Genomic DNA, 56,688 nt, shown 5'->3' on the forward strand with positions numbered 1-56,688 from the left:
GTGCCAGGAATGCAAGCAAGGCAGCCTGACCTCTGCTCCAAGGGCTTGGAGGACGTATTCAGAGCCAGTGACATGGAAGGACATGATACACAGCCGTCAATAACTGATCCTGTCAGACCTAGGTGCCATCACCGCCTACGCTCCTTGGTCACCAGCCACACAGCCCCCTCCCATGCCTGCCCACCTGCAGAAGCCCCCAACACTGAGCGGCACACCATTGTAACTGCAGCACTCCCAGTGTCACATGTAGCCCATCACTTTACAAGCCAGGGACCATGTCATGTGCACAGAGCCCAGTGACAAAACACATAAGACAGCACGTGCGAGAGTGTTGACACTTCAGGTCCAACACTCTCCAAAATAAAACCACAGAAGCAACTCTGAGCAGAGGTGCAGCTCCTTTGGGCAGGGGACAGCCCCTCCAAGCTGTCAGAGTCCTCAGCACCCTGTACTCCTTCTACCCAGGACTGAGCTCCTGCAGCTCTGCCTGTGGAAAGGCAAGGGGTCTCCGGGATGATGCTGATGCTCTGGCTTTGCCACACTGGTTGAGGCTTTAACCCAAAGGGGAAACCGGGCAAACTCAATTGCACAGAGTTCTCTAGAGGGTGCACCTTCTGCAGTTGGACAGGGAATGATGGGGCTGTGGGGGGCAGTCAGTGGCTGAGTGTGGGGGTGGGGGGGCGCACACAGCCTCATGGCAGTCCCTTCACCTCTGCAGAGCTTCTCAAAGGCTCATGGTAACAGGTAGGGCACACTGGCCATTCTGAGTCAGAACTGGGTCTTTCAAGTTCCTCTATCTGTTCAGCAGACTAACAAGGGTGAGTGAGGTGACAACTTAGTCTCAGGGTCACTGGCTCCCTGGCAGACACATGGGCTTCAGGGTGGTGATCCTTTAACCGGCATTGCAGGTAAAAGCTCGTAAAGCTGGGGTGAAGAATGAGCGGACACCAGACATGCTGGGTAAGGTTGTTTATTAAGGCTTGTATTCTAGAGGAAAAGCTCTCCCGTGGTGTCCGTGACTCCATCCAGGCAGTAACAGTTCAGAGAAAGGGACACGTTCTAAATACAAGTCTAGATAATACAGCCTAAACTTTAACTCAGAGGGTCTTTTGGAGTAAATAGTTTTCAGGAGGATCTGCTTTCTACACAGCGAGGTCCTCTATGGGCACGTGCAGACGTGTGAGTGAGTGTGGCGGGCACGAGCACCATTTCCATGCTTCAACCAGACTCCAGGTGACAGCGAGCACAATGGGCCCTCGCTCCACAAAACAGGACCGCAAGCTTGGTTTCTAAAGGTTTGCTTTTTTTTTTTTAACCAATTAACAGGAAAAAGAAATGCAGATACACAGTGAGATTCACAGTGGGCAGCACCATCTGGGACACTCTGCCGTCAGAGCAGAGCCTCCACGACAGCTCAACATTATTGGTGTAAAACTTCAAACGGCATCAGGATTCTCACGTGAAAGAAAAGGGATTAAAATGAGGTGCACACAACTGAGGGTGCCTGAACACTGGACCCCAACTGCCACATGGTGGGTCCTGCCATCACCCGGTGGGACACAGCGCTGTTCTGGGTGTGAGGTTGCGGAGGCAGGAGCCCCGAGGAAACACAGCTGTCACCAAATCTGAAAAATTAAATTTATGTTTCCGTGTAGTAAAAAAACCAGATGGGCAGAGTAGCATCTTACATAACTGATCATAAAATGGCAAACCAGCCAAACACGGTGACGGCTCACCCGCTGACCTCAGCACTGTGAAGAGTATTGAACGCATACGTTACATGACAAGACAACTCACGGCTTGTTACGTTCACGATGAAGCAACACGGGTGAGAACTAGTCTCAAAGAAAGATGTTAAATGACTGTGAATAAGAACGAGACATAATTTCTGCCAAAAAGAAAATCTTTGGGGTGCATTAAGGTGTTTTTTTTTTAAAAGATACTTGTATTTCGCATTAGGTCGATCTGATTGATAAGCTGACGAAACATTCTGCTTTATTAGTGAGTTCTACAATACTATAATACACAGGAAAAATGCACGAGTGAGAAGCCACCTGGGCAGAAACAAACGACAGAGAACGCAGAGAGGCAGCACGGGCCTGCGCAGGAAGACACTGGGCTGACGCCAGGACACAGCACCAAGCACACGTTCTGAAACTCAGCTTTTCAAACATCAGATCATAACAGAAACTGGCTGATCCTTATTGTTTGTTCCGATTCTGCCGTTCCTGTAAAAAAAAAAAAGGAAACAAGTTTAACACATGGGGTGAACATGTGCCCAAACTCCCTCAAAACTCAGTCTCATGCTGCTCCGGGGGCTGCGGCCCCAGATCTGGACCTGAGTTCTGATGGGACCGGCCACGCCAGGCCAGTGCTGAACACTCCCCTCTGCCAGCAGCTCCAGGCTTTGGGGTCCTGGCTGTGCAGACCAGGCATGCTGACCACTGTGCCCGGCATCCACCTGTTCCAGGCAACGCACCTCTGCTTGGTGACTCCCGGCAGAGGCTCCCCACCCACATGCATCCCGGCAGCAGGTTCCTTACAATGCTGTAACTATACTCAGCTTGGAATGTAGGAGGTGCCTGAGGAGCACATGTCCCTGCACTGGGGTGTGGCCCTGCTTGCCCACTTCATCCTGCCCTGTCCAGCAACCACAATAAAGCTCATGAATGACAACGTTGTGTGGGGCTGGTCATGACAGAGTCCCCAACCGACGGGACTCTGAAAGGGTCACACAATAAATTGAACCCTTTTGCTAAAAATGGACTGAATGTGTCTTCAGGTTAACAACACACCCCAATTCTCTCCCCACACACCACCTCGTCAACTAGGGCAGGGCGCTTGGCAGAGGCCTCTGCGCCACTTTCCAACCAGCAACCGGTCGTGAAAGACAGCACCGCTCTATATGATTTAGCACCTCCTCCTTGCACTGACCTCTAAAATGGAAAAACTCACAAATATATTTTGCATTCTCTTAGAAAGAATCACCACCATAAACCACTCAGGGCTCGCCTTGTGCCCTGAAAGCCCATGGCTGTCTGGCTTCCGTGGCTGGCTATCTGTGATGGGAGGAGCCAGGCCCTGGAGGCTGTCCTCACCAGAGAGGTTCAGCAGCAGAACCAAAGGGAAGGCTCTCCAGGAGACTGACACCCACCTACAGGACCGGGTCTGATACAGCTCCTAAGGGTTAGTGCTCCCTAAGTGATCAATGGGTTTCCAAATTTAAGCTGAGATAGGATAGCACAACAGTACTGCCAAAAGTAACCTATGACTTACTGACAAAAGGCGGCTCTGCTCCTAGGTGTCTTGAGAGCCAGGTAGCCTCTGCATAAGCCCAGGCCTGAAGAGCCCAAACTCCTCAGTCTGTCCGTTTTTCAGAGCCCAGTGTCCAACTCCTGATGATCAGGGAGCCCAGAGTGCCCTGCTGGGAGGTGCTGGGAGCAGGCCGAGAATCACCCAGTCCACCACACAGTGAGCATGAACATGAACCAGTCAGGCCCCCCGCCTGTCCCTCCCATTGTGTGAGTTAAGGTAACGTTGACACGTGAGCATTCTGAGGATGCCCAGGAAAGTAACAGAAGCCCAACTTGTGTTCTGGTGGAATTTCAGAGGCCTGTTGGGAAGGCTGGAGAAAGGGCTCAAAGCCCCGCCCAGGTCTGACTGCAGCCTTCACTTCCCAACACCTGACTCGCTTAACAGATATCCAAGGGTCTAGCTGCTACATTGCAAGTTTTAGAGCACTAGAACCTCCTAAACACCAAGCAGGTGAGGGCAGAAATCTATCCCTGAGCTCACCATCACCTTCAGAGAACCTAGTGAGCTTTAGGGAAAACATCATAGTATTTAAGATGAACTATACACACAGCCAAGAACCAGCTACAAGCTGCCTAAGGCCCTCAAGTTGCATAACCAATGAGCTCTTATCCATCCCTGTGAATTCAGCAACTTTATTTATTTTAGGTATTTTATGCTACACATAAAAAGAGCTAAAATACAGAATTTCAGCACCTGGAAATAAGTGATAAACCCTTCTCCTTTCCGCACAAGAGAGAATGAGACCAACTTGTTTTCAAAGCGTTGCTAACAAAGCTGTTACCTGTAAGTGTAACTTTTACAACTGCTAACTACAGGCCCCTTTGCAGCCTTTCTGCTGAAATGCTTTGGGACATTTGAAGCCCACAGGTGGGCGATGCTTTTTTTTTAACATGGACTAGCATAGATGACCAGAAAAAGATTAAAACCCACCTATTATCTGTTGACGTTTCATGAAAAAAAGATTTTAAAAAGATACTGTCCTCATGCTCCCATTCAAGGGCCAGCCTGTGGGCACCTGCGATCCTCTTAGGACTGCAGCCCCTGGGCTCTGGGTGTCTCTGCCAAATGGGGAGCTGGATCCCCAGAGACCAGCTCCAGGCCTGGGGGTTCTGACATGTCTGCACCCAGCCCCCTCCCCTGACATTCTCTCACCACCCACAGAGATCGGGGTCAACTTTCCAAAAACTGCAGGAAACTACCGGGTCTTTCGAGAGAAAATAAGCAACGACCTGCAGACCAGCAGTTACTTCCCTCGGTGGGTGGGGTCTCACAGCCCAGCAGCCTCGCTGCGGCCCCAATGCCCAAGAACAGAACTTGTGAGTGTCCCTGATTTGACAAAACTAAGCAGCTCTGTTCTAGAAACACCACAACTCAGAGAAGAGGAGTCACCCTGAAGTCCTTTATGGCAGAATTGTGCACTGTGGTCCCAATTACTGTTTCCCAAACACTGAGAAAGGATCAAAAGTTACGTATGGCCGCCCACTCTAACGCCACCAGGGTTGCACCTGGAGGCGAGGGCTGGGCCCAGGACACCCTGGCTTACCAGACTCACCTTGCGCACCACCTCCTCCTCCTCCTGGCGCTTCTCATAGTGAGAAAAGTCATCAAAGATGGAGGTGGTGTGCTTGTAGGAGGCGATGATTTTCAGCACTTGCTTTGCCTTCTCCAAGGGCACCTCCTGGGTGTCCCGGGAGTTTGTCACCGGCTTGTTGTCGTTGTTCTCCAGCCGGATGTGCCGGAGCTGGTTATTGGGCACGTCCTTGACGAAAATCCACTTCACGTCAAACTTGCCCTTCCACTTGTCCTGAGACCAGACCCCAGCGCTGGTGCCGTAGTCCACGGGTGACTTCATCTCGGCCACCCCACAGAAGTGGCCACTGCCGTTGACACTGAAAAGCAGGTAGACAGGCCCCTTGCTGCTGACGGAGCGGAAGGCGCCATCCAGGCGCTTGTTGCCGTGCTCGGTGCTGCACCAGATGGAGTACTTGATGGAGCGGTGCACGTCATCCTCAGAGTAGCTCTTTATGATGAACACACGGCCGCTCCGCAGGTTCCAGTCAAACTCCTTAGGGTTGTAGCTGTGGGCAGCCTTCAGTTTCTCAAGGACTGGGTGGGACTCCACGCTTGGGGCAGAACTGGGCTGGGTGCTTCCGGGGGAGTGACTGTCACCCCCGGTCCCAGAGCTCTGCCCAAACGCAGCGTTCCTGTTGCGCGGGGCAACCCAGCGGGTTTGGGGAGGCGGCTGGGGGCTCTGATACTGTGGTTGGACCAGAGGGGGGGGCTGAACAGGCAGAGGCTGAACAACTGGCTGAGGTTGGGGGGCAGACTGGGGGGCCGGCACCTGCTGGGGGGCCGGGGCCTTGGGGACGGGCCCCTTGTTATCCCAGGTGCCGATGTCCATGTTATGTTTTATAGGCGGAGGGGGCAGTGCGGCCCCCATGACAGGTCCACCCTTGGCTTTCATTTTCGGCTGCAGCTTTGCCGGCTTGCTGGCGATGGCAGCCCACGAAGTTGGCTTCGAAACCGGCATGTTTACATTTGTCCCACCGTTGCCAGAAAGCACTCCAGTCATTGCCACACTGCTGACGACTGAGCCCACTGTTTTGACTGCAGAGGTGGTGACATCGCCAATCTTCAGGCCCACCATGCCCTGCTCCAGGCTGTTCATCCCAGGGGCCTTGCTGAGGGTGTCGCTGTGAAAGCCCGTCTGCCCGTCCACAATCGTACCACCCAGGGAGCTAGGAGGGTAGGTGTAGCTGCTCCCATAAGCGGAACTCTGGGCCTGCTGCCCCTGAGACCCACTTGTTCCCCAGGCTGAGAAGGCAGGGTTTTCTGGGAAAAAATTAAACCTGTGCTGATAGATGTTGCTCCCCAGGCCCCCAGGCTGCCCAAACACGGCATCGTGCATGAAATGATGGTCGCCATTGCTGAGCTGTCCGTAGGTGGTGAGGTATGGGATGGGAGGGTCCCCTCCGGTTGACCACGGGGCCTCATTGAGGGAGTAAGGGAATCCGATGGATGGTGGGTAATAGCTGGACAGGTAGGGATCCGCCATGGAGGGGTAACTGTTATTCTGTGGAAACAACAGGATGAGTTAGACTGCTCTCATGGCTAAAGGAGAAGCCAAGAACACCAACAGTGGGAATGAAACTGCGCAGCACTGGACATACCTGACAGGACACAGCATGTTCACTCAACAAGCTATTTAAAGTGTCATTCTGGAGACATCCCCTCGACATGATATTTGTATGGGCTGCACGTTAGGCTGCCGTCCACACCACAGCCTCCTGCCCTTCCCCGGGAGGGAGGCAGTTCCTAAACTTACAGAGAACTGAAACTGCCCTAAATCCCCCGTATTGCAACTCACCAACTGAAAGCACAGACATGGAGCGCTCAGAGCCAACGTCCTCCCTGCACCCCGGGCATGGCCAGCATGAGCTCCCTACACAGGATGTGACAAGATGTACTCTAGCCCAAACACACCTGTTTGGCCCGTGACAACCAACAAGCTATCCCTTGGCCAATTTGTACACCAGAGATGGTGACCATGGAGTCCATTCACCAGCCACACAGTGCGCAAACCAAGTGAGAACAAATTCCAATCTTGTTCTCAGCACAGCAACACCTGTGAGGAGGGAACTCCTAGGAGGTGAAACCACCACCACGCCTGGCACTTTCCTAGAAGGGACTGTAACTGCCACTCGGGCCACACCCACTGACAGTAGTCAAGGCAAAGGCACCCTCCTGAGGTCAGAAGACACCCAGAAGCTGGACTCCGTGGTGCATCTGGTGACTAAGCTAAAATGGTGAAAAAATAGACATACCAAACAAAACGAACTTGGAGGAGTCAGTGACTATTATCTCCAGATGGTTTTCTTTGGAAAAATAAGTGGTAAAACACAATAAGCTATAAATCTATTCTAGCATTAAGTATTTCATACTTACTAAAATTTAACCACATTAAAACACAACGCTCATTCTCAACGACCAGAACCGTTTATTTTAAAGTTGAACGTCTGCTTCCTATATCCGTTTTTCTGAGAAGGGAAGAATTCTGAAATTACTCAAATGCTTCACGTTCCATAAACAATAAGGTGACTCAGCTACCACTGATCAAGAGCAGGAACTAGAGAGAAAACTAGAGAGAAAAGGACCTTTCAGAAGCCCAAGGGGAACAGAACATTTTTGGAGTATGTTGAGAAGCATTTACATAAAAAGGAAACAAAAGAACCTTGAATAAATTATGTAAAAAGGAGACGAATCAAGGGCAATTATGAAAACAGTGACAAAGTGACCAGACTCCAGAAAAACCAGATCCCTGCTTCCTTCCTTGCTCGAAGGGCTGTGATTTCAGCCCCTCAGGTCACATGGAGACAGCAGTTTGATAGCCACAGAATTTCTGCATTTGCTTTCTGTCTGGAGGAGCAGGTTTTGAGCAACTTGACAATGAGTGTTAGGATCCCTCTGGGTCCTGCCAGCTGCGCTCAGGACGGCTAGCCTCTGCTGCAAGGCCCACCCAGGGCAAGGGTCCCACTGCCAAAGGCTCCCGACTACAGGCAGGCCAGGCCTTGAAACGTTCTCCATGTCACTCAGTGTCAAGGCTTCACAAAATAAAAGAGCATGGTAGCCTCTGACTAGCTACGGCAAACACCTGGCTTAGAAAAAAAGCACCACAGGGCTAGGTATGCATGTGCAAGAGGGAAAGTCCTCAGAGAACTGCACCTGTGGTGCCCAGCTTGTCATATGTCTGCACAACCTCAGAGCACTGTGTGCAGCCACAGGGACTGAGCTTACTACTTCCACCACACCAATCTCTCCGTCCCTCCCTCATTAGCACCTGGCAGTTGGCCACCCCACACATCCTCAGTGAGAACTGGGGGCCAAGATGCAGAGAGCACTGTTCTAACAGGAGTCTGTCTGCCAGCAGGGCCCATATAGTTCCCAGGTGAGTCCTGACTATAGGGCAGCTCTGCCCTGTGGCCTTGTGAGGAAGTGGCCACAGACACAGGAACAGAGAAGAGGAGCCTGGCTCTGCATTGCCAGGCTCCACCACCCAGCAGACCAGGGCCTCTGCTCCTCCATTTCTTCATCTGCAAGACCAAGAACTCCCCTCTCCTGTGTTCCTGGCTCCCTACCCTCCGTGACAACCGGTGTTTCTGTAAACCCCATTCTCAACCCAGAGCCTGGATTTACTCTTAAGCAAGAACTGGAAGAGCAAGAGCACCTCTTAACAAACAGGACGAAGGGGCTGCTTTCAGGTTGTTCCCACGCAGCCTCCCCAGGGCGACAGAGCTGTGACCACTCCAGTGACACCAGAAATTTTAAAACAAATCCTCAAGTAACATGGAAGATCCACTTCACAGAAGTATATTTTAAGTGTAACGAAGCACCCTCTCCTTTTGGTTAAAATTAACACACAATAATTATCTAGTATTTAAATCATCTAAGAAAAAAATGGAACAGTAAAAAAAATAAGCCCATTAACTTCTTGCTGTCACCACTGGCAGAACCACCGAGGCCAGGCCAGCTCTACTCTGCAGCACCTGGTCCTCCCAGAGGCAGGGCAGATTCTCGGGGCCCAGCTGCCCACCTGTAATGCAGTAGGGAGGAGGGTGAGAAGTCCTGAGATGCTTTAGAGAACGGCAGACTGGCTCTATTCCACCACAGGGATGAGGCAAAGCCTGCTTTTACTCTAAAGCAAACCAGCACAGTGCATTTTAAAAGTGATAGATATTATAAATATTTGTATGTTAAGCATGAACTCCAACTACCCCAAGTGGTTTTAACCAGGGCAATTTACCCCCCAGGAGACACTATTGGTTGTCACACGGGTGGCTGTGGCGGTGGTTGGGGCAATTACTAACGGCATCTCGTGGATGAACACCGGGGAGGCTGCTAAACACCCTACAACACACGACACAAAGCATATTTCAGTCCAACATGTCCACAGTGCCAAGGCTGAGAAACCTGAAAAACCTAAGAACACCAGGTGGCTATAAAAGTCACTGGGCCCTGTATTGGGTACCATCTCCGAGCTCTACATGCACCATCTAATGTCATCCCCTGACACGTCTATGCAACACTCACCACTTTCTGTTTATAGAAAAGGTAACAAGCACAGAAGGCAAGCCATCTGAGGAAGCGGCAGTCAGTGGTGGAGCTGATATTCGAACCCAAGGAAGGAGTTGGGCCTCAGAGTTGGGCTCTTAGGTGCTCTCCTGGAACACACTGCCCATGGTCAAGCTGAAAATAGCTCACCAGAGAAGTACTCACACCTCCACCTGGACCAAGGCAACGTATCACTGACCCACCAACATTGCGGCAAACTAGAAATCGGCTTCATGCCAGCCCTGGAAGGACAGCATCTCCTCAGAGAAATCCAGCTTCACTGCATTCAACCCTGCGTTCAACCCCAAGCTCGGCTTCATTAGCAGCTTTTCTATTATTTCTAGTACTTTACAGTCTGCTTCTTTCTTTTTAAAATAATAAAGTCAGTCTGGCCAGTGTGGCTCAGTGGTTGAGCTGCTGACCCAGGAACCAAGAGGTCACTGGTTCAATTCCTTCTAAGGGAGCATGCCCAGACTGCTGGCTTGATTTCCAGTAGGGGGCGTGCAGGAAGGAGGCAGCCCAATGATGATGTTTCTCTCTCATCAATGATGCTTCTGTCTCTCCCTCTCTCTTCCTCTCTCTAAAAATCAATAAAAACATAATTAAAAAATAAAAATAAAGCAGTAAAGTCAGCAATATGGCAGTAAAGGTAGATTACATAACTCAGTCAAAACTAATGTAGAATATATATATTAACAAATATAAACTCACCTGATTTGACTGTCCAGAAAGATAGGGCTCAAAGTCATTGTCATGAACTGTATCCTTCTGATGCAAAGAACCATTTTGTACTAGAACAAATAGCAGAAACAAATATTATGTTTGCATTTTAAAAAATTACTTTTAAGCATGGAAATTAAAGGTAGTAAAGTCTACACCCAACAATTTCATGTAGAAATTGCTTTTATTTAGAAATGGACATAAACAGTATGGAACTGATGTTTACACAACTAATTAGAATAGCAACTAATCAGAACTTTCAGTAATTGAGGTTATGCTCTTCTAATAAAGATCCCATCATAATTTGGTAGATGTGGACAAAACAGAGGTGCAGACAAAAGAATGCAAGGCCCCTGGAACCAGGTTTTGGTAAAGATGAAGTGGTCTAAGAAGACGTATATAAAGCTCAACGGTCTGCATGAAAGAGAGAGGACCAGGCCTAGGCCACATCGTTACAGCTGGGAAATAGAGTGCAACTGAATGACATTTCTCAACTTGTTATTATCTGACTCTCCCTGTATTTTCCAGTTACAAGGCTCAGCCAGGAAAGGAAAGGTAAATAAAGTGCTGGGCCTTTTCCAACCGAAAACATGATGAACCATATTTGGTTACACCAGAGTCTCACACACACTGGTTAAAAACAGTCTTCCAAGTAAGTGCGAAGTGTCACTTACAGGTTCTCACAGTGAGTTTTGGGGGTTTACCCCAGGACAGAGTATCACAAGAGAGGGCCAGGGACTTAGGAGACAAGGACTCGAAGTGCGGGGTGTGGAGCAAGTCACTGGGCCAAGGCCCTTCTCCCAGCGCCAGCCCCTTACTCTTGGGCCCGCTCACAGCCCTCCAGCCCCTCGGCCTCCTTCCCTCCCCATCCCAACCAACCACCGTCCAGTTACTCTCACCACCCACGAAAGTCCCAGTTTCCTACCTGTCAAATCTCCCCAAATACCACAACCTAAAGTTTTATCTCCCCGAAGCCGAGGAGGAAGTTTCCACTTCTCGACGCTACTTGCGAGCCCTCTTCCCCCACCGGGTCCGCACTCCGTGACCGCCCGCTCCCTCCCGCACTCGGGGGCCCGCACAGACCGTCCCGACACCGCTTACCTTTATTATCTTGTCCTTTGCTTCTCTGCACCGCCGCAGGCCGGGACGTGCGAGCGGACGAAACCCGGAGGAAAGGGAAACACAAAGTTATTTACCAGAACCGCTCCCCGGCGACGGCGCGCTCCGGCGCGAACGGAATCGGCGGTCACACGCGACCCCGCCCGGGGCCTCCACCCCGCGGCTCCAGCCCTCGTCCCCCCGCGACCCCGGCCCCAACCCTACGACCCAGCCCCTGTCCCCGAGACCTCGACCCCGAAACCCCAGACCCCAACTCCGCGACCCCTGCCCGGCCCACTACCTGGGGGTCCACGCTGGTGGCCGACATGCTTCATGAACAGCCGGCGCGGGGCGGGAGCGCCCGCCGGCTCGGCCTCCCGCGAGGCCGGGCCTGTCACCCGCGCTCTCGCGGCCCCGGGCCCGCCGCCCCCTCCCCGGGCGCCGGCCGGGCGGCCGCGGCGGCGGCTGATGGGCGCGCGGGCCGCTCGCGGGCCGCGACGCAGCGCGGTGAGCAGGGACGGAACACACAGACGGACGAGGAGCCGACTCCAATGGCGGCGTCGGCAGCGGCGACGGCGGGGACGAGGCTGCGCGACGTCAACGCGCGCGGGGCAGGCCGGGAGTGCGGACCAGCCGCCACGCGCCGCGCCTGCGCACCGAAGCCCGACGGGACGGATTTCGCGCCGCGGTCCCAGCCTCGCGCGCCATGGGCGGGGCCGGGGGCGGGGCGAGCCCGGGAAGTCCCTTGGGCAGCCGCAGCGTGATGCCGCTCCTCCGAGGTGCGCGCTGCGCAGGTCATGGACCCGACGGCACCCCTGGGCTTATCCCCGAGACGTGAAGAAGCGGAGCCAGGGAGAGCGGTCACCAACTTAAAGCCACTTCCACGGGCTGGAGTCCAATATACCCTGCAGCTCGCTCCGAACGCTCCAACATCCCTCGGAAGGGTGCCCAAGGGTGTGAGCTCTGGGCCCTCCGGTGGGTGTTAGCCCTGGACTTCCTGAGTTTTGTTTGTACCCTTGCCTTCTGGGTCACCTGTCCCCGGAAGCCCGGGGCTCCAGCGTCCCTGGAGGTGCTGCTTTCAGAGCTCCCCAGTTTATGGCCAGTTTGCTTGTTAGGCTCTTGACCTGGGATTTGGCTCCAGGGGAGGATCGTTGTGGCCCCAGGTGCCTGGTGTTCCTTGGCTCTCTGCCTCCATTGTCACATGGCCTTTTCCTTTTATTGGATTTGGGGTCACCCTAATCCAGCATGACCTCATTTTAGCTTCATTCTATCTGCAAAGACCCTCTTTTCAAATAAGGTCCCATTCACAGATACATAATTTTGGAGGACACTTTTTAGCCCAGTACAAGGATCACAGGCAATGTCAAATAGAAAATTTGGAGAGCATCCAGGGACTGAGCTGGGTACCACACACAATGTGGAAGGAGTGGCCCAGAAAATGAGAGGACTGAAGAGGCACAATCACACAGGCTGCTCTCCAGGGAAGGGCAGGCAGGATCTGATAGCCACCCCCAGGCCAGCAGGATCTGATAGCCACCCAAAGCAGGGGAGCATGGATCCCAGCCAATAGGGAACTTAGGGGCCCCAAAGCAACTTGAATGTAGGGACTGTGCATGGGCCCATGAAGGGGTGGGAGAACCTGCCCCAGTCTTGCCCCAGGACAAGATCTGGACCCTGCAGGCTGGGAATAGAGCAGCTCCTGGCACAGGGAGAGGGTGTGGGGGCCTCAGATGACCCTGACCAGCTCAGGGTTTGGAAGACCATAAGGGCAAGGGTGGCTCAGCTGCCGGGTCTGTGCTGGGACCAACAGGTTCTCCCCACTGCTTCTTCCCCTTCCACCTGACTCCTACTCATCCTTTGGCCTCAGGGAGGAGCCAAGTCCATGCAGGCACATGGCACAGAGGTTTCCTGCTCTGCATCTCAAACAACAGAGCCCACCCCATCCTGGGCCCTAAGCCCTTAGACTGGTGCCCCTCCTCACCACATCCCTGCTGTACCCAACTGGAATGGAATTTTTCTAAACATTGCCAGCATTAAAGACGTTTGATGTTCTATTTAATCTCAAGGCATACAGATGTGTAGTTAGTTAAAAACCTCACCTTTGAACTCAAAGGTGGGCGGCAGAAGGCACCACCCCCATCCCCAGTCCCCCTTCTGAGGGAGCTGGGGTTCTCCATGCCCTCCTCCCCAACTGCACATATAAGCATGGGCCTGTCTGTTCCCCGCCCCACTGTCTGGCCAGCACGTGGTTCTAAGTCTCACTGAACACCTCAATGCCCATTCCCCATTCCCCGTGTCCTTTACAAGGTCATTCACAGGCTATTCAGGTTCCAGCCTCACTGCATTGTGTGTCCTGGCCCTGATGAATGTGCACACCTCTGTGAGGACACTTGGTGGGAGGTTCCTGCAGGTGGGGTCGCTGAGTCAAAGAGCACTAACATTGGCCACCTATGTAACGTTAGATCTGGCAGATTGCCACCAAAAGAGGCTGTGCCTGCTAGTCAGCACAGAGACCTTTCTCTGAGCTGGGGTGGGGCTTTAAGGCTGGTGTTTCTGAGTTGAGGTGACTACCCAGCTGGAGCAATGCCCCCCCGCCAGGTGTCACAGGACACAGCTCACCCAACAGCTGGCCTCTGGGGGCCTGCAAATGAAGACACCCATCCACCCGATGGTGATAGATGAAGACGTCTATTTGGCATCTGCCACTCCTGGTCACCTCCTCAGCTAAACTCTGACTCGAGCCTAGTCAGAAGCCTCCTTCCAGAAGCCCCTCCCCTGGGCTTTCTGAGGAGCTGCTTTGTCCCCAACAAATCCTACTCATGTCTCAGGGCTCCTCTGCTCCTCCTCTGGAGAAACTCTGACTTGCTTCCTGTGATTCCTAGCACTTTACAGTTGTGAAACTTCCTCTCTTTAAATATCTCATTGGATCATTCATCCCGTGTTAACAGCACCTGCCACATGCCCTGTGCATGAGTGTGGGGTGTGGGGCGTGAGCCAGCCCCTGCCCTGTGGAACTCCCCCATGGGGGAGCGCTTACACAGCCTGCAGAAGGGTCCAGCTGATCAGCATTCATCGAGCACCTACTGTGTGCGGGGAGCCCAGCAGGCACAGGGACAGGATGAACCAGCTGCTGCTGTCCTGTGACCCAGCGGGGAGAAAGGCAGGGGTAAACAAGTCACCTTGGATCACAGCTGAGATGGAGCCAGGAAGTGCGCTGCCCTGGCCTCAGGAAGGAAGGGCAGACGCTCACCAGCTAGGACTCAGAGCCGGGGCACAGAGGTGGCTGCTCACCCACTGGAAGGGCAGCTCCCCTAGGCCCAGGCCATGCCTGTGTCCCCTGCTGAGTGTGGTTCTAGGAAGACAACTCAGCATGTGGGAGGCCCATGATCTAATAGGTAGAGAGCAAACTACTGAGTTAGAGCAGTTCTGGGTTCTGGGAGCAGCTGAGTCTCCCACAAGTTAAAGAGCTTGCCCGGGCCACGCAGATTATCTATGGCCAGCTGGAGGACTTTAACCAGCTCCTGGTGCCCAGCACCCTGCCCCTCCTGAGGGCTTCCCCGAGGGGCCGGTCCATGGCCGTCACTTCCCTCCCTGCTTGTCCAGCAGCTGGACCTGCACTGTCCTGACTCCACTTTGACAAGGGTACCTTCCTCCTCAGCACGAACTGTCTTCTATCTTGGGTGTGAGAGCAGGATGCGGACATGCCTGCCGGGTGGCCCATGCGGCAGTCAGAATAGGATTGCTTGGCAGCCACATCCCAGTTCAGGTGGTGCCAACCTTGGCAATGAGAGGAACCTTGGCACCTGCTGAAAAAGTGCCCTGTGCTTTTCTGGCGAGGAGAGGTGCCTCACCTGGCAACCAGGAGGGTGGCCCCAGCCCAGGAGGACCCAGCAGGGCTGCAGCATGGTACATGGTCCTGTTCCCCTCCTCTGCCATCTCTCTCCAGCCCTGTCCTAGAATTTACTATTTGCTACTTAATGTCATGGTAACCTCGAGCAGCTGTGCTCACAGGGGAGCACAGACCCTCATGGACATCATAAGCCCACCACTGTGACTCTTCACCCCTTCGTGTTCACGCCCAGGGATGGCAGTAGTCACTGACAGAGGAGTGGGCAGCTGAGAATGGGTCCTGGGAATTGGTACAGGGAGGCTCCAAGGCCCCAATTCATGTTCCATTGTCCCATCAGATGTCACTTTACAAAACACAAATGCAAAGACAAAAGAATGTCAAGATGGGGACCACAGAGCATTCAGCCCCAAGCGTTCAACCCCTAGGCAGGGAGCTGCAAAGTCTGTGTGTGTGTGTATGCCCCACCTTCCCCAGCCCCTTCACCCCATGCCTGCTCTTGCTGCATCCAAAGCCCGAAGCCTTCTCCTGGGCCCCTAATGGGCTCACCTGGTGCCCTGTGATCCCTTGGAGTCCTTGCTCTGCACCACAGGTGGGGGTGCTCCTGGGCCACACCTTTTGCCAGGATTTCCAGGCAAAGGGTAGCTTTGGGCCTCTGATAGGAGAGGGCTTGGGGATCTTGCTAGAACTCTGGCAACATCAAGGCTAAGCCAGTGGTGCAGCCAGGACAGTGATGGTGATGGGATCTCATGGAAAGTGAGGTGGCAGTCCCCCCCACCCCCACCCCCACCTGCCGGCAGTGAGGCACAACTGTGGCTAGTATATAGGAGGGCAGGCCCCAGGCTTTGGTCTGTGTGGGCTCAGGAAGGTCAGAGGTGAGTTGAGGGTGGATGGGGCAGGCCAGTGGGGCTTGGGGAGCTCCAGGCCCAGGTTAGGAACTCCCTCCTCCCAGCTCCACCCTGCCAGCAGGGCCCTGAGAACCCCACCCACCATTAGCAATGGCCCTTCACAGCCTGATTCCTCTTTTTATTCTTAATCAAGTACTTTTTTAAGAGGTTGATGCACTGAGGTCAAGCATGAGCTGAGCAGATGGGGCAATGAGAAAAAGGGGTGACGGGGTTCGGGGCCTGAGCAGGCCAATGAGCTGAGGGAAGAGGTGACCTCTGGGGAGGGGCTATGGGGGCAAGGGCCCTGCACCCCATCCAGTCTTCCTCTCCATCCTTCCCACACCAGGGCCTTTGTGACCTTGGGATCCCACCCTGCCCACCTTGGGAGCCCTGGCTTCCCTGAAGTTACATTCTTTCTCCCATGTTCTCTACCTGTTGGGTTTGAGGGCATGAGGGCCCCTGGGCTTGGGCTGGTTGGCGGAGACCATGTGGCTGTGACCAAGTTTGAGGGAAGTCATTCCAGGGACGGGGACACGCGATGTGGCCAGCAGCTCTGACCTGGGCCTGGAGCAAGTGGCGTCCCAAACCCCAGGCCCCCTCCAGACCAGGAGCCAGGATTCTAATTCAAATGGGAAAACGGACCTTGAGATGTGCCTGGTCACAAAGACCCTCCCTGAGGCCTAGGGAGGTGAAAGAGGAGGTGCCAGCCCCTCCCCAAGCCTCTAAACTCTTGGGAAGGGTGGGACTCCATTTGCTTCCCTCTTCACACCCTGAGGACCTGAGAGGCCTGGATCTGCCTGGATCTGCTGAGGCCCTCCTGCACCCCACTGGACACAGGGATATCTCAAGCCCCCTTTGGCTCCAGGGTTCAGAGCAGGAAGGCATCTAGGTAAATGGCTCCAGGCCCAGCCCTTCACTAGACACCCCTGTGACCCCTTCTTCTGGGACAGCACTAATTGCATAGCTCCGATCACCTGGAACCTTCTGCTTCCAGAGGCTGCCCCTGGCACCAGGCCCAGGAAGTCTGAGCTCACCAACAGCATCACCAACTCCTCCTCTCCTCCCCCCTCCCTGAGGTCCTAAAGCCAGTGCCAGCCCTCAGCTGTCTTGGGAGGGGTCTTTGTGCTCTGGACCCTTCCCCTTGTCCTGGAGACACTGCCTGCTCCCATGGAGTGAAAGGAGATCTTTGGCCCCCACAGAGGCCCCCACTGCCCCAGCCCCTGCCCTGCAGCCTCATGACACACCCCCACCCCAGAGAGCATGTGATGCTGGCCCCTTCCAGAAAGCATTGGGCCCCAGCAGCCCTCAGGGGCCCCTGGCCCCTCCCTTACCTGGGGCATCTGGGGGGCAGGACAGTGCCTTCCCTCATCTCGCAGCTGTTTGATGCAAAGGCCACAACTAACAGGAGGCCGGGCCTGGGTCTCAGGACCTCTGAGGCAGCCTGGCTGGGCACATTCCAGGCCTGGCTATCCGGGGGCACTGTTACTATAGCAGAACTGGTCACAGCTGGTATTTCCTCTATGGGGCCTGAGGACAGGGCCAAGTGCTGGTGCTGTGGCCCAGAGCTGAGCCACTGGGCAGCCAGAGGCAGCCAGAGGCAGCCCCACATGGGGGCACTGTGGACCCCGCTCTCTGTGCACGTCCTAGGCCAGGACTCTGGCAGTACCCTGTCCTGGGGAGGCCAGGACCACATGAATGGGCAGGCCCTCGGTCAGCTGTGTCCCCTGGCAGAGGAAGAAGAAGAGGAGGGGCCCGAGGCCACCCCATTCTCAAGGCCCGCCTTTCTGGAGATGGGCTCCAAGGAACTGCGGCTGGCCTCATCCTATGACTGGCTGCTGACTGCCACGTTGCGGCCTGGGCTGCTGGCCGCTGCCGGCTTCTTCCACAGTGGTAAGTCCTGGGGCCTGAGCACCATTCAGGACCTCTGTGCACTGAGGGTCCACCTACTCCAAGGAGCCCATACCCTACAGCAGGGAGGGTCCGAGCCCGATGAAGAAGGGGCAGGGGTCCTGCAGCCCTTCACACTTGTCCCCAGCCCTGGAGTCTCTCCTGGGCATTTGCTTCAGACTGACAAGTGCAGCTGGGGAGGGGCCAGAACAACACAGCACAGCTGGACCCTGGCTGGGGGGGTCAGTGGTGAGACAGTTGGAGCTGGGAGGAGGAATGTTTGTGGGGCCCCGGGAATCCAGACACAGGCTCTCTGGAGGTCTGGTGGTGGGACATGCCTGCAGCCCCCATCTGCAGTACCAGGTGACAATTCTGTTGATAGTGGGGGAGTGAAGCAAAGAGGTCCCTCACCACCCAAAAGAATGTGAGCCTTGCAGCGCCCCTTTTACCTGTCACTGGGAATCCATCCTGGGGAGGTGGCACCTGGGTAGAGTTATGGGCGTATATACTCCTGTCTCCCGAAGCTCCAAGGTGACAGGGTGTTCTGGGGCCAGGGGTTTGCCCCACCCCCACCCCCTGCCTCTGTGAGCAATGTGCCACATTCCTTTCACGAATGTTCTTGTCCATCCTGGTAAGTGCCCAGATGCTGTTATCCCATTTCTCCTTTGAGAAAATTGGGGTGCATGTGAGATCTGGGAAGAATATGGGGCAGGGGTGGCAGACCCAGTTGTGGCCTCAGAGAGCTCCCACCCTATAAGAAAAGGCTACCTGAGAACCCCTGTCCCCAGCCTGGGAGACACACCTGGCCCAGTGAGAGCAGGGGTGCAGGGAGGGCCAGCATCTCTGCTCCCCCCAGGTCAACAGGACCAGGTGAGGTGCTTCTGCTACAGGGGTCTGCAGAGCTGGGAGCAAGGGGATGACCCCTGGACTGAGCACGCTAAGTGGTTCCCCAGGTAAGGGCCCTGCGGGAAGCTCCTGGGTCTGCAGTCATGGGGGTGTTGAGGTGGGGCTGGGGGCCCTCTGGGATGGCACTTTTGCTGTTTCTTCCTTGATGCTCAACAGAGGCTGCTTCCCAAACAGCCTTCTCAGCAAGTGCCCACCACTCAGGGACCCTGCCCTCCCCCCCTCATAGGACACTGTGGGGGGAACAGGAGCAAAAGGCAGGACCCCGGCCCCAGGGCGTTTACAGCTTGAACCTGATAGTGAGGGGGGTTTTCTGCCAGCCCAAACCCACCACCCATGGGGCTTCTGAGCTCACTTTCTTCAGGTGTGAATTCCTGCTCTGGACAAAAGGAAGGGACTTTGTCTGCAGCATCCAGGAGTCCTGTTGCCACCTGTTCGTCTCCTGGTTGAGTCCTGCCTTTCCTTAGGGCTGGGAGCAAGTGCTGAGGGTCCCTCCCCAGCACCACATCTCCCTGTACTGAGGACACAGGTGTTCTCTGGCTCTTTTTAGGACCAATGGGAGGAACTGAAAGACACAGCCCCTGCTGCCCCTTCTGGTGAGCCATGGCGTGTGTGTGGCCCATGTCTGCTCTCTTGGTCACCTGCAGACTGCCCTGTGGCTGAGGCTGTTGGGTGTCCCCCTGCTGCTGGACAGCATGGAGAGTGAAGGCTGCTTGACCAGGAGTGAGGGTACTGTCTGGGCTGGCTTCAGGGGGCTGCAAGCGGCACTGTGTGTGTCTAGGGCTACAGGTGTGGCCAGTCCCAGGGCAGGTGATGGGAATGGGGAGAGGAGAGGTGCTGTGTCCCGGGTGGCCTCTGCTGGGGTGGATACCAGCTATAGGCCGAGAGTTGACCCAGCTGCAGTCATGAGCCCACAGAGGAGCCGGCTATGCTGAGCTCGGCTTTCCTGTGTCCAGGCCTTGGGGGCCAAGGCTCCAGGAACTCCAGGATTCAGATCCTGGCTCTTCTGACTGTAGAGCAGGTGACTTTTGCTCTCTGAGCTTCTTGCCCTGAGTTGTCAAGTGCTCACCCCATCTGGGATTAAACGGGGTCCAAGTGTCACTCTAGGAAACAGTGCCTGGCACCTAGTGGGGCTTCGTCTGTGGTGGCTTTGCTCATCAGGTTTATGGCTTTTCCTGGTGGCAGTCTGACTTTGCAACCTGCCACTCGGATGCTGATGGAGTAGCTGTGATGGACACAGAGGCCCCTGTGTTGAGGTGGTCCTGGCAACTGGCCACAGTGACAGGCTGTCTGCCTCTCTCCCATGACCTAAAGCCCCAGGCCCTCCCTGACCTGGGTCCAGCACCCCTGCCTTGAAGATTCCAGGGGCAGCCAGGCATGCTCTGAGTGGAGCTGGTGCCCAGCAGGACTCACTGAGGTCCAAAGAGGCCTCAGGTGGAGGCAGGTGTGGCAAAAGTATCCCTGGGTGGTGCTAACCATTATGTCCCCATCACAGCTTGTGGCTGACCTACTCCAGGAAGAGGACAGGGGCAGGGCAGCAGGGGGCAGAGGTACCTCTGTTCTGTGGACACTGCCTACCTCTCCCTTGTTCTTGTTCTGCCCCTCTAGGGCCCGGCAAGCATGCAGCATGCAGCCACCACATGAGGGGCTGGAGGGGCCCAGCGTCCTGCAGATGAGTGGACTCTGGGGATTCTGACTGTGGTGGGAGGAAAGGTTTTAGGGAGCAGGGGCTGGTCCTGCTGCCTCTCCTGTCAGAACTGGACCTATCTCTGGGCCGGGCCTCACTTTCCCGCACAGTTCTCAGTCTTAGTCTATTCCTAACTGCCTACAGCTTCTGTGCACCTAGGCCCTGAGCTTCCCACACCCAGAAGAGAGACCCATTCAGAGGGTGCCAGGGAGCCAGGTGAGGGTAGGACCCACCTGGGGAGGGGCCAGCTCTTCTGCATCCTGGGGTGACCCCAGCCCACCTCCCACATCAGCCCAGTACAGAGGGTGGAGGTCACAGTGTGGGGAGGTGTCTCAGGCCCAGCCCCCCTTGGAGGAACCACAGGGAGCCCAGGCCCATACCCATAGCCTGTAGGTTCTTGAGCCCCCAGGAGCCCAGGACATGGAGGAGCAGCTGCAGCGACTGTGGGAGGAACGGACTTGCAAGGTGTGCCTAAACTGCACTGTGTCCATTGTCTTTGTGCCCTGCGGCCACCTGGTCTGTGCTGAGTGCACACCCAACCTGCAGCTGTGCCCCATCTGCAGGGCCCCCATCGCAGCTGTGTATGCACCTGCCTGTCCTAAGTCAGGTGAGCACATCTGCCTGTCCTGGGCCACATGAGCATACCTTTCTGTGCTGGGCAGTGACCCCAAGCATGCCCTGACACTGCAACCCTGACACCGGGGTTGGCAGGCATTGAGACCAGGGCGGGAGGCAGCACTTCCTTTACCCCCAGCCCTGGCAAATGCCCTAATGGAGCCCTTACCTCCCTCAACGCTTAGATTCTTGCTCTGACCCTTCTCCACACAGCACCCTGGGTGGGGAGGCACTGCCTCCTGCTTGGGCACATTAAACCACATCTGCTGGGCACGTCTCTGCCTTGATTGTCCTTTCCTAGGACCCTGGACGGGACCTTAAACTGGGCTCCCAGGCTGGTGGAAATGTACCATGGGGTGTGGATGTGTGAACCTTGGATTATCATAGATGGGTGGGGCAGGGATAGGGACAGGAACCTGGCCTTCTCAAGGTCCTCAAGGGTCTGTGTGCCCCAAGATCTCCCCAGGGGTACAAGCCAACTGGGAGCTCCTAACTCACCCCTCTTCCCCCCCGGGTGCCGAGTGTGGCCGCCATGTGGGCGCCTTGCCTGGCTCAGCCGGTCGCTTGGACCAGGCAGTGGGCCTGCCGAGGACAGCTGAGCTGGTCCAGCACCACTCGCCTGATTCCTGGCCCAGGGTGGAAGATGGCTTGGTGTGGGGAGTGGGGAGGTTTTACCTAAGTTTGGATGCTTTTGAAGATTCACAATAAAGTGATAGGCTTTTCCCAATGGTGTTCAGCAGCCTGTGTTCCTGAACTGAACCATGGGCCCCCTCCCCACCACCCTGCCCCCTCCCCATCTCTGCTCACCAGCAGGGCAGCACCCACCCTTCTACCCTTCTCCAAGCCATTTCCTCAAATGCCTCCTCATAAGGCAGCCCATTCCCCTCCCCCTTTCCCTGTTCTTATCTTTTCAGCATTTTTAAGGACCTCTACAATCTACTTGCCTAAGGCCACTTCTGAGACAAACTTGTAATTATTCACTAACTCCTGTTTCTTAGGGAAAGTGGTTTATTACCTACTGGGTATCTTGGGGACACTGTAGGACTATTGCCTAAGGTCTTTTTTGTGAACAGTTCCAGGGCCTACCACAAGGCAGTGCCTGGCCCTGCAGGGGGAAGGGCCATTGCTCCCGGACAAACCCAACCCTCACCCAACAGCTGCAGCACCTGGTGAGAGCTCCGGCCAGTGTACACTGTTTAATCAGGAGCACCCTTCGTGGGGGGCCCGTGGGCTCACGCTGACCTTCAAGATGGGGTCACATTTTCCATCTGGAAGTCCCTGAGGCCAGCTCTTTGCCCCACCTCCGTGGGCAGCCTACAGGGTCCAGCAGCTCCAGTGCAGGGCACCTGAGGAAGGGGCTCCTTGGACAACAGTCCCAGGCCTGTTGTGGAGAGAGGATGTGATTTTCTATCTTTTTTTTCTTTTTAGAAAAAGCACTTATAAACTTTTGGAGTTGCAGTCATCCTGGCCTGGGGCTAGCTTGCTGCCCCGGCTGGTATCTAATTGCTTGACCCTGGGGCAGGTGCTCTGGCCACCTGCAAGGCCCTAGGGGCAGGGAGCCTGGTGAGTCCCACTGTCCAGGGTCCCCTCAACATCTGACATTTGTGGTGAATCAGAGGCTGGAGGCATGAGGAGGGATGCTCTTTCACTTACGCAGGCCTGTGGGGGTAAAGAACCCTTGAGGAGCTGCTTCTGGCTAGGAAGGAAGGCTCAGGGGGTCAGAGGTCATTGGTCATCAGAGCTGCTGTGCTCTCTTCCCCTGGAAAGCTCAAATGCAAATGGGACAAAATCCAGAAGGGGAGGGCTTCCTGGGCTTTGACAAAGGAGTAGAAGGCAACGTTGGAAGGCCCAGCCCAGGTCTGGGGTTAACACCTGGGCAGGTCAGGCTCATCTGCAGACATCTCTGTGTTTGGGGGTAGGGGCTGGGCATGGAAGGAGGGGCTCACTCTGGGTGAAATTCCCCTGCAGACTGTAATTTCAGAGCCCCATGTGCCCCCCATCACTGACTCTCACATGTGCCCTACCCTGGCTCAGGGGCCTGGGTGAGGCATCTCTGTGTCGCGGAAGCTGGATGCCTGTTACCTCTGATGGCCTTGGGTCAAGGTGCACCCTTCACTCATAGAGTAGAAAGGCTGGGGGATTGCCAGGAGGGTCAGTGTCCCCAGGGGATGGCCGCAGGTGTGGCGCTGAAGGGTAGGCTTGCCCCTGAGGACATGGGTAGAATGAAGAAAGTGCAGCTTGACCAAGAACAGAACCACTAGCCACCAAATCTCAGGATGACCCCAAATTTCAGGATGACACAGCAGGCAGGGCTGGCGGCAAGGGCTACTTCAAGGAAGGTGAGGCAGGTACCCAGCAACCCACCCCCCAGCCTGGGTGTGCAGGGTGGGAACACTGCTCGTTGTGGAGGAAGAAGTCTGTTCCTCCAAAAATAGGAAACAAACACTCCAAACTTCCTGCCACAGTGAGACATCACCCTCTGGTAGGTGGCCTCTTGGTACCCCACCCTGACCCCTGGCATGAAACCAGCTTAGACCCAAATTCCCACGGACTTCACTGGGCATGGAGCTCCGGGGGTGGGGGGCAAGCCCCAGACCCTCTGCAGCCCCATCCCTGGTCTGGAGACGCACAGAGCATATCTCAGGAAAGTGGGGATGGATAGATGATGAAAGATGGACAGACAGACGATGCCTGGTGAGGCTGCCCCAGGACAGGAGCCTCAGGGCTGTGTAAGCTGACTGGCAGCCATACTTACAAGTACACTTGCCTGAACAAGAGGTTGGAGGGTTTTCAGTGACACGGTAGAGAAAATGGACCAAATCCACCAATGAAATCAACTGAAAGAAATCAAGACCCAAATAAAACAAGACCCAGACGATGAAAAAAATGGCAGAATGGAGGACACACCCAACCCTAAATGCACAGTGATGGCAAGGATGGGGGTGAGCGGAGGGGTCCTAGGGAGGGCGACACCACCCCAGGCAGCTCAGACCTGGAGACAGAGCTCTCTCTGAACCATGAATAGTGCAAGCGACTTCAGGTGAAGTGTTTCAACGGGCACTGACATGCTCAGCGGGGAATGTGGCCAGAGAGCCTGATCCTCAGAGCCGGGGGGTTGGGGACTGCAGGCTCTCCCAATCACCGTTCATAGTCACAAACATCCCGCCCCCGCCCCCCCTCCTTTGAAGCTGTCTGCACAGTTACCAGGTGGCAGGGGCTTTCCAGGCAAAACTAATCTATTCCTGAACCCCAGGGCTGGCTCCTATCCTAGTATATGTTAATGCGACCAACACATGAAGCTTTTTGTCTCTCCCAGCCAGCTTTGGCCTGCGAGATGGTGGGGTGCTCACACAGCACCAAGGCAGCTAGGAGCTGGTCCCAGAGTGAGCCAGGTCTCTAAGCCACAGGATGGACAAGTGGACTACCCACCGCACAGCCACCTAACTCCTGGGACAGGGGTTCTGAATTCTGATCCCAGCCCCAGGGAAGGGTCTGCCCATGGGAGCCAGGGCCCCTGGTACACCCAGCCTCCACCCACCCTGGCTCTGTTTTTCTCTACAGGGCCTTCCCATGAGACCATGTCAGAGCCCAGACGGTTGGTGCCTATGAGGGCAGCTGAGTGTTGATGTTGCAACTCAGAGGCAAGTAGAAGGGCTCACAGTGCAGGGACAGTGAACACGAGGCTCAGATAGGTCCAGGCCAGCCCTGAGGTCCCGGGGGATGCCCAGCTAGCAGGGTCCTGTTCTCAGCTGCCAGGAGGGAGAGTGGCCTGTCCCCCCATAGTCTGAGGGCTCAGCCCTCCACCTGCAGCAGCTGTGGGGGCCGTGGGGGGCCAGCCCTGCAGAACAGGAGCCCTCAAACCTGCAGGTCTCGAAGTGAGCTGACCTCTGGTGGCCACAGCCTGGCACTTCTCCCTCACCTCTTCTCAAGTGGCTGGACCATCCCCCTCTCTGCTCAGACAGGACCCTCGCCCGCCCGCCCCCCCCCCCCCCGGCCATGGAGACCCATCTAAGAGAGGAGGGCAGGAGAACTCAGAGATGCCACCTCTGTGGCCAACCCTCTGCTCCCCTCTCCCTCCCCCACTGCCAGGCCAGGCTGGGTCTCTGAAAGGCTTCTGTGGGAGCCCTTGGGTGGCACACTTACAGCTGTCTTCGTCCTCAGTGAAAATGCTGACCACGTAGCATGCACAGGCAAAGCCCACCAGCTGAAGGACATGGAGAGGCCAGGCGCGGACACTGGGCAAGCTGCAGGAGTGTCACTTCGGGACGTGGGCCGGCTGAGCTCTGAAGTTCCAGATGGTGTCTGACTTCCCTAGCAGGGCTGGCTCAGTCCCTGTGGGTGAGGGGCAAAGTATGGGTGAGGGCCTCCAGGGGTGAGGGCTGGCCACTGAATAAGAGAGCCGGGAAGATGACCAAGTCCCTGCTTAACAGACGGGTGAGATGCATAGAGAGGCCCTTGGAGACATGTGACCTCAGCCTGGATGGCCCCCCAGGCTGAGGCCCACCCCGGAGTTACAGCCAGGCCACTTCCCTAGGTGCCTTACACAGCCATTCACTGGGTTTCCCCTCCTTGGGGAATGGGTCGTCTCCAGGCAGTTCTAGTTGACAAGCTGTGAGCCAGCCAAGCTCCATGGTTTGGATGACAGTGCAGGAGAGACAGACCCAGGCAATTCTGGGCAGAGTGGATGGGGCCAGCTGCTGCCCTGAGGGATTCCGGGGCTTGGCCTGGCAGGGGCCCTCACTGGAGGGTGCTCAGACTTCAGGGGAAAAGGGCAGGCCCTCATTATCTCACTCCCCCCTGTACCCTTGAGTAGCAGGCAACCAGGAAGAAAAGGCTTCAGCTGAGATGGTGCGAGGCCAGGGCTGCCCATGGCCCGAGCCCTCCACACTCACGTGGCCCAGGTAACACTACCCACAGGATGAGTTACTCTGGAGTGTGGTGTTCACCGCCATCAGGGCTGACAGAGGTGCTGGAAAAGCTGAGCTCATGCCCCTGCTCTGGAGGCCCCCACTTTCCCAGGGGACAGCCCATGGGCCTTCTGCACGGTCACTCGGAGGCCTGTCTCCTCAGTACTGACGAGCAACTTGAGCAGCTTGCCCACACGCCGTGGGCCAGGTAGAAGGAGCAAGCCGGGTAGCTGGCCGTGGTGCTGAAAAGCTTCCTGCGTCCCTGCTCTTCCTGGGGTGGGGGTTCTGGGAGAGGAGGCGCCATCTGCTACAACTCTACCTTCCCACAGCCCCTTGGGGTCCATCCTCTGGACTCCTGCCCCAGATCCTCCACAAAGCTCTCCAGACGCCTGCAGGACCTGCAGTCTCAGATCCCCCAGCACCGGGTGCTCTGGCCCCTCTGACTGTTTCTTCCTGAAGGACTGCATGAGGCCATCCAAGGGTCAACTTCTCCTGGACCCTCCAAAGCAAACAGCAGAGGGCTGGCTCCTACCAAGGCAAAGTATGTACCCCCAAGCCCTGCAGACCCTCCTGCCAACCCAGGCCCCTTACATTAAGTCAACTCTCTTTGCTGGGGTTGCAGATAAAATACAGAATGACCAGTTAAACCTAAATTTCAGATACATAATGAATGTGTGTGTGCTAGTGTAAGTATATCCTAAACATGGCCCAGAACACTCACTAAAACTTACTTGTTTCTCTGAAATTCAAATTTAACTGAGCAACCTGTATTTTTATTTGTAATCTGCAACCCTACTCTCAGCACCACAGGATCAGAAAGCAGCTAGCAGGTGTGGGCCAGGCTGGGTCCCTGCCTCCCTTCCCAGGCCCTTGCTGAGTGGCTGGTGAGGAAATGGTCCCTTTGGCTGGCCAGGGTGGAGCACTCAGGCTCCTTCCCCTGCCCACGCTGCCTCCAGGGCTGGGAGGGGACAGACTTCGGGAGCCCTGGTGTCCCCAGCCCCATAACTTCATCAGGACCTGCAGGTCCTATCCCCTTGTTTCATCCTCATGCTGCCTCTGGGGTCACAGTTGGTCCTGAGCCCATTTTACAGAGCAGGACAACGAGGCTCCAGTGGATCAAGCCATATAGGTGGGGGTGGGGGTGGGGTGAGTCTTTAATCTCTTGGGTAGGGATATGGGCAAGGAAGGGCATCCTGACCTGGTGAAGGACAGTGTGGCCCTCTGAGCAGGAAAGGCCTGTGCCCTTCTACCATAGTTGATGAGTCCCCTTTCCCGCACCCCATACCCCTCCCCCACACTCACCGCCACCAGGATCTGCAAGGTGCTGTGCAGGGCCTCCACATAGCCATGCTCCAGGCAGCAGCCTACACCTGGCACCAGGGCCTGGCCATCAGGGGGCCCCAAGCCTGCCACTGGCTCCTCGTGCTGACAGCCAGGGCCATGCTCACCCCACCAGGAGCGGTGTCTAGAGAAGTTGAAGGTCAAAAGCTTACTGTCTTGAGGGTGATGGGGTGTGACCAGATTAGCACCAGAGACACCACCAACCTCCACCCTGGACTCCACCCTCACTCCACAAGGGATAAGGGCACCAAAGCCCTCCCAGCTGCTCCCCACCTGGCACCTGGAGTCAAACCCCATACCCACTTCTGGCTCTGAAGACTTACCTCTGAGCTTCATGCAGGGATGAAATAAACTGCTATGTGCCAAGTGCCCCAAGTAGCCACTCAGGCATAGGGTGGCTACTTGGGGTGGAGCGCTCAGGCTCCTTCCCCTGCCCACGCTGCCTCCAGGGCTGGGAGGGGACAGACTTCGGGAGCCCTGGTGTCCCCAGCCCCATAACTTCATATGGGGATACTCCTAGCAAAACATGGCTTGGATGTGGTCCCCATCGATCCCCACAGGAGGGACCAAAGGACTTCATCAGCGTTTGAAGGAGCAAAGCAGCCCAGAGGATGCAGGAGGGCAACATGGCCCTGCCTGGCCCAGGCCAAGTCCCCGCAAGGTGGTGTTCCCACCTGTACACTTCTGCCAGGGCTGGTCTCTCCTGGCCTCCAGCCCTGATTCTCCTTTTAGGTGCTGCCCAGGATCTGAGGCCCCTTCCTCTAGGAAGCCTTCCCTGGTGCATCTTTCCCCAGTTGGAGACTACCAGTCCATCAGTATCCACAGCTCCTCATCCATCCATCAAATCACTGGTCTTTTCTCAGACCTTTACTGTCACTGCTATGGGCCAGGCCTTTTCTGGGGCCAGAGACAGAGCCACAAGCAGACCTAGCCCTGCCTCTCTATGTGGCAGACAGGTGACTAAGGCATGTAGTGCCCACAGTGGCCATGCCCTCTCTGTTTGCACAGGTCTCTTGGACTTTACTCACCTTGGAGAGGCCTCCCACCTCCAGGTAGAAGCAGGTAATAAAAACATTCCAGGTGACCCAGAAGGCTGCCCACACAGCATACTAGGGAGAAAGTGTGTGTGTGGGGGGGGTGGGTGGTGAATGAACCTAGATGGAGTACTAGGGAGATGGGGGGGGGGGATAGCTCTTCAGAGGGAGGAGGCCCACCCTGCTTTTGCCCTTGGACTGCCCTTGGAGAAGAGACTCCACCAAAACCTCCGTGGGGGCAGGGACTCTGCTCTCAGGTCTCAGCCATTTGGTGGTGACAGGGCTCCTGCTCCCACGGAGGGGCACCCAAGAGATGGGGCTGCTGGGAGTGGAGGCCTGAGGACGGGTGCCTGCTGTTGTAAAGTCTTACTGGGACACAAAACGTCCCCATATTCACTGTGCTCAGGGCTGCATTTGTGCCCTAGCCAGGACTGTGGCCCACAGTCCCAAAATACCTGCCATGAGGCGCTTTGCAGGAAAAGTTTGCCACAAACCCAGGTCTAGACCAATTATTTTGATCTGCACTTGAAAATACTACACCGATCAAACTCCTGAACATCATACGAGCTAGTCCAGGGCAGGGGGCAGCGTACAGGGACCTGGGCCAAGGCACGCCAGGGACCAGTCCTGGCTCTGTGTCTGTGTCCAGGTCAGGATTCCAGGCTGTGGAAAGGTGTGAGCCTGGGGCTCAGAGAAGGCTGTGTGTGGCTAAAATCCTGGCCTTTACATGTATTCTGGTGGTTTCTGGGACAATATACTCCTGGAGGGCCCCATACTGGTCATCTGGGAGGGGACGAGAACATGGTGGACTCACCACCACAATGTAGCGAGGACGCTACTGGATTGTGCCAAAGAGCCCCAGGATGACCATGACGATGTGGATGAAAGTGGCCAGGATGGACACCCACTGGTAGCACAGGAAGTCAAACACCTGCTGCTTCAGGGCGGTGCCCTAGGGCAGGCAGGTGTGTGAGGAGCAGTGGACTCCTAGGGAGGCCCCGCCCAGCCTCCCCTGCCTAATCACCCCCCTTTGAACACCTGCTGGGGCCCTGGCTCTTCCAACAGAACCCTCCAATGAGTCAAATGGCCTGGAAAACTCTCCATTGGGTGTTCCTTCTGTTTTGAAAGGTCCTCTTTGAACAAGCCCCATACCCCGTCCTTAGTTTCCTCATCTGGTGAATGGAACTCCATCCAGGGCTGCTCTAGCTCACAGATTTGAGGGAACAAACAACAGACACAGGCCAGGAAGCTGGAGCCTGGGAGTGGGCTTCCACATCCACACCCTCAGTCTGCTGCGCTTTCATGTGCTTTGGGGACAGTGGGGGTGGGGCAAGGCTGCTCCTCCACTTTAAGGCCATTCTCGCCCCTCCAGCCCTGTGGACATCAGCCCTGTAGGCACAGCCGACAGAGTACAAATGGGAGGGAATCGGACACCTAAGGAACTTGATGTTTTATCGTAGGGAAACTGACAGACTCTGAGCTCAGCCATGACTCCAGAAAGCATGCATTCATTCATTCATTCATTCATTCATTCATTCATTCATTCATCATGTTTGTGGTACAGGCCTGTCACACGTGCTGGTGTTGAGGAAACAATGGGAGGAAATACAGCTGAGTCCTCCATATCCAGCGAGCATTGGCAGGGGCCCACCGAATCCAGGAAGCACAGCAGTGGAGAAGGGGTGGCATCCCAGCTGGGCCTGTGGCTGCATACAATTTCACTGTGGGCCCACTGTGCGCCCAGCACTCCCTTGGCCCTGGGAGAGCTACAGAGGCCAGTCCCTGACTCAAAGTAATCTCTGGTGTGTAGGGTGGGGGCCTCAGGCTGAGTCCTGGTGCTGGGGGAGGACTCTGAAAGGGGAGCAGAAGGGGGAGTCCCTCTAAGAAGCACTGTGACAGGGGACAGAATCCAGCAGGTTCCCTGGGGTCACTGGGCCTGCTAGGCACAAATGCCCTGACCTGGGCCAGAGCACTCGGCCCTTCCCCAACCTAATCCTCTCTGGTGCTCTGCCTGTGTCCTGGAGCCCTTAGGGGACCCCAACCAGCCCTAGAAACAGCTGTTGTGGGTATGTGCTAGGCACTGTCCGGTTGCTGTGGATGGCTTGGGGGGGGGGGCAGCTATTTCCAGGAGGTCTGTGGGGGTGGGGGGGCAGCTATATCCAGGAGGCCTCGGGCCAGGGGATATTCCAAGCATGTCCTTTTGGGAGGGCTGGGGTCAGCCCTAGGAGACAGCTGGGTGTGGGGAACAAAAGTGGGCCCCTCCCAAGCACACCTTGACCCTCCACTCTGAGCCATTTTCCCTCATGTCACAGCTCATCCTACCCACAGGCCTGCCATGAGGTACTCCAGACGAGTCCCTGAGGCTGGGTGACTGTGGCCAAGAGGTGATAGGCTTGTCCTGGACTGGATGGGATCATGTACATCCCTGATAATGGCTCTTGAAGTTCGAGGGGTGCCCCAGGTCTGCTCCTAGAGAGAGACAGGGCAGCCTGGCCGGGTAGCCAGCACTGCAGAGGCTGTGTGGGGTATCTTTCTGTCTTTTGTGTTTCTAAGCTCGGTGCTGTGGCCACATTGGTGAGCAGGGAGGAACGATGACTGCCTGCTGCCCTCTTGTCACCATGGTGGGACATAGCCTGAGAAACAGCCCGTTACATTCTGCTGGCTTGGAGCAGGCAAAGTTCACACTATTCTTCAGAGAAAAGGCTCTGAGGAGACATGCTTAGGCCTATGTCCCAGAGCTGGGTAACCAGGAAACTCTCATGCTTGTCAAAATGAGAAAAGAAAAGCCACAGGACTCACCCACCCCTTGGCTTTTCCCTCAGATCCCTCCACCCCACACACAGTGACCAGATTTGTGGGTGATGTCAGACCTCCTCCTCCTCTGCCCCCCTCCCGGGCCCAGGACAAAAGGCTTTTCACAGCTCTCTGTTGTATTCATAGTTGGCCTCTGGGGACACAGCTCTGGCCTGGCCCAGGGCTCACCTGGCTGAGACTAAGAGTCTGCCAGAAGCTCCTGGACCAGGGAAATTCTGCAGCCCTCAAGCCAAGATAATCCTAACCCCTAAGCTGCAGCTAAATTTCCAGAGGCCTGCAAGGATGCCCCTCTGTCCAATTCAGAGGTTAAACAGGCAACATTACCTGACCTGATCCCTCTGAGCCTGTGGTCACACCCCTTACCCAGTACATCTGTTTCTCCTGCCCCAATCAGCTCAAACCTGAGGGCATCCCACACACCAAACTCAACATGAAACCAAACCAGTAACAGGACCCCCAAAGCAGCTCTGCTTCCTTCCCTAGTCACCAGCCTGCAGATTTCCCAGGCACTTGGCTCCGGGCTGTTCTTTACCCATCATCTCTTCCTTTCCCTTTCCTGCTTCCTGACCCCAGCTGGAGGAACCTCCTGTGATTCCTGCCCCTGAGGGAGCTTCCCACCTAAGGACAGTGAGCGGCACCACTGCTCTTAGGCTTGCAATAGCTCCCTGCTGCCGGCAGGACAGTCCTTGGACCTGGAAGCCTTTTGCAGGGTGGGGGCTCTCTCCCAGCCTTATCAGCACAAACCCTGCAGAATGCCTACCTCCACCTAAGCTCCCCATCACCGCACCCCTTCAGGCTTCCACAGCTCTGAGTGCCCCGCAGGGAAGCAGCCTCCTCCAGGTGGTACACGCCTGCCCGTGCATCTCAGTTCCGTGCCAGCCTGGCCAGTTAGCCCTGCTCCCAGGCAAAGGACGGCACCAACCTTGCACAGCCATGGGTGCAGGAAGCACTTCTCCTCTGAAGCAGCTCCTCCTCCTCTGGGCCCCTGGGTTCAGGAGGAGGAAACACCCTGTGTCCGAGGGAGAGCACAGCCAGCCTTGCCCCAACAAAGCAGCATTTCCTTTTTAAGACCAGAGACCCAGGGGTCATCAGCATCTCCTCCCCCACCCAGCGGCCCAGGCCTTTGTTAGCCCCCTCCCCAGGCAGCCGGCTCCGGGAATGCCACCGGCCTGGCACCCCGGATCTCCAAGGGCAAAATGGAAACTTGACTGCGGGATGGCCAAATTCACAAAGCTGCATCCAGGGTCCAGCTAAACCCGGGCACAAAAGACGGCCGAGCGCAGCCCTGGGCGCCAGTTCCAACCCTCCGCCCCGCACCCTCGGGCCCCCCCGGAGCTGCGGGGGGCGGCTCCCCCCAGCTCGGGGGCGCGGGGCGGGCGGAGCGGGGCGCCCGCTACTCACGAGCGCTCCCCTCCCACGGGCTCTCGGGCTCGGAAACGCGACTCGCTGGGGCCTGGCGCCGCCTTCGGAAACGGACCACTCGCAGACGCTCACGCGCGCACGCCGCGTGCCACACGCGCCTTCCGACACGCGTGGGCGGCGCGCGCAGCAGCGCCCCGTCTTGTCGACCCCCCGAGGCGCCGCGAGGCAGGGTCCCGGCGCTGCCCGCAGGCTTCTCCCGCCAGCCGCCTCCGCCGCTTCCCCACGGGGCCGCACGCGGGACCCCGCGGCCACTGCAGCGCGGCGGCCGAGGCCCACGGGCTCGCGCGGGCGCTGGCTTCCCGGACTGCGGGGCGGCGGGCCTGGGCGCAGGAGCCCGCGGGCCGGCACGGACGCGACGCGGGGCCGGGGCGGTGACAGCGCCCGGACCCCCGTGTGCTGGACGGCGGCGCCCGAGGAGGGGTCACCACTCACCAGCGGAAAAGTGCGGGCAAAGGTGAGCCTGCGGCGGCCGCCGGAGCAGCCCAGGTGCGGGCACGGCCGCCTCTACCGTCCGGGCCCCGAGCCGCCGCCCGGGAAACCCGGTGCCCAGTCCAGCGCCCGCCGCGGCCCCGCCCCGGCCGCTATCCCCGGTCGCCAGCAGTCCCGCCGCACCCGCAGCGGCCCCAACCCAACTCTCACCGCCCCGCCCGCCCGCGAGCCCACCCACAGACCCCGCCTGGCCCTGGGCCGCGCCGCCCCTCCCCGCCCCTCCCCGCGGCGCTGGTCTCCAGGTCCCGCCGCCCCTCAGGTAGCGGCTCCCTCCCCCTCCCCCCCTCCCCCTCCCCCTCCCCCCCTCCCCCCTCCCCCTCCCCCTCCCCCCCCTCTCTCCCCCTCCCCTCCCCCTCCCCCCCCCCCCCTCCCCCTCCCCCCTCCCCCTCTCTCCCTCTCCCACTCCCCCCTCCCCCTCCCCCCTCCCCCTCTCCCCCCCTCCCCCTCCCCCTCCCCCCTCCCCCTCTCCCTCCCCCTCCCCCCTCCCCCTCTCTCCCCCTCTCCCCTCCCCCTCCCCCCCTCCCCCCTCCCCCTCCCCCTCCCCCCTCCCCCTCTCTCCCCCTCTCCCCCTTCCCCTCTCCCACTCCCCCCTCCCCCTCCCCCCTCCCCCTCTCTCCCCCTCTCCCCTCCCCCTCCCCCCCTCTCCCCTCCCCCTCCCCCCCTCCCCCCCTCCCCCTCCCCCTCTCTCCCCTCTCCCCTCCCCCTCCCCCCTCCCCCCTCCCCCTCCCCCCTCCCCCTCTCTCCCCCTCTCCCCCTTCCCCTCTCCCACTCCCCCCTCCCCCCTCCCCCTCTCTCCCCCTCTCCCCTTCCCCTCCCCCCTCTCCCCCTCTCCCCCTCTCCCCTTCCCCCCTCCCACTCCCCCCTCCCCCTCCCCCCTCCCCCTCTCTCCCCCTCTCCCCTTCCCCTCCCCCCTCTCCCCCTCTCCCCTTCCCCCTCCCCCTCCCCCTCCCCCTCCCCCTCTCCCCTTCCCCTCTCCCACTCCCCCCTCCCCCTCCCCCTCCCCCTCTCTCCCCCCTCCCCTTCCCCCTCCCCCTCCCCCCTTCCCTCCCCCTCTCCCCCTTCCCCTCTCCCACTCCCCCCTCCCCCTCTCCCCTTTCCCACTCCCCCCTCTCCCCCCTTTCCCCTCCCCCCTCTCCCCCTTCACCCTCTCTCCTCTAGCCCCCCTCTCGCCCCCTCGCCCTTCCCCCTCTCCCCTCTCTCCCCCCCTCTCCCCTCTCCCCCCCTCTCCCCTCTCTTCCCCTCTCCCCTCTCTTCCCCTCTCCCCTCTCTTCCCCTCTCCCTTCTCTTCCCCTCTCCCCCCCTCTCCTCCCTCCCCCCTTCTCCCTTGTCTCCTCTCCCCTTCCCTCTTCCCCTTCCCCCCTCTCTTCCTCCCTTCTCTCTGTCTCTCTGTCTCTCTCTCTCTCTCCCTCCTCCCCCTACTCACAGGCTCTGGGGACTTCCAGTCAGCTGGAGAAGGGGCAGGGGACCCCTTTTTTTTAAAAAATATGTTTTTATTTATTTTGGAGAAGAAGGAAGAGGGATAGAGAGAAGCATCAATGAGAGAGAGACATGGATCAGCTGCCTCCAGCACACTCCCCACTGGGGGATCAAGCCCACAACCTGGGCATGTGCCCTAACTAGGAATCCAGCTGGGTACCTCTTGGTTCAAGGGTGAGGCTCAACCACTGAGCAACACCCACCGGGTGTGGGACCCCTTCTTAAAGGAGCAATGGCACAGTTTCTCTGGCCTAAGACTGCTTCAAGCTAGTCCCACAGGAGTCCAGGAAAACCAGGGACTCCCCTCCACCAGGAAACCTCCTGCTGGGCACCTCCTGTGTCTTCCCCGCCCATGGTATGACCTCCTTCCTAGTGGGGCCCCAGACACACCCCAACCTCGAAGTGTCTCAGACCTGAGTCCAGAGTTCAGAGGTCCCCTCCTGAAGTGAGGGCCCAGGAGTAGGAGGAGGGACAGCCTAGCCTACCAGGAGCTCACGTGCCCAGGGAATGTGGGGGCCCTGAGGTCCAGGTCTGCTCTGAGTTTGACCAGTAATGGGAGGGACAATGGGGAGACCTGGTTTTGTAGGCGCCTTGGGGCCCGGGACCTGTGTGTGATAGAGGGAGGACTGGGGGAAGACACAGCTGGGCAAAGGTGTGGAGGTGAAACTGAGCTAGCTCCCTATGGGACAGGTGGTGAGAGGGAGGCAGCTTAGGTCTGGTCCAGAGGTTTTGCTCACAAGCTGGGTGGGACTTATCCCAGCTGTCACAGGAATCCACTGGGGTCCAGGTCAGGGTAAGACGTGGTCATGCCTGTCCTCAGGAGGTGAATCTTGTGCTGGGAGGCAGGAGATGGCCCAGGCCAGGCCCTGGAGAGGAGCAGACCCAAGCAGGGGGACACATGGTTTGGGGGGGAGGAGCTTCCATATGAGGTGAGAGACACAGGTAGTGTTTCGGCTCAGCCCCAGACTCATGAGGCCCTGCAGCCTTGGGTTGTTGCTCTTGGCTACAGCGGTCCAGAGCCAGAGGGTCTCCCCCCCCCCCTCGCGTCTTCCCTGGCTGAGCAGCACCATCAGACAAGGGGCATTTGCAGAGCGCCCACTGCAGTCTGCTCCTGGGAGCTCTGGGTGCCATTCTCCGTGGCCACCAGTTTCCTGAGGCAACCTCAACCTTGACCCACTCAACGATCTTACAAACTACCAAGAGGTTTCACCTACATGGTTTTGGTTGACTGTCCCACAGTCCATTTAACAGAAGAGCAAGGTCAAGTTCTCCTAAGAAGGTCCTTAGTGAATTGGGGACGAAGCCACACCAGATCCCAAACCCAGGTAGCTCCCAGACCCCAGTAAAAAGGAAAGGTTGGGAGGAAAGGTTTGGGGGGCTCCTCAGGCTGTTTGTTGATGGCAGCAAGGGAGGAGGGAGCAAGGGAGGGAGCATGCAGGGTGGGGCTCAGGAAGGCCCTGGACCATTCGGGATAGCCTTGGTGGGACTGGTTTAGGGGAGCAGGAGGAACCTCTGAAGCCCCAGAGTGTGGTCTCATCCCTGACATGATGACTCACAGGGTGCCAGACTCTGAAGTGACAAGATCTCACATAGGAAGCTTGGACTCACCGCCCAAGGTCTCTAACCTTCTTTGCCAGTTTTGGCCTTCAGAACAGGCTGAGTGAAGACTGCAGGATTCCTAGGAAAAAGTTTGTGAAGAATTATTCAGTGCAAAGGACAGGCTGCAAAATGTTATGCACAGGGGCCTCCCAACAGCACCATGGACATGTGCTGTGGGGGGTCCTATGTGCTGTGTGGGGGGGTCCTGTGCGCTGTGGGGGGCCAGTAGCATCCCTGGGCTCTTCTCACAGTCATGACATCAAAAATGTTTGCAGACATAGACAAATATCCCCCAGGACACCCTTCAAAGTTGTACAGTGTGGGCTCAATTTTATCAAAAGGAAAGAGCCATGTAGACTCCTGGGTGGCATAGGTCAAGCGGGTGGGACAGCATCTCCAGTCACTAATCAACAGTGTGTAAGCCTTTGGGCTCTCTGCCTCACTCCAGAACCTGCAGCGTCTGCAGACAAGACAGCAGCTCAGGTCCACACAGGAGGGGACTAACAAGCTATAGCTCCCAACAAGCAGCTGAAAACGGAAATCAAGTCAAAGCCACAGTGAGCTACTACCTCACCCCCCAGAATGCCTGGAGCCCACAACATGTGGAGAAACCAGAACCAGACAGGCAGGCAGTTAGTGGCAGTTCCCAGGCCTCCACTCTTTGGCTGACCCTGTAGGAGCCAGCTCCATATTCACCTGAAACTCCATATCCACCTGAAAACCTGGAGACTTTTGTCCCTCTGAGGGCAGCCTGTGCTGCCCCCTCACAGATCTCTTAGCCACTCCCTCCTCTGCATGCAACCCCTCAGGCCTCCCTGGGTGCCCCAAACTCGACATGTGCACATCTGGACTCAACTCCCAGATGCCCTAGCCTGCTTCTCTGCCTTGGTCCTCCCTGCACACACCCCTCCTCCCTCCCTGACTCCAGACCGGGTTCCACCTCTCCGGAGAATCCACTTGTCTGCCTGCACAGTTCCTCCTTCCTTTCCAGCAGCAGCTCCACCTTAAGAGGGTAGAAGAGGCAGGCAGAGCCCTGGCCACCCATTACCAGCCTTTGTGCCAAGTTGGCTGTGCACAACTTGGTCTTGTGCTGGGCCCTGGAGACACAAAAGGGAGCCACAAAAACTCAGCTCAAACTCTGCCTCAGGAAAAGCTCCCCTGGCCCCATGGAGTGTGGAAATGGGCCTCACAGCGTAGGTGTGCATACTGCCTGCTCTCCTGTGCCTTGCCCTCCAGCTCTCCAGCATCTCAGATTGCTGCTTGGGGTTCCTTATAGTTCTGGGGAACTCCTCCCAGGACTCCAGGATTGGAACTCCTAGATGCCACACAGGTCAGCATATTCCATCCCCTGGCCTGTGATTGGCTTAGAAGTGGACATGTGACCCAAACTAGGGCAGGCTTTTGGCTGGAATGCTGGTTCAAAACCACTTCCTCTGGCTGGATGCAAACAAGGGAACATACAGCCTTAGGAGCTGCATCTTGGAATCTTAGCATGAAGGTAGAGCAAAGAGACGGAGAAACCTGGTTCTTGGCAATATTGTTTAGCTGCTGGATCAAACCTCACCTGAAAGCCAACTTATGATGGGACTTTTCATCATGAGTCAATGACTTCCCTTTCTTGTTTAAGCGATTTAGGGTTGGGTTTCTGTCTCTGACTAAGATAGATGTGGGAGAGGCTAAGGTCCTGGGTGTGTCATGGCCTCAGGATCTGAGCTGACAGGCTGGCAATCTGAGAAGCTGACCCAATCTCAACGCGTTCTTAGCCGTGACTTCTTAGCCGGTATAAACAAGTGTCATACAGCACAGCTGCCCGCTCCTGGGTGTTTCGGGATAGAATGATAGCTCACATTTTCAGGGACAGTTGTATTTCTGTGGGATGTGTGGCCTCTCGAATTAGCAGGGCCACATGTGCCAACATTCCTTCTATTTCCTTCTGTCCTGGTCCCCAGTTCTTCCTGTGATTCAGGCAGATGCAGCAGCAGGGGGTCGGATGGGGCTTGAGTCCCAGCAGCCAGCAGGCCAGAGGCACATGGTTGGGCAGACCCAAACCAACCTCTTCTCTCCAGATGCAGGATGAAGCTGTTTCAGGAAGAACCTGGTGGTGGGAGGTGATCAATGGAAGACAATGGGCAGAAGACAAACAAAGGGGTCCTCAGGAGGGGACATATACTGCCCCGTGCCTGTGTGCTTGGCCCTGCCACCATTAAGGACATGAAAACTAATGACCACCTGGCTTCTGGAAAAGACAAGCAGCTTGATAATTCCCCGCCAGGGAGAGGCTGTAGGAACAGCCATGCGCACATCAGGGCATTTGGTACTCCAAGGTTTGGGGAGCAATTTGATCAAATTGATCTGAATTTACCCAGTACTCCCCCTTCTAGAGGTCTCCACCATGAAATACGTGAGTGCAGAGAGACCCTTGTACACAAGATGCCCAGCACAGTCGTGGTGAAGCAAAATGGTAACAGTACCAGTGATGGTGACAAGAGAACCCCCAGTCTGCAACGGGTCAGCTAGAGAAACTGTAATATGCACCCACACTTAGGAAATTGAGGTTCCATTGTAAAGACTGAAGAGGAAGTGCCCACCGAGCAAGGTGCCAAGTGGTGGGGAAAGCATGACACCATCTGTGTGTTTACTTGGGAAAACTAGTCTGGGCAGGTCCAGCCCTATGGAGCCCCAGCTGTTTCTCTGGGTTCTGCCACCCCTGCCAGAGCCAACTGGACCCCCTGAACCTGTCCGACCAGGCTGTGGGGCCCACAGGGCTACTGACAACCAGTGCTCACAGCCCCATAGCCAATTTTTTTGTTACCTGCATGTGTTTGGAACAAAACCACTGTGGTTCTGACTCTGAGACTGGTGCTGGGTTTCCTGATCAGAGGACAGGATGACCCCCTATCCCTTCCCATGTCCCAGCTCCACACTCCTTCCTTCTGCTCTAAGGATGGTGCAGAAGCTGGGTGCAAACCCCAGCTCCACTACTTATGACCCTTCAACCTTGGGCAAATTACTTCATTGCTGTGGGCCTCAGTTTCTTCACCTGAACAGTGAGTTCATCTCAGAGCATTCAGGGTTGTGCGGTTTAAACGAGATCATCTTTATCAAGCCCAGGGCCTGACTTCTGGCAGGTGCTCAGGAGTGTGGGCCCCTGACCTGAAAGGGGAATTGGAGGCCTCCTTTCACAGATGGGGAAACTGAGTCCAGGAAAGAGTAAAGATTTTCCCCAGGTCCTATAGCAACTTTACAGACCTGAGCTGCTGCCTGGCTTGCGGGGACTTCCTTCCTTCTCACCTTGTGTGGCTCCCTGGTGCCAGGAGCCCAGCAGCTCTGCACAGCCATTGACTTTGAGGCTTTCATTTCCTGGCCCTTGAATTGCCTTCAATTTATTCACATTGAGAACTTCTAGAGCCCCCCCGGAGGAAACTGCAAAGATGATCACATTACTATAACTGAAAATTAATGGACTGCTGGCAGTTCTAAGAGAAAAACAAATTATCTAAATATTTTAGACCAAGTAATAAAATGCTTTCAGTTTGCAGCTGCATGTTCCACACCACTCTCCACTTTATTGTCCAGACTCCACCTTTGTCAGTGAGTGTTTCATCCTCTCTGTGGCGGTCATTGCATCAGCCAGGGGATTGCAGAGAGACGCAGAAGCTGTGAGGTAACAGGCTTGCCCTGTCCTTAGAAGGGCCACCCTCTGGCTCTGGGGACATGGGCCTTGCACTGGCGGTGAATGTGTCTTCAGGCCTCCCACAGCCCAGGGTGGAGTGGAAAGTTAACTTTTTTGCTTTATGATCAGAAAATGGAAAATTCATCCTCTATTGGTTGTTTGGTCTTGTTGGTGTCAAATCCTGGCTCCAGATGTGCCCTTTCCATGAACGCCTTCCCTTTTTCTCTCTTCCTCTTCAATATCTCACCCTTCACAGCCTGCCTCCTCCAAGAAACCCACTTTAACTCATCCAGCACTCACCTCTGACTCTCTGAACCCATGGGCCCTACAAAGGCCAAACCACAGGATCTGAAATCTACAGTCTGTAGACCCCATTGGTGCCTTGTCCACATCACCTCAGCCCTCACCATTTCTGTGAATGCCAGTGACTTCTTACTGAGGAACTGGTGATTCCTCCCTGAGGGTGGCCCCCACTGCAGGAGGGTACTCATTTTTAGCTGGGCACAGGGCAGGCTGGAAATGCCCGGGACTCAAGACAAGCACTCAGGGCATCTCTCAACCAACAATGCAGGGAAAATCAAATTAAACTGCAATGAGATAACACTTTGTATTCACTAGAGTGGCTGCAATAAAAAGACTGACAATATCAAGTGTTGACAAAGATGTGGAGCAACTGGAACTCTCAGACTCCTGGGGGCAAGTATAAAATGGTGGAAGACTGTCAATTTCTTATAAGGTTCAACATACACCTACCCCATCACCCAGCAATTTTACTCCTAAGAAATTAAATAAGAGAAATAAAACATATGCCCACAAAAAGACTTGTACATGAATTTCAGGGCAGCTTTATTCATCTTCACCAAAACTTAGAAATGACTCCAGTGTCCATTATGAGAATGGATAAACAAAGTGCTATATTCATTTAATAGAATACTATTCAGCAATATAAAGGAGGGGCACTGATTCATGCTACAACATAGATGAGCCTTGAAAACATGATGCTCAGAGAGCCATACACAAAAGGTCACAATGTATGATTCCATTTATATGAAGTTCTAGAACAGGCAAAACTAAGGTCTGAGGATAGAAATGAGAACAGTGGTTGCTTCTGGTGGAGGTTACAGTGGGGTATTTGTCAAAACTCACAGAACTGTACATTATATATATATATTAAAAAGCAATAGTTTAAAAACCATGTTTTTATTGATTTTAGGGAGAGGAAGGGAGAGGGAGAGAGAGAAAAGATGCAAAAGAGAAACATCGATGGGCTATCTCTTGCATGCACCCTGACTGGGGATTGAACCCCCAGCCTGGGTATGTGCCTGACTGGGAATGGAACCAACAGCCTTTTGGTGCACAGGTCGATGCTCAACCAACTGAGCCACACCAGCCATGGCTGAACTGTACATTTTATTGAATATAAATCATACCTCAGTAAAAATGTTTATACTTGATCATTCCAAAACTTACATAGATCAGTGAAAATATGTGGAATGCACAGGAAAGCACAAAGTAAAACCAAAACCAAAAAATCACTTGCAATTATACCCCTGTGGAGATGGCCACTGTGAACAGGTCCCTTTCCACAGTCACATGTTCACATACCTGGGATCCTACTATCCACACGGCTTGGTAGCCGGTAGCCGGCTCACGCCTGTGTCCTGAGGTGCCTGCTCCCTCTCTGGTCCACACTCCCTCCCACCCTCTCCACCTCCCACTGCAGCAATGGGCTCCGCCAATGGGAGGCGGAATCAGATCGGAGGGTGAAAGGCCAGAGAGCCCAGGTTCTTGGAGCTTTTCCTGCCAGTCACCTTGGGCTGGCGATGCCCTCAACTAGAGATGACAGCGGCCCTCTTCAGGGCCTTCTCCTTCCAGGGTGCGGGAACCTCTCCGTCCCCCTTTCCTTGGAGCCGACTGACATCGCCGGCCAGGGCTCCTGCAGAATTCCCGTGGTTTCCCTAAAGCCATCCACGTCTCTCTAGTCCCCTAATAAATAAGCTGGGCTCGGATCACCCGAATTCGAACATGCCATCAGTTTCTCGTTCATTCCGGACGGTGCCCGCGAACGCATTTCCGTGACCGCGTTACGCACTGCGGGAGGTGCCCCAGCCGCGGGCACCCGCGGGACTCTCCGTGCGGACTTGCGGCGGCTGGCCCCGCCCCGCCCTGCGTGGCGCCGCCGCGTCGGGGGGTCAGCAGGGCCCACCCAGGTGCGACCGAGCGGCGCGGAGGGCACCGGGAGTGCGGCCCCAGCGCCGTGGGCGGGCCTCCTGCTCTCCTGCGCGCGCGGACCAGTCTAGCGCCGGCGCGGCGCCCGGACGCGTCCCCAAGGCAACGGTGGCCAGGCGGCGCCACCGGCCCGCCTCGTAGAGGCGGAAGTCCCGCCTCTGCCAGCAGCCCTAGGCTTCCCGTGATGCCTCAGGAAGAGCAACGTAGCCGGAAGCTGGTGGCTGCGGAGTAGGCGGCCGGCGAAAGTCCTCCGTGCGGCTCGCGGCGCGGCCCGACCCCGGCCCGGACCCCGCCGACCCCGCCCGACCGCGGCGCGCAGGATCGAGCCCTCCCGGTAAGCGCGCGGCCCGGGCTCCCGGCCCCGGCCCGGCGACGCCCCCGCCCGCACCCCCGGCCCCGGCCCCGGCCCTGCGACGCCCCCGCCCGCACCCCCGGCCCCGGCCCTGCGACGCCCCCGCCCGCACCCCCGGCCCCGGCCCCGGCCCCAGCCCGGCGACGCCCCCGCCCGCACCCCCGGCCCCGGCCCTGCGACGCCCTCGCCCGCACCCCCGGCCCCGGCCCGGCGACGCCCCCGCCCGCACCCCCGGCCCCGGCCCTGCGACGCCCCCGCCCGCACCCCCGGCCCCGGCCCTGCGACGCCCCCGCCCGCACCCCCGGCCCCGGCCCCAGCCCGGCGACGCCCCCGCCCGCACCCCCCGGCCCCGGCCCCGCGACGCCCCGGCCTCGCGACGCCCCCGCCCTCGCCCCCGGCCCGCCGCCCTTTTCTCCTCGGAAGCCACCTCCACGCCCCCCCAGCGGCCATGGGCCCTGCCTGTCACCCTCGCCGTGCGCCCGGCGGGACCCCCCTCGGACGCAGGACCCGGCCTGGACACAGCGTCCATTCCCGCTGAGCCCGAAGGGGCCTCCACCCTTCCTAGCGGGTGTCGGGAGGCCGGGCTACTCCGAAACGGCGGCCTCAGCCCTTTCGTTGCCTTCTCCCGCCCTTTGCAGTGGATGGTCGTCCGGGTGGGGGGCCCGGGAGAGGACTTTACATCCCTCCCTGTTTACGTGGATTTACGTGGACCTCTGCCTTGTGTCTGCCCTGTTAAACAACCTCATTGCAAACCACTAATTTTGAGAAGTAATTGTACTCGTTTGTGCAGTTCTGATATTCCTGCCGTGCTGTCCATGATAGTGCCCAGCGGGGCCTTACAACGGGCTCTTGAGTTGGTTTTGGCGTCCGTTTCCGGACCTTACCCCCGAGTTCAGAACCTATTGGAATGAGAAAGGTCTGTTCTTAGACGGAGCCCCTTTGGGCGCTTCCTGCCAGTCACCCGTGTAACAGCGGGGAGGATTAATTAAGCACTGTCCTTTAGTCACCCCTGGTGGGCTCAGATGTTGAGAAAGCCTCAGCTTAAGACCAAACATTCTGCAGTCTGGCAAGTGGCTTAATGAGCTGGGAAGCCATGTCCTCACTGGGTCCAGCGTTTGTTGACGTTACCTTCAGTTGCAGAAAGAGCTCCATTTGACCATCCTGGTTTCAAGCTTTAAAACAGTTCTTGGATCATCTTTTAAGATAAATAGCAGTTAAGGTTTCAAAAGAGAGGAGGTGTTTTTGTTAAACTTAGTATTTCAGAGAACTCAGGATTCTCACATCCAAAACCAGTTGCTGACGGGGGTTCCTTTTAAATCCAAGCCAAATAATTTACTTTTCACATTTTCTCTTCAGTGGTTGTGCAAACATTCCACTTTATTTGACATGGTGAGAACTCAGAGCAGGCTCCCCCATTTCTGACTTCTGTTGCCCGTGTCCTGTTGGTCAGAATGTGAGGGTGTCAGCAGGTGTGCCTGTCAGCCCTGCATACCAGCTCACACAGGGTTCTCCTGTGGCTGCTGTGAGACCTGGGTCTGCAAAGGGCTTTGTAAATTCAAACCCACCAGTTCATCTCTCCAAGTGTGTTTACCCACTTCTCCCTTTCACCCAAAGGAGTGGGCCAGGGGCCAGTCCTGGGCAGGACCGTGCATTTGTGTGTTTGTGCTCGAGACCTCGTCGTCTCCTGAGGACTGTCATGATCAGGGTCACACACAGCAGAGAACTCCAGGGCAGAAAGGAGCCTCTGGTGAACTCTGGTTTGTTTCCATCAATTATAGAAAACAAATTTATTTCTTAACTTCATCTGGCTTAGAAGTGAACTATAAGGAGCACTAGAGTTGTGGACTCCCAGGCTTAGGAGGAGGTTTGGTTGTGAGAGAGTCCGAGTTCCCCTCAGTGAGTAACTTAGATTGAAATTTAGTCGGAGATTCTTCTGGTCTTGTTTTACCTACACCTCAACATGAAGCTCCAACCACACTATTAACAGGAAGGCTGGTCTGAGCAGTCATCTACATGCAGCATTGAGGGGCAGAGAGGTATGAAAACACCCAGCACAGAGTGGGTGTGCAGCGTTACTAGTCACACTGTGGAGTCACACTGATAGTCCTTGAGTGCTCCACAGTGTGTGTTGCCATGTCAGGTAGAGGGGCACCTCACAGGTTCCACTCATAGTCAAGAGAAGGCCATCTTCAGAGAGGCTACACACTCAGTGTGGGCTGGTGGCAGTACCTGAAACCCAGGTCCGATCCAAGGTGATGGACTCAAGACCTGTGGGGATGACTTATGTCGAACACTGTGCTTAGTTCCCACCCCATGCTTCCAGCTTGAATCTTTTATCATTTTGATTTTCCTGAAGTCAGCGGGCCACCAGAAGAGCTTGAACTTTGCCAAAGCTAGGAGATCCATAAAGAAATAAATGGCTTGCCCTGGCCAGTGTGGCTCAGTTGGTTGGGTGTCATCCTGTGCACCAAAAGGTCGCTGGTTCAATTCCTGGTCCTGGTCAGGGCATGTGCCTGGGTTTTGGCTCGATCCCCAGTAGGGGGCATACAGGAGGCAGCTGATCCATGTATCATTCTCAGATCCATATTTCTCTCTCTGCCTTCTTTCTCTAAAAATCAATACAAAATCTTAAAAAGAAAGAAGGAAAGAAATGTCTTTTTAGCCCAGCAGTGTCCTTGTGAGGGGTGGTGACAGGTCTGCCCTACTGTGGCCATGCTATCACCTCTATCCCTCACGATGGCCCCACAGAGGACCTACCTACAGACCCTTCTGCAAACCAGCTTCTTTACACGTTAGTCAGGGCCATGACTCTGTTTCCCATACCCCCAACCCTCAATGGGCCAGGATCCTCCCTGTACCACGTGGGGCAAGTGGGGAGAGAACTCGGGGTTCCTTGTCTCTGAAGGCTGTCAGCCCAAGTCTGGTGTGTCGCCGTTCAATGTGCACGTTTTAATAAAGGCACCTTGCCGTGCATGAACTTCATTAAAGTCTGGACTCCGTATAAATGACCCAGTCGTGGTGGTGCATGGTACTTAAGCGAAGCGCACACCCATGTTGTTCCTGATAATTGTATTGCATTGCCTTGGCCCAGGCCATCCAAGATGCTCCGTATCTTTCTTAAGAGTGGACGTAGGTTTCTTCTGGAGGTGGTTTCTGGCACTACCTGCAGGGAGCAGAGGTCTCATCCTGTTGCTTCCAAGCAGCTTAGTGGGATTTCTTGGAAGCTCTGTTTTGTAATGTTTTTGCACTGACAGTGGATTTTCTCATGAAGTGACCTATTTGTAAATTTTAAAAAGCTTGGTTTTTTTCTTTGCAGCATCATGGCCAGCCCAAGAACCAGAAAGGTGCTTAAGGAAGTCAGGGTGCAGGGTGAAAACAATGTGAGTCTCTGCTTTTATTCGATGCTTTACTAGGGCTCACGGACCCTCCGGTCATGGCCTGCAGCCTCAGAGCCCACCCTCCCTGCCACCCTTCGGGCTTTTGGGGTCCCTGGGCTCTGCTCTGAGCCACCTGGGCGAGTCGCACATGGCTCTCTCTGCAGGTGTGTTTTGAGTGTGGTGCATTTAACCCTCAGTGGGTGAGTGTGACCTATGGTATCTGGATCTGCCTGGAGTGCTCAGGGAAACATCGTGGGCTCGGAGTGCACCTCAGGTCAGTGCCCTGCTCCTGCTGCTACTTGGCTCCCAGAGGGCCTGCCCTTAGGTGATGGGTGCCAGCAAGGCACAGGCACCTCACCTGGTAGCTCTGTGTGCCTTCAGAGGCCTCATGGCTGGGCGCTTCTGTCACAGGGAGCAGACGCATCTAATCCACAATTTGGGGGTGGGGGAAACTCTTGGACTCCCAACACTTGATAACTAGGTAGATCCTCTGCCTCTAGCTTCGTGCGCTCTGTCACTATGGACAAGTGGAAGGACTTGGAGCTCGAGAAGATGAAAGCTGGTGGGAATGTGAAGTTCCGACAGTTCCTGGAATCTCAAGAGGACTATGACCCCTGCTGGTCCCTGCAAGACAAGTACAACAGCAAAGCGGCTGCTCTCTTCAGAGACAAGGTGAGCCACAAATGGTGCCCAGGCTGTGCTCATCGGGGCCACCCGAGGAGACACGTGGCCTCTAGTTAGCAGGGGTGAAGAATGGGCCTTCCTCCCCACCCCCTGGGAGACTGTGACGTCCACATGCCTCTGTCCATCTTGGTTAAAATACTCCTGAGGACAGTGATGCCTGCCGGGGGACGGAGAGGTGGGTCCGAGCATTTGGGGTTGCAGCCACTGACAGAACTCGTCTGCACCATTGCAGAGGGAGACCTGGTCTCAATGTTCATGCAAGGCAGAGACCCCCGCCCATGGCCGCTGAGCCCAGGAGTTCACTGGAGCCAACGCTGGCCACAGCTGCCCTGGCAGGTCTGGGCTCTCTGACCTGCATCCCCTCGGCAGGTGGCCACTCTGGCTGAAGGCAGAGAATGGTCTTTGGAGTCATCACCTGCACAGAACTGGACCCCACCCCAGTCCAAGATGCTGCCGACCACTGCCCACCGGTAGCCACTCTGGCCGCTGCTCTCGGCCTGCCCTGACCTTTGCTGTAGATCAGGGTCCTTGTGTCGTCCTAGGAGTAGCTCCAATGTGTGCTCTTCCCAAAGTCAGTGGGAAAACATTTTTTTAGGTTGTAAAACAATACGAGATTTTATTGTCAACCAGGGAAGACATGTCTAAAAGAAAACCTGCCATCTCCCCAGTGCACATCCTTCTAGAATGTGCCCACGACATGCGTACAGCTCCCTCCTGAGGGTTGCCCACCTCCTCAGGGCGCAGGCACGCTGTGGGCAAGCAACCCTATGGTACTCATTCAGCGTTTCACATGTGGGAGGCTGGTGTCTGGTGTGACCTATCTCAGAAGGCTCCCTACTCACGTGGGGGGTACCAGGGTCCACCCCACCTGCTGCCCCTACTTGCTAGGTCCAGGTGCCCCCATTGTTAGGCCCCACCTGTAAGGCTGCACTGTCACCCCTGCTTCTTGTTGCCTTCTGGATGGAGCTGAAGTCCAGCTCGGCCTCCTGTGCTCTGTTCTTGGAGGAGCACAGGTGTGACCAGGTGGTCCTGACAGTACCTCCCAGAGGCCCATGTCCTGCCCAGCAGGTATCTGCTCCCCTTTGGTGGCCGCACCAATCTGTGGCTCCATTTCAGAGTCTCCGGCCAGCCGCAGAGTTTGACTGCCTCCTCGGACAAGGCCTTTGAGGACTGGCTGAATGAGGACCTCAGCTCCTACCAAGGGTGAGGCCCGGGGTTGCTGGGGAGCTGGAGGATCTGGTTGCTCAGGGCAGGACTGCCAGCTCTGCTGTGAGTGGGGTCTGGAGTGGAGAGATGACTAATACTTAAAGGAAAAGAACATGCTTTCATCCTAGGCTTGCCTGGCCTGTGACGGGTTGTCCTGGGGTCATCAGATTACAGTGCTGGCGACTCCTGCCATCCCTGCATGGTGGCTGCAGCCTTGCCACGTGGGGCTCCCTGGCTGGATGCAGCAGGACAGGCTTCAGTGAGCAGCACAGTGGCTGCTGTGTTTCCCTTTCAGGGCCCAGGAGAGTCGCTATGTGGGGTTTGGGAACACGGCGCCGCCTCCGAAGAAGGATGAAGACTTCCTGAATAGCGCCATGTCGTCCCTGTACTCGGTGAGCACACCCATCCTGCTGCAGGGGCCCCCCGTGCAGAGCGCCAAGGCCTCTTAGCGCCCAGGCTGGCCCAGGCAACCTGCGCTGGTCCCTCTCTTCTCCTTCATGGGCGTCTTATGTGTCATTCAGATCCCAGAAGTTTTCACTCATTTACTTACTTTGTCAACAAATATATGTTTCAAGTTAACTAGGCGCATTCCCTCCAAAGAACAAATGTTCTGCGTGGATGAGGTGTAGCTATCTCTCTCCCGGGAGGCTGTTGGCGCCGCCCGACGCAGCCTTTGTCAGTTCTCACATTGCTGTTAGCCAGCCCAGTAAAGACAAGGTTTGGTGGCAGAGGTGATGGTTCTAAGGTGCATGGGCTCCAAGACCCTCTGGGGATGGCCCCCTCAGCCATGCGTGGTTCCTACCTGCCCTTGGCTGCTCCTGGTCACCATTGTGTTCCAAGGAACCTTGCACTGTTTCTACAAAATGGTGATGCTTCATCGGAGCATCAGTGTGATAGGAACATTTGCAAACACCCGAGGGCCTGGCCGGGGAGTGCACTTTCTGGTGGTGGGACCAGGTGTTCAAAGTGCCAGGTGCATAAAGCAAGGGTGGACCTGGGTGTCAGTGCCGGGTGACCCTGAGGCTGTCTGTGCTGTGTGTGCATGAAGGAGCTGGAGGAAACTCATGGAAACCTGCTTTCCCACTGTTCCCAGGATCCTGACTTAGTCATGGCAGGAGGCTCACTCTGCCATTCAATACTGTTCTCTTGCCTTGTGCACACACTTACTTCAGGAAGCAATGAACTTAGTAAGAGTTATTTCAAACCCACCCATCACCAGTCTCAGCTGGGCCTCGGGGCCCTGGAAGCAGATTTGAAGCTGAAAGCCTGCTGTGTAGGAGTTTCTTTGGAGAGAGGTGCCTGCCCTCCAGAATGTAGTGTTTTGTGTCTTCGTTGTCCCCTGTTGCCCCCAGATCTTTTATTCTTATAGTTCCCTAAGTGAGTGGACCATCTGCTGTGTGTATGGCCCTCTGCATTTCTTCAGGGGCGAAAGGTTGTGGCAGCTTTAAATCAGGTGTTTATATTCCTAAGTGGTTGTCATTTGTCTTGGAGGCTTAGGAGGGAACTTTGAACTTGGACAAAAGAGCAGGTTGTAATGGCTCCATCCCCCCAGGGTTAGTCTGTCCAGAGTGGGCGGAGGGCTCCTCCCCTTCATTGGGGAGGTGGGGGCACCGACAGCTGTAAGAGGAGCTTAGGGCGGGACTTGGTGGGGCCGGTGGGGCCACCCTGTGGTCCAGGCCTGTCTCTTTGGAATCCTTCTTGTTGGAGATAGACCTCCTTTGGGAGATGGATGGTGGGTCAGAAAGTGGCTTCCTGGGCAGTTGCATGTGGAACTTTGACGTGGCCTCTGCTCCCTTTTAGGGCTGGAGCAGCTTTACCACCGGAGCGAGCAAGTTCGCCTCAGCAGCTAAAGAGGGTGTAAGTAGTCTGTCCTAGTGTCACCAGGACCCCGGGACCCGCACAGCCTGCCTGGCCTGCAGGGGAGGAGTTGTTGTGAATGGGAGGAGGGCAGGCCCTGGAGCCCAGCATCAAGGGGCTGTAGCCCCATGGTACCACCACTTGGCCGTGTGGCTAGGTGGCTCTCTCTAGGACCTTGTCTCTTAAGGACAGCTGTGGCTGGGGGTCTGAGTGCCTTTCAGCTGGAGTGTGTGGCCAGACTTTCTTTCTTGTTAGAATAGTGATTGGGGCGCTCGGCGAAGTGAGCGGCATCCTGTTGGGCACCGAGGCGGCAGTGGCATGGGCTGGGCTGTGGAAAAGCACATTGAAGGTGGGATTGGGGTGGCGCCTCTGCACCAGTGGGGCCCTGTGTCCCAGAGAGTGAGTAGGGACAGTTCGCCCAGGGGCTGGTGTGCTGGGCAGCTTTGCTGAGCACCCAGAGCCACTGCAGGGTGAGCCCTGGTGCCTCAGTGGCATCAGCAGGCGGGCCTAGGACAGCGTCTGTGAGCTTGGGAATGCAGCCGGTGGCCATTCAGGATGGTGGTCACAAACCCCTTTTGTTTCCTTCCAGGCTACAAAGTTTGGATCCCAGGCAACTCAGAAGGTAACAGGAAGCTTCTGTGCCCTGTGCTCTATTACATTCCTAGTTTGATGTCCTGTCGGGTGTCTGATGCGCCCTGGTGTGCCCTCCAGGCCCTGCGCTTTGGGAGGGGACAGTGCTGTTGTGCAGCCTGGGCACTGACAGGCCCGTGTGTGTGGATTTGTCTCCCAAGCTTATGTCAGTGTGCATTACTTCAGGTGCCCATGGGTTTGGCAGGTAGGGTAAGAGGCTGCACCTGCTTAGGGCCTGTGGGATTGAAATCATTGCCCTGCCCATCGCTGCTGGATGCTGGGCAGCCACAAGGCCACTGTGGAGAGATGCCTTGTCAAGAAGGAGCAGGCTGGCGCTGCTGGGTGGGACGAGGTTCCATGTCTCTGAGCCTAGGCTGTGTCTCCTGAGCTGGCACTTCCTTGGGACCATGGGGCTGACCTCTATCCCCCACCAGCACCTTTTCTTCCTGTAGGCTGAGGTCTCGGGCCTCAGCCCTTTTTTCTTCAGATCTTGGTTAGTGGTCCCTGCAGTCCGTAGGAGGTGCTAGGGCTTTGGGCTGACCTATTATCCCAGGCTTGGGGGTCAAGTCTCAGGAGGGCATTGGCCACAGAGCTGTCCCAGGTCCTGAGTGAGGAAGGGGTGGTTTCTTCCCCACCACTGGGGGCCCCAGCTCTGCTTCTCTAAGCCCCTGACTTCGGGCCCCTGAATCCCTCGCTTACTCGGTTCTGGAACGTGGTCAGTTGGGAGTGGAAAGCAGTCAGGTTCAGTGGCAGTGAAGGCTCCAAGGTCACTTCAGGGCCTCATCAGGGTGATGCTAGTGACGCATTGCAAGATGCGTCCTTCCGGTGGTGCCTGTGTTGCTCTACTGCCTTGCTCTCTCCTCTCTCTCCCCATGCGGTCCCCATGCTGCTGGGTAAAGTTCTGGGGTTCCAAGCAGCAGCCGGAGTTGGTAAGGCCTGCGTCTGCCCTCAGAGTGCCACTTCGTCTGCTGGGCCTTTGCTGTGCTCCGTGCTGTCTGCATGCTGTGGCCTGTCTTGTGCCTGTGCTTACGTGTGCTCACACCCAGAGCTGTTCACTCGCCTGTGCATGCTGCTTGGGGACCCTCACTTCCTTTGTGACCCAGAATGCAGTGGGCGCTGATGGCCTGGGAGCCACTGGAGCTACTTGGCAAAACTTTCATGATGTAATTGCCTTGAACCAAACACTCCAAAGGTGTCTTAACCCAGGAGTGAGGTCCTGACACCCATTCTGCCTTCAGTGCCCTTTCTCATAGCTCCCCACCATCCCGCTCTGCCTGCACCTGATTGGTCTTCTGGTTCTGCCCCTTCAGCCAGCTCCTGAAGGAGGGCAAGTGGGGCTCATGCTCGGCTGCTGAGGATGTGCCCCCTGCACCTCGGGGGAGCATGTGACATGACCTGCTGTTGACACAGGGGCTGTCCTCACCCAGCAGGATCCACTGGGCTCTGAGGGGGAGACCCCGGAGGTGACAGCTGGACAGGGTGGACCTGAGGGCTTATGCCATCGCTGGGCCCCTTCCTGTAAGACTGCGTAGTTGGGGCCAACGGGTCCGGTCTCCTTGTGGGCAGGGTGCTCGGAGACACTTTTGTACAGTTGCTGTGAGAGCATGGGGTGTACCGTGTGCCAGTGGGCTGCCTGCTGTCACTGTCCGCAAGGCTGGCAGCCGCTGTGCTAACCCTCACCCAGGAGCCCCCCGACTTCCCTCTCATGGTGTCTGTTCTTCACGCAGGCATCAGAGCTGGGCCACAGTCTGAATGAGAACGTCCTCAGACCTGCCCAGGAGAAGGTAACAGGCCACCTCCCAGTGCTGGGCACTCCAGCTGTGCCCTTCCTCTCTCCTATGGACCTTGTCCCTGGGGTAGCTGGTACAGTGGGGGGCTGTGCTGCCTGTGTTCCCCCCTGTGTCCCTATGTGCTCCCTTTGTCCCCTGTGTTCCATGTTCCCGCACACTGCCTGTGTTTTCCCCGTGTTCCCCTGTGCTCCCTGTGTTCCCCTCATGTCCCTCTGTCCCCACGTGCTCCCTGTGTTTCCCATGTCCCTTCATGTTCCCCATGCTTTCCCAGTGTCCCTATGTGCTCCCCTTGTCCCTGTGTGCTCCCCGTGTTCCTCCTACTGTGTCCCCACATGCTCCCCTTGTCCCTTGGGCTCAGTGGGGCCTGGCCTTGCACTCTGCTTCAGAGGGGTCCTCTTCTCCTGGGGCCGGTGGTGCAGAGGAGGCCCAGACTGGGCAGAAGAAGCTCTCAGTGGGGCTGGGGATTTGGGGGGCACTGCCACCTCTCCTCAGGAGATTGTGGGAGATGCACAGACCACCAGGGAGGACACAGTGTTAGGCCAGTGTGGAGGCAGTGTCATTGGCTCCCATGCCTTCCTCCCTATCACTTCTGGAGTTGTGTCTCAGTGGGAGACAACACAGCTGCCGTGGTGGTGGCATTCTTTGTCAGGAAAGGTGGTGGGCTTCTGCCCCTTGGTTAACAACACTGTTTGATCCATGCAGGTGAAGGAGGGAAAGATTTTTGATGATGTGTCCAGTGGGGTGTCTCAGTTGGCATCCAAGGTAGGGCCCCCGCCGACATGCGGGCACAGTTGGAGCTGGTCTCCACATTCCGGGCACTGGCACCAGAGCTATAGGGCTGGGTACTCGTGCTCCAGATCACTTCTGTAGCTGAGGGGCCCTGGGCTGCTTCTGCCCTGTAAGGTGTTAGAAGGGTGGGCAGGTGCCCTGCTGCCGACAGCTGGCGGGATGTGGAGAGAGGTCTGTGGGCTGCACAGCTGCCGACTTGTCGCTTCTCTCCCTTCTGTCCTCTCGCTGTCGCTGGGCCGTCCCCTGGTGAGTGTTGACTCTGGGTGTGCTGGGGACACCCCTCTCTACCTCACTGCCGGGGCGGGGTGTTCATGTGCCTGTGGCCCTGTTTCCTGTGCCTGCCAGCGGCCCACCTGCCAGCAGACCTGTCTGGGTGAACAGTGGTGCTGTAGGGACGGCTATGCTGCTGCGTTTTGGGGCTCTGCTGGGTCTGAGCAGCAGGCAGTTTGCGTGCTCCTTGTCTGAGCCTGGCTGAGCCACATCCCTGTCCTCCTCCAGGTCCAGGGAGTTGGCAGCAAGGGATGGCGGGACGTCACCACCTTTTTTTCTGGGAGGGCCGAGGACCCCTCAGACAGGTATCTGATGTGGCCCCCCTCCCTGGGGCTTTCCCCACAGGGTCTCTCTGAGGCATTCGGCACCCCCAGGAGTCCAGGGGCCTGGGGGTCCTAGAGGAGGCCCAGAGGTGCAGAGGCTGGATGGTGGCCCCTCGTCCCCCTCGCCCTGACGTCCTCCCGTTGACCCTGAGGGACTGCTGCTGCCCAGGGCTGAGGGGAGTCTCAACCCATCTCCAGGGGATGGGCCAAGGGGGAGCAGGAGGCCTAAAGAGGAGGGCAGTCGGGCCCCTTAGTGGCCTTGTCCCCTGACCCTGGTGCTCACACTCTGCACTCAGGCTCATACCTGGGCCTTCCTGCTGGAGCCCAGTCTGCCACCCTTCTCTTTCTCTGACCCACAGGTAGACCCTTGGGGGAACCCTGAGGGTTTGGTGGGGAGATGGCTGTGGCTGGCCCTGGTGGGCAATGTAAATTCCCTCCTGATGGGACATCTTTCCCTTGCCCACGGGCTGAAGGCCACTGCTTGCTTGTAGATGTGCTGCATGGTGTTTTCAGTGGTGTGACTGCGTTTTGGGTGGGGGCAGCCTTCGTCCTGGGCCGGCTGTCTGGATAGTGCGAGGGGCTAAATGCTCTGGGTTTTCTCTTACGTTTCTTCGAGGTGCCCCCCATTCAGTGGGCGATGGAGCGTGGGCTCTGGCGCAGGAGGCCTGTCTGCGTCTCTCCAGCAGGCGCCGTGCTGGAGCCACACTGAGCCCTGGCTTCCTCCACTCTAGAGTGAGCCGGTCCTGGGCCCCGTGGGGGGGTCCCAGTTCTCAGGGGAGGTGCTAAGGGAAGGCCCGCTCTTGGGAAACAGCTGTTCAGAGCCCCCCTCTTTCCAAGACCCCTAGAGGGCCAGAGCTACCAGAACAGCGGCGGGGACAACTCCCAGAACAGCGCCCTCGACCAGAGCTTCTGGGAGACCTTTGGGAGCACCGACCCTGCCAAGGCCCACAGGTCCCCGAGCAGTGACAGCTGGACCTGCGCCGATGCCTCAGCCGAGAAGCGGAGCTCAGACAGCTGGGACGTGTGGGGCTCCGGCTCTGCATCCAACCACAAGAACAGCGACAATAGTGATGGCGGGGAGGCCTGGGGGGGTGGCGGGGAGGGCCGGCCCAAGACCACCAGGAAGGCAGCTCCAAAGGCCCTTCAGGTGGATGAGGGCTGGGACAACCACAACTGGTAGGCCCTCCGTGCCTGGCCCCGACCACTGGGGCAGCCACCCTGTCCGTACTTTGCCCTTTTCCAGCACCCTCCTTCCACTTGACCCAAGAACGCCTTGGGTGGGACTCTTGCGGGGTGGTGCCCCCTGCCTATGTCGGGGACTAAGCGCATGGGGGCTTGCTCTCCATGCCAGCCTCTGCCCAGCCCTCCGGTGTCTTGCGCTCCAGGATTCCAGGCACTGTGGAGGGCAGGGTCCTGCTGCTTGTTGGAGGCTGGCCGTGCACTCAGTAATAAACACCCTCTAGGGCTGCCCGGAAGGCACTCTCTGTGACATGACGTGAGTGCTGGCTCTGTGAGTGTCTAACTTTCTGGATTTGCTGTAGTTCCTTTATAGAGAAAATGCCCAAAGTTTTAGAGACAAATATCAAAAGCAGCACCAGTGCTCCCGCTGCCTTCTGCCCCCCCCCCCACTTGAGGGCCTCTCCCCCATCCCCTACCCCTGAGCCTGGTCAGCACTTGAACTTGGCCTTGCCCTCTGAGTCCATGGTGGCCCCCACCCAGCCTGCCCTGGACTGCTCAGAAATGAAGATTAAAGTTTGGTTAGGGAGGAAGGCAGGCCCAGTGCCTCAGAGCCCAGCTCCATCCCCCCAGTCCAGGAGCAGAGTGGAACCTTTGCCAGGACAGGGGCTTTGCTATCTCCATGATGCAGGGTCAATAACCAGGGTGCCCAGAGGCCAGGCCTTCCTAGAGCTGGGAGTGGGGAGGGGGTGGATGCATCTGGCTGGCTCCTTCATTCTGTGCCCACAGCGTTTAGCTGTGCCTGGGCACTGCCCTTCCTGCACTGGCCCTTGTCTACCTTGCACTGTCCACCCAGAGCGTCTGTCTTTGATCCACTGCAGGCTGACTTGTCCCAGGGTCAGGCACTAAGGAGGTGCCCGTCTGTGATGATCTTGCCTGTGGCAGGAGGCTTCACTTAACTCACACAGGCCTGGGACCATGGGTCCCCAGCAGCATGCCCCAGCTTCGAGTTGGTGGGCTGGGGGTCTGGGGAAGGGGTGAGCCCCACAGGGTCAGAGGAGGGCCAGCCCTTACGTTAGCCCATAACCCCCCATCACTTCCCAGACTCCAGTGAATCTCATTTCTCCCTGTGCTGTGTCCCCTCCTCCAAAAGTACCTCTGCCTGCAGAAGCTGAACCCTGAGTAGAGCTAGGGTGGTCCAGCCTTACTGGGATCCTGGCAGCCTCTGAGAGCACCTAGAGGTCAGGCCCACCCACCTCTCTGCCTGGGCAGGAGTTGATCCCCCATCTAGGCACTGATTCTGGGGGACCACATCTACCAGGCCGTGGGGCTGTCAGGGTAGGCTGGGAAGGCACAGAGATTCTGAGATTGGCTGAGGCTGCAGACGGAGGAGGGTGGCACAGATGTGACCTGTGCAGAGGGAGTCTTCCAGGTAAAGCCAGGGTGGGCTTGGGCACTGGGGACTGCAGCACAGACCCAGTGGCTCAGGTTTGGGATCCTGATCCTGGGAGTCCTGCTGGAGGACCAGGGCAGGGTGCCAGCTGGTGTGGCCCTGGGGTCTGGATGCTGCTCCACACTGCTCCCTCCCCGGTTGCCAGAGAACCCCAATACCCATCATGCATACCGTGGTGGCCTTTGTTCCTGAGCCCCTCTTTGGGGCAGACCCTGTAGAATGAGGGTAAAGGTGTTGGGTTAGCCCTGTGCCCCATGCTGTGTGGGGTCCCCCACCATGAGATGGGGTCCTTTACACTGGGACCTCTGTTCCTCCCACTCTTAGAGGGATGCCCTGGGCAGCAGATGGGAAGGGTGGAGAGCAGGGGAGGAGAGGGGAGGGGAGAGGAGAAGGCCGAGGGCTGGGCAGGGCAGTGACGTCAGAGGAAGGGCCTTCATAAGCCCTGGCCTCCCTGTGCCTGCAGCAGGACCCAAGTGGACGTGAGCAGGTTGGTGACTGGGGGCTAGGTGGATGAGGGGCACCCCGGGGGTCTGCCCAGGCCTGTGATCTAAGGATGACCTTGACAAAGGCTGGGATGGGAGGAGCTGAGCTCCTAGGGTGGGCAGAGAGCTCTGTGTCCTGGAAGGGGTCCCACTGAGTCAGGCCAGGTTTCTGGGGAGGGAAAGGGTCTGGTTTCAGAACGTGGATCTGGAGGATCCAGGGACTGGGAACCCACATAGCCCTCTGGCCC

At 56.9% G+C, this 56,688-nt stretch overlaps 4 protein-coding genes across 7 annotated transcripts; 2 read left to right on the plus strand and 2 right to left on the minus strand.

Moving 5' to 3' along the window:
• Positions 1-1,973: 1,973 nt before the first annotated feature.
• YTHDF1 (YTH N6-methyladenosine RNA binding protein F1) lies at positions 1,974-11,644 on the minus strand. The gene is made up of 5 exons (XM_016202431.2): positions 11,543-11,644; positions 11,245-11,269; positions 10,135-10,214; positions 4,868-6,388; positions 1,974-2,228 (listed from the first exon to the last, which is right to left on the minus strand). Exons 1-5 carry the CDS (start codon positions 11,567-11,569, stop codon positions 2,202-2,204), a joined length of 1,680 nt encoding a protein of 559 aa, XP_016057917.2. The 5' UTR covers positions 11,570-11,644; the 3' UTR covers positions 1,974-2,201.
• Positions 11,645-17,582: 5,938 nt separating this feature from the next.
• BIRC7 (baculoviral IAP repeat containing 7) lies at positions 17,583-21,091 on the plus strand. The gene is made up of 2 exons (XM_087819330.1): positions 17,583-17,865; positions 20,862-21,091. The coding sequence occupies exons 1-2, from the start codon at positions 17,583-17,585 to the stop codon at positions 21,089-21,091; spliced, it is 513 nt and encodes a 170-aa protein (XP_087675456.1).
• Positions 21,092-23,857: 2,766 nt separating this feature from the next.
• LOC107529516 (sodium/potassium transporting ATPase interacting 4) lies at positions 23,858-29,707 on the minus strand. Its single transcript, XM_087819331.1, is given in 5 exon segments — positions 23,858-23,904; positions 25,211-25,271; positions 28,344-28,424; positions 29,164-29,301; positions 29,561-29,707. Coding segments are annotated over 5 exon segments (474 nt in total).
• A 13,739-nt stretch (positions 29,708-43,446) lies between these two features.
• ARFGAP1 (ARF GTPase activating protein 1) lies at positions 43,447-54,818 on the plus strand. 4 transcript variants are annotated; one of them, XM_016202407.2, is made up of 14 exons: positions 43,447-44,160; positions 45,720-45,783; positions 45,945-46,054; positions 46,281-46,452; positions 46,834-46,934; positions 47,581-47,667; positions 47,966-48,062; positions 49,471-49,527; positions 50,117-50,149; positions 51,057-51,086; positions 51,885-51,941; positions 52,650-52,709; positions 53,235-53,311; positions 54,167-54,818. In XM_016202407.2, the coding sequence occupies exons 2-14, from the start codon at positions 45,724-45,726 to the stop codon at positions 54,507-54,509; spliced, it is 1,284 nt and encodes a 427-aa protein (XP_016057893.2). In that variant the 5' UTR covers positions 43,447-44,160; positions 45,720-45,723; the 3' UTR covers positions 54,510-54,818. The 4 variants fall into 4 exon arrangements, with proteins under 4 accessions (XP_016057893.2, XP_016057902.2, XP_016057899.2 ...); XM_016202416.2 differs by lacking the exon at positions 52,650-52,709 and having other exon boundaries at positions 43,448-44,160; XM_016202413.2 differs by lacking the exon at positions 51,057-51,086 and having other exon boundaries at positions 43,448-44,160.
• The last annotated feature ends 1,870 nt before the right edge of the window (positions 54,819-56,688 follow it).

The sequence above is a fragment of the Miniopterus natalensis genome, chromosome 7 (genome assembly GCF_054644295.1).
Source record: "Miniopterus natalensis isolate mMinNat1 chromosome 7, mMinNat1.hap1, whole genome shotgun sequence".
Classification (NCBI taxonomy): domain Eukaryota; kingdom Metazoa; phylum Chordata; class Mammalia; order Chiroptera; family Miniopteridae; genus Miniopterus; species Miniopterus natalensis.

Coding starts and splice junctions, on each gene's coding strand:
- BIRC7 (XM_087819330.1), top strand. CDS start 17,583: ATGGGGGCACTGTGGACCCCGCTCTCTGTGCACGTCCTAGGCCAGGAC. Junction 17,866..20,861: donor TGCCGGCTTCTTCCACAGTG/GTAAGTCCTGGG, acceptor TTGAGCCCCCAG/GAGCCCAGGACATGGAGGAG.
- ARFGAP1 (XM_016202407.2), top strand. CDS start 45,724: ATGGCCAGCCCAAGAACCAGAAAGGTGCTTAAGGAAGTCAGGGTGCAG. Junction 50,150..51,056: donor GATCCCAGGCAACTCAGAAG/GTAACAGGAAGC, acceptor TGCTGGGTAAAG/TTCTGGGGTTCCAAGCAGCA. Junction 53,312..54,166: donor GCCGAGGACCCCTCAGACAG/GTATCTGATGTG, acceptor CCTCTTTCCAAG/ACCCCTAGAGGGCCAGAGCT.
- YTHDF1 (XM_016202431.2), bottom strand. CDS start 11,569: ATGTCGGCCACCAGCGTGGACCCCCAG. Junction 10,215..11,244: donor CAAAGGACAAGATAATAAAG/GTAAGCGGTGTC, acceptor TATTTGTTCTAG/TACAAAATGGTTCTTTGCAT. Junction 6,389..10,134: donor TTTCTGGACAGTCAAATCAG/GTGAGTTTATAT, acceptor TTGTTTCCACAG/AATAACAGTTACCCCTCCAT.